Source organism: Heloderma suspectum, chromosome 4, assembly GCF_057233095.1.
Source record: "Heloderma suspectum isolate Gila_16-S chromosome 4, 16-S_ref, whole genome shotgun sequence".
Classification (NCBI taxonomy): domain Eukaryota; kingdom Metazoa; phylum Chordata; class Lepidosauria; order Squamata; family Helodermatidae; genus Heloderma; species Heloderma suspectum.
In genome coordinates, this window is record NC_139461.1 from 262590308 (window position 1) to 262656407 (window position 66100).

General features: G+C 45.7%; 1 long non-coding RNA gene across 1 annotated transcript; it reads left to right on the forward strand.

Moving 5' to 3' along the window:
• Positions 1–17662: 17662 nt before the first annotated feature.
• On the forward strand, positions 17663–49990 carry LOC146348606 (uncharacterized). Its single transcript, XR_014790677.1, has 3 exons — positions 17663–17742; positions 36391–36484; positions 44226–49990. It is a non-coding gene; the product is annotated as an uncharacterized LOC146348606 (long non-coding RNA).
• The last annotated feature ends 16110 nt before the right edge of the window (positions 49991–66100 follow it).

The following is a 66100-nucleotide window of genomic DNA, read 5'->3' on the forward strand; positions in this document are numbered from 1 at the left end:
CCTAAATATTAGGGATGGTGGAGAATTTCTCCCTGAATCTTCAGGGGGCCAAGCGCCAACGCATTCGCCCCCCCCGAAATCGGCGGTGAAATTCTCTGCCCCCCCCTGCCCCCACCGGGATGGGACTTACCTTTGGCGAATGTCTCGCCCGGCGGCGGGTCCCGGCGGTGGTTCGGCGGCATTTCGTTGCGGGGGCGGCGGCTGGTCTCCCGACCGGCTGCCGCCGCCGCCATTGCAAAAAAAAAACACACTAAAGTAAAAAACCCCGAAAAACATCCGTGCATAGGCTACGTAACGATTTACGTAGCCTATCACGGCTAGATTTCCAAAGTCAGCCGTGATAGGCTACATAAATCATCACGTAGCCTATCATGGGTGACTTTGAAAAAAAAAAGAGCGCGTATGCAAATGGCGGCAGCCCATGGGCGCCGCCATTTGCGTTCCTTATTTTGGCACGTCTAGTCTACGTAAACATTTACGTAGACTACAGCGACCAAATAAGGAATGGGAATGGTGGCTCCCTATGGGGGCCGCCATTATCCGTACACTCTTTTTTTTTTTAAGTCACCCGTGATAGGCTACGTGACGATTGACGTAGCCTATCACGGCTGACTTTGCAAATCTAGCCATGATAGGCTACGTGAATCGTCACGTAGCCTATCAGGGGGCGTTTTTTTTTCTTCCTTTCATTGCAATGGCGGCGGCGGCAGCCGGTCGAAAGACCGGCTGCCGCTCCCGCCTCGCTCGAACACCCGCCGAACCGCCGGCCGGACCAGCCACCAGGAGGGACATTCGGTAAAGGTAAGTCCCGTCCCGGGGGGGGTGCGGGGGGTGGGGGGGGTGCGGAGGATTTCTCCCCGAAACTTGTTCGGGGGGCCGAACACATTGGCGCTCGGCCCCCCGAAGTTTCAGGGAGAAATTCTCCGCCATCCCTAACGCAAATGGCGGCGGCCCATGGGCGCCACCATTTGTGTTCCTTATTTTGGCACGTCTAGTCTACATAAAGATTTAAGTAGAATACGGCGAAAATAAGGGAACGCTATTTGCGTTGCCCTTATTTTCGCTGTAGTCTACGTAAATCTTTACGTAGACTAGACGTGCCAAAATAAGGAACGCAAAAGGCGGCGCCCATGGGCTGCCGCCATTTGCATACGCGCTTTCCCCCCCCCCTAAAGTCACCCGTGATAGGCTACGTGACGATTTACATAGCCTATCACGGCTGACTTTGGAAATCTAGCTGTGATAGGCTATGTAAATCATCACATAGCCTATCACGGGGTCTTTTTTTTTTTTTACTTTTTGTTTCGCGGCCGGGGAGATGGGGTGCTTCTCCCCGGCCTGAATTTCGGCTGGGCGAGGCGGGAAGCCTCCCCCCCGGCCTGAATTTCGGCCGGGTGAGGTGGGAAGCCTCCCCCCCTTCGCCTGAACTTCGGGGGGAAAAGCGAAGCGCCTCCCCCCCACCGCGAAGCCAAGCTGCGAAAAGGTAAGTGACTTTCGTACATCCCTACTAAATATAGATGTTTGTGAGTATGCCAGAAATTGAATTCAGCACATAGTGGTGGATGTACATTACTGGCATGAAATGTGTGTGGGGCAACTGTAAGTCAGCCAGGGCTAAGCTTTCCCTGCAGCTGACATAGGCCAAATTGGTTATTGTGAGCATAGATTCCTAATCCAATATTCCTGTCCTCAGTCTGTAGCATCCTTTTATCTAGAAATTCTCACATTGTTTAAAGAAGGCAGATGTTTCAAGGCCCATCTGTAATTAGCACATCTAGATCTCTGATAATATGGTTTATGAGCAAAAGGGGAAGCTAGTTTAATATTTGCAGGCATAATGGCTTGAATTTCAGGAGTAGGGACCCAAGAAAAACATGCACATGGGCACACATGGGTGCACACAGACTCACACAGACACACGCACAAACACCACATTTGCCACAGAAAACTGGGATGTGATCTGTCATTGATACACTTTTTGCTTCTATACTATCAATTCTCTGGAATTCCTTCCTACCTTTGTTCATTCTTTTTTTTTTTTAATGGAGAACTTAGGGCTCCTTCACATGGAACTTTTATCCTGCGATTGAGATAGCTCCTTCATGGAAGTCTGTGGGCTCTTTACATGACACCATGACCCTCCAGTGCATCTCCTGCACTAAATGCCCTTTGTTCCATTTTTAAATAGATTGCAGATAATGAGCTATCAAATTATCCTGTTGTGTTCTGCTTCAGTTTCCTCCTTGAAAAGAGTAAAAGTGGCAAGAAGAGGAGCAAGATCAATGACAGATAATGGAAGTCTCAAGATATGGGGAGAAGGGGGGGGGGAGGAAGAGCATTTAAAGGGAGTCAGTTGTGATCCAGCATTTAAAATGGAAGCAGAAAAGAATGAGTGGAGGGGTGATTCACAGCATGGAAGAGTAATGGACTAGTGGATGGTGTTTGCGTGAGAGGTGGGGAGCATCAGTTGAGAAAGTCAGTTGTTGTTGTTCTTCAGTCGTTAAGTCGTGTCCAACTCTTCATGACCGCATGGACCATAGCACGCCAGGCCTTCCTGTCCTCCACTCTCTCCCGGAGCGTGCTCAAGTTCATATTCATTGCATCGGTGATGCTATCTAGCCATCTCATCCTCTGCCATCCCCTTCTCCTTTTGCCTTCAATCTTTCCCAGCATCAGGGTCTTTTCCAGGGAGTTTTCTCTTCGCATTAGGTGTCCAAAATATTTGAGCTTCAGCTTCAGTATCTGTCCTTCCAATGAGCACTCAGGGTTGATTTCCTTTAGGATGGACTGATTTGACCTCCTTGCAGCCAGGGGACTCGTAAGAGTCTTCTCCAGCACCACAGTTCGAAAGCATCAATTCTTTGGCGCTCAGCCTTCCTTATAGTCCTGCTCTCGCAGCCATATGTTACTAATGGGAAAACCATAGCTTTGATTATACGGACCTTTGTTGGCAAAGCGATGTCTCTGCTTCTTACTATGCTGTCTAGGTTTGCCATAGCTTTCCTCCCAAGGAGCAAGCGTCTTTTAATGTCATGGCTACAGTCACCATCTGTGGTAATCTTAGAGCCCAGGAAAATAAAATCTGTCACTGCTTCTATTTCTTCCCCTTCTATATGCCAGGAAGTGATGGGGCCAGATGCCATGATCTTAGTTTTTGTAATGTTGAGTTTCAAACCAGCTTTTGCACTCTCCACTTTCACCCTCAACAAGAGGCTCTTGAGATCCTCTTCGCTTTCTGCCATTAGGGTGGTGTCGTCTGCATATCTGAGGTTGTTGATAATTCTCCCGGCAATTTTAATTCCGACCTGTGATTCATCCAACCCAGCATTTCTCATGATGTACTCTGCATATAAGTTAAATAAGCAGGGTGACAGTATGCAGCCTTGTTGTATTCCTTTCCCAATTTTGAACCACTCGGTTGTTCCATGTCCGGTTCTTACTGTTGCTTCTTGACCCTCGTACAGGTTTCTCAGGAGACAGGTAAGGTGGTCTGGTACTCCCATCTCTTTAAGAATTTGCCAGAGTTTGTTGTGATCCACACAATCAAAGGCTTTAGCGTAGTCAATGAAGCAGAAATAGATGCTTTTCTGGAATTCTCTTGCTTTCTCCATGATGCAGCGAACGTTGGCGATTTGATCTCTAGTTTCTCTGCCTCTTCGAAACCCAGCTTGTACTTCCAGTAGTTCTCGGTTCACATACTGCTGAAGCCTAGCTTGTAGGATTTTGAGCATAACCTTGCTGGCATGTGAAATGAGCGCAATTGTACGGTAGTTTCAATACTCTTTGGCACTGCCCTTCTTTAAACTGACCTTTTCCAGTCTTGTGGCCACTGTTGAGTGTTCCAAATGTGTTGGCATATTGAGTGCAGCACTTTAACAGCATCATCTTTTAGGATTTTAAATAGCTCAGCTGGAAGACTGTCATCTCTGCTAGCTTTGTTGTTACTAATGCTTCCTAAGGCCCACTTGACTTCACTCTCTAGGATGTCCGGCTCAAGTTCAGTGGCCGCACTATCATAGCTATTAGGGACATTAAGATCTTTCCTGTATAGTTCTTCTATGTATTCTTTCCACCTCTTCTTAATCTCCTCTGCTTCTGTTAGGTCCCTGCCTTCTTTGTCCTTTATCATGCCCGTCTTTGCACAAAACGTTCCCTTGATACCTCCGATTTTCTTGAAAAGATCTCTAGTCTTTCCCATTCTGTTGTTTTCCTTGATTTCTTTGCATTGTTCATTGAAGAAGGCCTTCTTGTCTCTCCTTGCTATTCTCTGGAACTCTGCATTCAGTTGGATATATCTTCCCCTTTCTCCTTTGCTTTTCGCTTCCCTTCTTTCCTCAGCTACTTGTAAAGCCTCATCAGATAGCCACTTTGCTTTCTTGCATTTCTTTTTCATTGGGATGGATTTCGTTGCTGCCTCCTGAACAATGTTATGGACCTCCGTCCATAGTTCCTCAGGCACTCTGTCTATCAGGTCTAATCCCTGAAATCTATTCCTCACCTCCACTGTATATTCATCAGGGATATGATTTAGGTCATACCTGAATGGTTTAGTGGTTTCCCCTATGTTCTTCAATTTAAGCCGAAATTTTGCAAGCAGCAGCTCATGATCTGAGCCACAGTCAGCTCCAGGTCTTGTTTTTACTGACTGTATAGAACTTCTCCATCTTTGGCTGCAAAGGACATAATCAATCTGATTTTGATATTGACCATCTGGTGATGTCCATGTGTAGTGTCACCTGTTGTGCTGTTGGAAAAGAGTGTTTGCTATGATCAGCGTGTTCTCTTGGCAAAACTCTATTAGCCTTTGTCCTGCTTCATTTTGTACACCAAGGCCATGCTTGCTTGTTATCCCGGTGATTTCTTGACTTCCTACTTTAGCATTCCAATCCCCTATGATGAAGAGGACATCTTTTTTTGGTGTTAGTTCTAGAATGTGTTGTAGGTCTTCATAGAAGCAATCAACCTCAGCTTCTTCAGCCTCAGTGGCTTGGGGCATAGACTTGAATTACTGTGATGTTGAATGGTTTGCCTTGGATTCGTACATGGAAAAAATGTGTGTGGGGGGACTGTTTCCACCCCCCCCACACACACAGAATGTTTTCCAAGCCTTCACATTTGTACTAATTTCCTAACCTAACAGATCTGCCTCATCTCTTTAGTAGGCATTTTCTAACTGAGAAAGTCAGTTAGAGAATGCCTATTAAAGAGATGAGGCAGAACTGTTAGGTTAGGAAATTAGTTAGGAAATTACTACAAATGTGAAGGATGGAAAACATTCTGTGTGTGTGTGTGTATGTGTGTGGAAACAGGCCCCCCCCCATTTTTTCCATGGACTTCTTTGGTCCTTGGGGAGGGGGAATGGGAATAATGTTTTTTTTCTTAATTTTTCTGTTTTTCCCTTGAGCCTTTGCACCTCTAGATATTAGGACTTTGTTCTTCTGCTTCAAATGATTATTTGTTTTGGCCATTATTTTTCATCAGTCAACGTACTGATAGATTTAAAAATTCATGAATGCGTCCTGGTCTGGGGATTCAGAGATGAGCATACTTCACCCCATCTGCTTGCTTTGAATTATACAGACATATAGGTAAAATGGAGAGTCCTACTGCTCTCTGAACACTGAAGGTGGTGGCGGCAGCAGACCTGATTTGGAGTGGGGGTGGGGTTTGCAATAAAACCCAATTACAGCGCCAGGCTGGCAGGCTGGGATTTGTCGTCCAACACGTCTGAAGGGTACCAGGTTCGGGAAGGCTGTCCTTAGGGGACAATTGCCTGTATTTTGATGCCTTTTTTGTAAAAAGCAATGCTAGATATGCCATATGTCTAAATTTTCTTCATAAATCACTTATGCAAGTGACTTATGAAGGCCCTTCTGCACATGGAAGTAGCCCCAGAACAAGATGACTGAGGCTGCAATCCCATATTCATTTACCTGGGTGGCTTAGTGGTTAAGACGCTGAACTGCAGACTGGAAGGTCGGCAGGTCAGCAGTTCGAGACCCGAGTGCTGCGTGACGGAGTGAGCTCCCGTCTTCAGTCCCAGCTTCTGCTAACCTAGCAGTTCGAAAGCAAGAAATTGCAAGTAGATAAATAGGTACCGCTTCGGCGGGAACAGCGTTCCATGCACCTCGGTGTTCAGTCATGCCGGCCACATGACCACGGAAGCATCTTCGGACAGCGCTGGCTCTTCGGCTTAGAAACGGGGATGAGCACCGCACCCTAGAGTCGGACACGACTGGTTGGGGACACCTTTACCTTTAAACCCCATTGAAATCAACCAGACTTGCTTCTGAGTAAACATGCACTGCATTGCGCTGTGATTGCTTTTCCCAAGGGCTGTTTCTGATCCTCCATTATTTTGCATGAGATCATGTGAGCTCAGTCAGTGCCATAGCATTTGATTTGCAAATGGGACCCCCTCTCTGTCCAAGGGATTAATACATGTAAGTTAGCAACAGCCTTATTTCCTAGCTGCCATTTGTTTGCTGAAGGACACCCCAGCAGAGGAGACCTTAAAATGTCTTTTATGCTCAGCCCAAGATCTAGGAAGCAGCCTGTTCCTGGGCCATAGAAAAGAATGGCCTGCCCTTGTGCAAAGTTGATGGCATTTTTCTGGCTTTTATAAATCACTTTCTTCTACTGTGCTAGAATGGAAAGTAGTATGGAAACAGGAAATGAGACAAAACCAGGAGAGGAAACATTCCCAGTTTGGTACATGGTTGTTTTCCCGCCTGATTAGGGTGGAGATTGATGATGGTGACAGAAAACATATTGTTTCAAAAGAAGCCTGTGCCACACAATTCTGTGCATGGAATATGCTACCCGTTTGTTTGCATAAATGTGCCACTCATTTGTTTGCATATATGTGACAGTTTGAATGTAGAAATCTGAGATTTTCCCATAGAGCTAGCCTTTTAGATCTTGTTTTATGTGTTGGTGGTGCCCCCTGGTGCTAAAAAAATCATCAATGCAGAGGCTCAGAATATGTTGACATAAGGCACTTTGCTCTTTGGGAGAATTATATTCCAAAGACGTTGTACAACAAGCCAGAAAAAACGAGAGGAAATAATGAAATATGGTTATACAAGTCTAGTGAGCAGGTAAACGGTCTTTCTCATTCCTCCCCTTAACTTCAGGACTTGTAACAGGAGCATTTTTGAAATATAAGAATTAGTTTGCAAATATCCTGGCAAATATTTTTGCACTGGAGACCTTTGCAGTCTTTATTCCCTTTGACCATCTGATGAACCAGAACACAACTCAAGATGCCATCAAAGCTTGCACAAGTCCTATGTATGTTTAGTCCCTGGAGATCACCTGTATTGCACAGCAGACACAGCAGTAGTGGTGGTGTTGGCAGCAGCAGCAAATGGGGGTAGTTTGGTAGCGACAGGTCCTTCTAGCTAGGGGGTGATGGTGAGCACACAATCCACTGCTCCTCCTACTCTGTTGCCTGAGGACTTCCCTGCTTCACCCTGCTTCATGGGAAGGCTGGCCCTTCAAACAGGAACGATACAAGATCAAATATGTGTGCACTTCCTAAGAGGAGAACTGTTGTGACTTGCACAAGCTATTTGGGGTGCAATCCTATGTATGCTTAGACAGAAACATGTCCTACAATTCCCAGCATTCTCCAGAGTCTTAAGGAAAGGCTGCAGTGAAGAGAGAGGTTTTTCAGGCCTTCTTAAATGCCTGTACTGAAGAGGCTAAGTATCAATCCACCAGAAGGGAGTTCTACAACTGTGGGCCCACCACCAAGAAGGTTCTGTCTCTTGAGCATGCCACCCTAACCAATTTTACCAGTGGGCACATGGCCAGGGCTGCCAAAGCAGATCTGAGTGTACCAGCAGGGCAGGACCAGACAGTTGAAGGTGGATATTATAAAGCCCCCAATTTTTTCTCTGGCTTGGATTAAATTCCAAGCTGGAGAAGAATTTCCAGTTCCCAAGGACCAGCAGGAAATTTCTAGAGACAATAATTGAGCTATTTTTATTTCAGGTGATCAGGACAATACCAAATCACTTGAAATAATTTTTCACTGATTTATGTTTCTTGTTTTACATGTAATATTGTAAGTTTGTGCTTTTTCTACATTCTTAATACATTAAAAACATTGTATTTACTTGGCAGCTTTGTGCTTAGTGAGAAGTTAGCTAAGCTCTTGATCTTAGAGGAGGGAGCTCAGATCAATTCTGAGTTAAAACAGGGAGGGTTTTGGGGAGCGTGCACATCTGTAATTATTACTTATATGCACTCTAAACCAGTCTGAACTTCTTTGAACAACAGCAGCTGAGCTTTGTTAGCTTACAATGCTGGCCAATGACCAGCCTGGCATGATGACAGTACAGATTCAGCCCAAGTCCAGAAATACCTGTAATTTATGCACAAGACTCATTAAAAAGACAGTGCTTGACATGTGGCTTCAGGGCTGGCCCAGTGATGAAGCTTGTTGAAGGCCTAATTCCAGCAGTAGGTGGCGGAGGGGAATTAAGGGTACAGATTTTATTTGTTTGTTTGTTTGGGGCAATTCATTTCCCACACTTCCACTCGACACACAGCACTCAGGATGGCTTACATGTGCCTCAAAGAGTCCTTTATACATTGCAGAGGACTCTGTGGCACAATGCTTCCCTTGTGTGCAGCAGGGTACCCCTGGAGCACTGAAGACTGCAATGACAAGAGACCTGATGTGCCTCAGAGAGGAGAAGGGGATGTCAATTCGAGGGAGACTTTGTTCAGTGTTCAGCTACCCACCTGTGGACCATTTCCTTCTCTTACGTGTAACATTTTTCTTCCTCTAGAGACTCTTTTGCTATATCCACATCCTTACTGCTAGGTAAACAGTCATCATTCATGACCAATTCTCTTCCCCTATCTAACAGCTCTCTCTACAGGTGAGGAACTGAAGTACAAGAGAGTACAGCAGAAGAAGTCAAAGACTGCTTTTCCTCAGCTCCATACCAGCAGCAGAGATCCAGCCTTAGTGGGCGTGGGGTGATGCAAACGGTACAGCTGAATCACGAACATAATACAGCCATGCTGGGTCAGACCAAGGGTCCATCTAGTCCAGCATTCTGTTCACACAGTGGCCAACCAGCTGCCCACAGGAAACCCTCAAGCAGGACAAGAGTGCAACAGCACCCTCCCACGCACGTTCCCCAGCAACTGGTGTACAGGGGCATACTGCCTCTGATACTGCATGTAGCATATAGCCGAAGTGAAGTGGGAAAGAGCACTGTGAATGATGGTGAAGAAGGGAGAGACAAGCTCTGGTGCTCGAGAAAACAGAATTCATTGCACTGGACGCGTTTCGGGATGCTTCCTTCCTCAGGAGCTTATACAAGCTTTTTGATCTCTTGTTTAGAGAAAGAGATCAAACGGCTTGTATAAGCTTCTGAGGAAGGGTTGAGTGCAATACATCCTGTTTTCCCGAGCGCTAGATCTTGTCACTCCCCTTTTTACAGGTAGCATACGTATAGCCATCAGGACTAGTAGCCATTTGATAGCCTTGTCCTCTATGAGATAAGGAAGTACACATAACTGCCCATCCCTTAATCCTTGGGGAGACAGCCAATGTTGCTTATGCTCACTGTCACCATCATCAGATGTCATGAACGTGGAACCCTTGCCAGATCAACAGATCATAGCATGAGCAGATCCACCATTTCAGCCCATAGGGACACTGCACAACCCTTGATTCTCAGGAGTGGGGAGAAGGTGAGAGCAAGTCCAAGCACCAGCAGCTGTCACTAGACCAACAGACAGCAACAAGAGCAGACCTATCCTTTCAAATCATAGAGCCACTGTCTGCTACTACTCCCTCTTCCAGGCTGCTGATCAGCTGATCTGCATCTCTTCTAGGACAATTTCGCCATTAGCAAACTGGGACGGACGGACACACACACACACACACACACACCTAGAAATCCTACTTCAGTTCTTTCTCCCTGTCAGGGTTGTTTCTGAGTGCAGGGAGTGGGATAGCCATTCAGAGTCTGAAGGCAACCACCAGACAAGGGGGAGGGGTTTCCCCAGGCTAGTCCAGATATGACTGGGCTGGCTTCTCAGGTTACAAATGCCCAGCTGGCTGAGGATGAGGGTTCCTCTTCACACATCCCTGTGAGAGACAGTGAACAGAAGGAGGACGGGGGATTGAAGAGTCTGATCTAATAGATGCCAAGTGCAGGCACAGAGCAAAGAGAGAGAAGGTGGGGGCGGAACTTAGACGGTCTACCCGATTAGCCTTGTGTGAGAAGCTGCACTCAGAAGCCTCACAAGAGAGAAGTTCCTTCTCCCCTTAAGTTAAGCTAGTGAGAACGCCTCCCTCTTCAAAGGGCCTGGCAACTCTCTTAACTTCCTTTTGAATTCCCCTGAAGGCATCCCTTTGTAGACTGAGAGTCACTGAGAATTTGCATCTGTGTGACCCTGTGATGAAGTAATGGATTAAAAGCTGTAGACTGAAGCCTCTTGTTTGTGTTTGTCTTCAGCATTGAAATAAAGTGGGGTCTAAAGGAATCCTGACAGCAACTAGGGATGGCGGAGAATTTCTCCCCAAATCTTCGGGAGGCCGAATGCCAACGCATTCGGCCCCCCGAAATTGGTGGGAAAGTTATCTGCTGGCCCCCCGCCCCCCCCGGGATGGGACTTACCGTGGCCGAATGTCCCTCTCGGCGGCGGGTCCCGGCGGCGGTTCGGCGGTGGTTCAGCGGAGGCGGGGGCGGCGGCCGGTCTCCTGACCGGCTGCCACCACTGCCATTGCAAAAAAAAAAAGTAACAAACAAGCAAACACACACCCGTGATAGGTTACATAACGATTTATGTAGCCTATCACGGCTAGATTTCCAAAGTCAGCCGTGATAGGCTACGTAAATCGTCACGTAGCCTATCACGGGTGACTTAAAAAAAAAAAAAGCGCGTATGCAAATGGCGGCAGCCCATGGGCGCCGCCATTTGCGTTCCTTATTTTGGCACGTCTAGTCTACGTAAAGATTTACGTAGACTATGGCGAAAATAAGGGAACGCTATTTGCGTTGCCCTTATTTTTGCCGTAGTCTACGTAAATCTTTACGTACACTAGATGTGTCAAAATAAGGAACGCAAATGGCGGTCCCCATGGGAGCCGCCATTTGCGTACGCGCTTTTTTTTTCTTCTTCAAAGTCACCCGTGATAGGCTACGTGACAATTTACATAGCCTATCACGGCTGACTTTGGAAATCTAGCCGTGATAGGCTACGTAAATCGTTACGTAGCCTATCACGGGTGTTTGTGTGTTTTTGTTTTTTACTTTTTTTTTCACAGCCGGGTAGACGGGGTCCTTCTACCCGGCATGAATTTCACCAGCGAGGGATGGGGCGCCTCCCCCCCGGCCTGAATTTCGGCCGGGCGAGGCGGAGCGCCTCCCCCCCCTCGCCTGAACTTCGGGGGGCGAACCGAAGCGCCTCCCCCCCACCGCGAAGCAAGCTTTGAGAACAGGTAAGGGACTTTCGTCCATCCCTAACAGCAACCTGCTCATCAGCTGATCTGTCGTGGGTGGGGCTGTTGTAAGGATATCCAAAACCTGATGATGAAAATGACATGGAAAGTTCTGCCTTCTGTCCACCCTTACCATACTTCTGCAAAATACCTATCCCAAGGCCTCCAGACATCAATTGGGCTATTCTACATTTTAGATAGATTTTCCCCCAATGCTACACATGTTAATGAGGATGTTGTTGTTGTTATTCAGTCGCTAAGTCATGTCCGACACTTCATGACCTCATGGACCATAGCATGCCAGGCCTTCCTGTCCTCCGCTCTCTCCCGGAGTGTGCTCAAGTTCATATTCATCGCATCGGTGATGCTATCAAGCCATCTCATCCTCTGCCGTCCCCTTCTCCTTTTGCCTTCAGTCTTTCCCAGCATCAGGGTCTTTTCCAGGGAGTTTTCCCTTCGCATTAGTTGGCCAAAATATTGGAGCTTCAGCTTCAGTATCTGTCCTTCCAATGAGCACTCAGGGTTGATTACCTTTAGGATGGACTGATTTGACCTCCTTGCAGTCCAGGGGACTTGTAAGAGTCTTCTCCAGCACCACAGTTCGGAAGCATCAATTCTTCGGCGCTCAGCCTTCCTTATAGTCCAGCTCTCACAGCCATACGTTGCTACTGGGAAAACCATAGCTTTGATTATATGAATCTTTGTCGGCAAGGTGATGTCTCTGCTTCTGACTGTGCTGTCTAGGTTTGCCATAGCTTTCCTCCCAAGGAGCAAGCGTCTTTTAATTTCATGGCTACAGTCACCATCTGCGGTGATCTTGGAGCCCAAGAAAATAAAATCTGTCACTGCTTCCATTTCTTCCCCTTCTATATGCCAGGAAGTGATGGGGCCAGATGCCATGATTTTAGTTTTTGTAATGTTGAGTTTCAAACCAGCTTTTGCACTCTCCACTTTCACCCTCAACAAGAGGCTCTTTAGATCCTCTTCGCTTTCTGCCATTAGGGTGGTATCGTCTGCGTATCCGAGGTTGTTGATAATTCTCCCAGCAATCTTAATTCCGACCTGTGATTCATCCAACCTGACATTTCTCATGCTGTACTCTGCATATAAATTAAATAAGCAGGGCGACAATATACAGCCTTGTCGTACTCCTTTCCCAATTTTGAACCACTCGGTTGTTCCATGTCCGGTTCTTACTGTTGCTTCTTGTCCCTCGTACAGGTTTCTGAGGAGACAGGTAAGGTGGTCTGGTACTCCCATCTCTTTAAGAATTTGCCAGAGTTTGTTGTGATCCACACAATCAAAGGCTTTAGCGTAGTCAATGAAGCAGAAATAGATGCTTTTCTGGAATTCTCTTGCTTTCTCCATGATCCAGCGAATGTTGGCGATTTGATCTCTAGTTCCTCTGCCTCTTCGAAACCCAGCTTGTACTTCCAGTAGTTCTCGGTTCACATGCTGCTGAAGCCTAGCTTGTAGGATTTTGAGCATAACCTTGCTGGCATGTGAAATGAGTGCAATTGTGCAGTAGTTTGAACACTCTTTGGCATTGCCCTTCTTTGGAATTGGAATGTAAACTGACCTTTTCCAGTCTTGTGGCCACTGTTGAGTGTTCCAAATGTGTTGGCATATTGAGTGCAGCACTTTAACAGCATCATCTTTTAGGATTTTAAATAGCTCAGCTGGAAGACTGTCATCTCCGCTAGCTTTGTTGTTACTAATGCTTCCTAAGGCCCACTTGACTTCACTCCCTGGGATGTCCGGCTCAACTTCAGTGACTGCACTATCATGGCTATCAGGGACATTCAGATCTTTCCTGTATAGTTCTTCTGTGTATTCTTTCCACCTCTTCTTAATCTCCTCTGCTTCTGTTAAGTCCCTGTCTTCTTTGACCTTTATCATGCCTGTGGGTGACAATACCAGGCTCCAAAACTAATTTAGTGCTAGGAACATGCTATCGTTCCCCAGACCAGAATGCTCAGAGTGACCTTGAGATGGAAAATGAAATCAGGGAGGCCTCCAAACAAGGAAGTATTGTAATAATGGGTGACTTCAATTACCCCCACATTGTTTGGATAAATGCATGTTCCAGCCATGAGAAAGAGGTTACATTTCTAGATGCCCTAAATGATTGTGCCATAGGACACTTGGTCATGGAACTGACCAGAGGGGAGGTGACCTTGGATTTAATCCTAAGTGGTGACATTAAGATCTTTCCTGTATAGTTCTTCTGTGTATTCTTTCCACCTCTTCTTAATCTCCTCTGCTTCTGTTAGGTCCCTGCCTTCTTTGTCCATTATCATGCCCGTCTTTGCACAAAACATTCCCTTGATATCTCCGATTGTCTTGAAGAGATCTCTAGTCTTTCCCATTCTATTGTTTTCCTTGATTTCTTTGCATTGTTCATTTAAGAAGGCCTTCTTGTCTCTCCTTGCTATTCTCTGGAACTCTGCATTCAGTTGGGTATATCTTCCCCTTTCTCCCTTGCTTTTCATTTCCCTTCTTTCCTCAGCTACTTGTAAAGCCTCATCAGACAGCCACTTGGCTTTCTTGCATTGATTTTTCTTTGGGATGGATTGAGTTGCTGCCTCCTGAACAATGTTACGGACCTCTGTCCATAGTTCCTCAGGCACTCTGTCTATCAGGTCTAATCCCTGAAATCTATTCCTCACCTCCACTGTATATTCATCAGGGATATGATTTAGGTCATACCTGAATGGTTTAGTGGTTTCCCCTATGTTCTTCAATTTAAGCCGAAATTTTGCAAGCAGCAGCTCATGATCTGAGCCACAGTCAGCTCCAGGTCTTGTTTTTACTGACTGTATAGAGCTTCTCCATCTTTGGCTGCTAAGGACATAATCAATCTGATTTCAGTATTGACAATCTGATGATGTCCATGTGTAGAGTCGCCTGTTGTGCTGTTGGAAAAGAGTGTTTGCTATGATCAGCGTGTTCTCTTGGCAAAACTCTATTAGCTTTTGTCCTGCTTCATTTTGTACACCAAGGCCATGCCTGCCTGTTATCCCGGTGATTTCTTGACTTCCTACTTTAGCATTCCAGTCCCCTATGATGAAGAGGACATCTTTTTTTGGTGTTAGTTCTGGAAGGTGTTGTAGGTCTTCATAGAAGCAATCAACCTCAGCTTCTTCGGCCTCAGTGGCTTGGGGCATAGACTTGAATTACTGTGATGTTGAATGGTTTGCCTTGGATTCGTACTGAGATCATTCTATCGTTTTTGAGATTGTTCCCCAGTACTGCTTTTCCCACCCTTTTGTTGACTATGAGTGCTACTCCATTTCTTCTAAGGGATTCTTGCCCACAGTAGTAGATATAATGGTCACCTGAATTAAATTTGCCCATGCCTGCCCATTTTAGTTCGCTGATTCCCAAGATGTCGATGTTCAATCTTGCCATCTCATGTTTGACCACCTCCAACTTACCTTGATTCATTGATCTTACATTCCAGGTTCCTAAACAATATTGTTCTTTACAGCATCGGACTTTCTTTTCGCCACCAGACACATCCACAGCTGAGTGTCCTTCCGGCTTTGGCCCAGCCGCTTCACTCTTTCTGGCGCTACTTGGAAATTCCCTCTGCTCTTCCCCAGTAGCATATTGGACACCTTCCGACCTGAGGGGCTCATCTTCCGGCGTCATCTCTTTTAGCCTTGTGCTACGTTCCATGGGGTTTTCTTGGCAAGAATACTGGAGTGGGTTGCCATTTCCTTCTCCAGTGGACCACATTTTGTCAGAACCCTCTGCCATGACCTGTCCGTCTTGGGTGGCCCTGCACGGCACAGCTTATGGCTTCACTGAGTTACGCAAGCCCCTTCGCCACAACAAGGCAGTGATCCATGAAGGGGAATGAGGATGTACCATACCTTTAATAAAGGCTTTTTTTTCAGAATATGACATGATAATAGGGTAAACCAGGTACAGAAAAGAATATGGTGCTTGCTTGTCTTCCTTCCTTCCTTGGGTAAAGTAAATATCACAAAACATTCCCAAAAGCTCTCCCTGTTTTAACTCAGACTTGATGCGACCTCTTGCCTCTAAGATCAAGAGAGTGGGAGCTTGGATCATTTTTCCAAGCAAAAATGGGGCAGGACTTGGTAAAATGCCCACCCTCATCCCTTCCAGTCCTTGCCACCCTCAAAATCCCCTCCATCTAAGTGGTGGTTGCAGCAGGATCAGCAGCAGGAGGACATGGACAGTGGAAAGAGGGAAGCCGAATGGCTAATGGGAGATGTTCTCCCCTTAAGGTTGCTGTAAGCAGAAGCAGGGGGCATGGAGTAGCCCCCCACCCCTCCAAACCTCTCAGGGGCAGCTAGACCTCAATAGAGGCTGCTCAGTGCCACTGGGCAATCTTCAGATGCTGGGCCATTGGCACAAACACCAGGCATGATGCAGTCACAATCCTATGCTCAGCTAGCAGCAGCTAGTTGATAGCATAACAAAAGCTGTGGAAACAAAGTCGCAATACCCAGAGCCATGCCACAATGTCCCTGTCTACTAGTGAGGGTGCTTTGGAGGGGGAGAGAAGGAGGCTGGAGGAAGCTCAGGATAAATCATATCCTGGCCTCTGCAGTCTCCTCCCTTTCCCCACCCACCAGAACACCCCCTTTCTGCCCTCTCTGAGGCTGACTTTCTGACCTCGGAGAGGTAGCTGGTGCAGATCCCTCCATGCTGGCTGCAAGGGGTTGGGGTTCGTATCTCTGACTCCCCTTTCTGAGGCTGGAGCACTGTCTCTGACCTCAGAGAGGGTAATCTTAACCATCCTATGGTGCCTGGGATGTTTGCCCAGGGACCATAGGATTGCTCTCTAATAAATTAAATATCTAAAAATTTGCTGCTTTTTCATGAAACCCAAGGTCAACTGCCTGAGGCAGCCAACTCACTCTGCCTGCTCATGCAAGAAGCAATGGTATAGCCAGCCCTGCACAGGTGCCCCCGGAGAAACGTTCAAGTTCTGGTGTGGAAACAATGGGCAGTATTCTATGTGAAACAGGGCATTGATGCTTCTAATAATAACCCCAAATGAGCAGAAATGGAATAGGGCAGGGCAGCAGATCTCACAAAAGGGAGCTCTGCTGACCTGTGTTTCTGTGGTTATTTTTAGAAGCACAAAAAGCCTCGTTGAGCAAGTGGTGGGTCCTGTGAGTACCACAGCACCAGCTGAGGCAGAGTGGCCCCATTGGATATGGCCCAATATCTCTAGATGGACAAACTCCATTGTATTTCTGTCTGTGAGAAGACCCAGCATTTTACAAGCAAGAAGCATAGGGCGATACATTTACAAGGAAGAATGGATGCTGCAGCTGAATGCTACAGCAGGCAGCATGACATGCTAGTGCAGAGCTGCGGCAGTGTGATCATAGGCATTATGCCAACCATTTCCCCTTCCCTGAAACTAATTCCCTTCATTTCTGCCATTTCTTTTTTGCACCCTTGGTGAAAAAGTGAACCTTCTTCTAATCTTCCCCCTTTTCTGGAAGTATCTTTGAACAAAGAACATGCCAGGCATAGCCAGCCATAACCAGGTTGCAGGTAGACCCCAACATCTCTATTTGCATACTCCTTCCAGGCTGACTCAGCCTTCAGCCTTCTACTAAGTAGGTACTAGAGAAATCCCCTGAAGGATGAAGTCCTTCCAGGCTATTGATTGGTCAGTTTGAATTTCCTTCCCGGGAGATGCCCAGTCCCCATTCCCAAGGGGAAAACCTTTGATAGTAAAAGAAATTTTTCCTTTGTGTCCAACTGGCTGGCAAAGAGTGAAGCCAGGCTCAAAGCCCAGGTAGTCCTCATCCTTCCCCACACACGAAGGCTGCTTTTTGAGGAATTACTCTTAGGATCTGATACTTGGCAAGTAAGGTTTAGTGAGGTAGTTTGATGTTTCATTTCATTTTAAAAGTAACTCACTATTTCTGAACTTCTGTCTGCTTGGTTCTTTAATAAACATACTTAACTGGAAACTGCAATTGATTTGGTTATTTGCATAGTCTGAAGGACGGGCTCCCTTGTGTGTTGGACTGCTTGGCAAACATGCTGAACTGGTTTTAAGCAGTTTAAAGGAAGACAGAGCTACACTTATTACATTTTTGTTTGTCATTTGCTTTGGATAGACACAAACAAAAGGGTGGCAACCACAGCACCGGATCAGCTGGCTTTCCGCTGATCACTGTTGCTGGGGGCCTCTTTCATGGCTTGCATGACATGGGAACTCTCCACGTGTTGAATGGCTGCCTCCTTGTTTGTGGGGAGATCAGAGAAAGGTAGGGATGCCGATGAAAAATGGGTAGCAGCTGCAAGAAATAGGTCCAGTGACTAGGTGCTCCATGGGGAATTGGTGAGTCAGTAAAAGGGAGAAATGGCAATAACGTGCTCTTAGGTCAGGAATGGGGAACTTTGAGCAGGCTAGAGGCCAATTTCCAGAACTTCTTGGGTGTCATGACACCCAGCCCTTCCAGTGTGCAGCAGATAATTCTTATGAGGACAAGGCACAGGCTACTTCCTTGGGGATAGGCCAGTCAGTGCTGTATTTAGGGTCCTCTCAGTTAGAAGACACAGCCTTGCCATCTTCCTCTGGCTCAGATGATGAGTCCCCAGCAGAATCACCATCTTTCTAGCCTCACAAAAGTCTCAGGCTGTGAAATCAGGTGAGGCTCCTTTAACAACCCAGTCAGCTCCTCTGCCCTACATAGTTTTTGTCAGCTACACAAGGCTTCAGTTGGCTTTAGCGACCCCCTGAAACAACATCCTCCTATGTTTCTAGTAGGAGAGAGCTCCAGCCATTAAAGCTCACTCTGAACTATCTGTGGTCCTGAGTATAGCTGCCCATTATACAAGAAGGCTTGTTCCTTTGCCTAGCCTACGGTGCCTGATGCACTTACCTTTAATGGACTCTGTATGCCTAACTCAGCTTTGTGTACCTTGACCTGACTGTTTGATATCAACTGGATCTTCTTGCCCTATCTGACTCTGCCAGATGATGTTGGCTTCCCCTGTGAGCCTCAGGTAACCACAGAACATGACACTGGGGGCTGCCCCCTATTGCTTTCACCAGTGCACGGTCAGAAGGAACTTACCTGCCCTTGGGGATCTGTGACCAACAAGGCCTCCTTTTCTGCCCAGCCCATACTAACCCCTGTTGACCCCTTGTAGGGGACACTATATCTATCTGTTGACAGAAGGAGGGTTGTCAAGTGAGCACACTGTTTCCCCTAATTGCTGGGGAAGTGGCCATGGGAATGTGAATGGTCTGCCCAACCATCTTTTTTTCTTGGGACAGGGAGTTTTAGGGAGAGAGGGAGGAAGTGTATGGATGTGACACGTCGAGGCATTGTCTCCCTGTGGTGGCCCCCTCCTGGGCTAATCTGTGGTGCATAGTCCTTTTAGCCCCAGTTACAGGGGTGGAAGTTATTAATAGGTTTTAGGGTTTGGAGTATCTGTAAGACCAAGGTCTTCAATGTGGTGCCTGTGGGCACCAATGTGCCTGTGGACACCTCTCTTGGGGCCTGCCAGTCTCCCTGCTTCTCCTGATTTTAATTTAATTTGTTAAGATTTTGAAAATTATTAGTTTTAACTGGGAGGCTGGCATGCTGCAAAGCAAAGTGCTTCCCTCCAGCGCCATCTTCAGTTGGGTTCAAAAGAGTGGTTGTGCTTTGGAGCTCGGCTCCCACCTCTGCTTTATATTTAGGTTCTCAGGAAAGTTACTTTTCTTGTAATTTTGTCAGTTGCTTTCTGGGAAATGTCTGTTTTGTGCTGGCCATGCCCACCATGGCAGCCATTTTATGAATGGGCAATCCCTATCCCTATTGCAGCCATTTTGTGTGAACAACCATGACACTCTCTAAAAATTCCAGATGTGTCCACTGATCCAAAGAGGTTAGTGTCCCCTGCTGTAAAGGTTCTGAGAAATCAAGTGCTTTTTATCTGCCTGTCATATCTTTTTATTTTTCCTGGAGGGTGGGTGTTTGCTTGTGCAAAGTGTCCATCACAAGAGTCCTCATTTACATCTTCCTAGTTCTCTTGATGTGCCGAGTGAGGTGGCCCCATGCCATGCATTTTGATAGATGGGATCCATATTCCCTGGGTGTGATGCTATCCTCTTTTGCTTCAGTATGAGGTTTTTTATTCATGTCCATACATTGAAAAAACAAAACATGCTCTCTTTATAAACAGCATGTATTCATATGCACCTGGGACCCACCATTGCACAGAATTCTTCTGGTTTCCCATTCTGCAAAGTGACGGCTAAAGTAGAAACGATCTCAAAAGTCTGATTTCCCATCTCAAGTGAGCGATTTTCTTGGAATTGCAGATTCATCTCAAATTCCAGGCAATCATGTGGAAGGCTTTGGCTCTTGCTTTGACTCTCTTTTCAAATCACCTAACTGGCCCTCACTCATTTCTTTTTGTTGGGTAACAGCTCAAAGATTGGCTAGATCTGTCTACAGCCCTGACACTGATGTTTGTTTTATGCACCTATGGAAGATAATCAGGGACTGAAATATTGGCAGGGAATGTGTTGCTGTTGCTAAATCCAGCCTCACTCTCCAACCAGCACGCTTGACTACAAAGTGGCCTAGTGGACCTTTGCATACACTCCTTTCTCTCCTAGCTTTGCAACCCCCAGTTCAGGACTTTAATAACCATCCAAACTGAACAGAGTTAGCACAATCCTTTACAACAACAGGCCCAGTTTACAAGAGCAGGCCTATGATCTGTTTGTAGATTCAGGTAAGGGTATATGGCAGGTCTGGGGAATGCGTGGTCCTCCAGATCTTGTTTGACTCCAATTCCCATCAGCTCCAACCAGCCTGGCCAGTGCTGAGGGATGAAGGAAGTAGGGTGACCACTTATGCATTGCCAAAAAAGAGGAATTACATCACCAAAACAGTGGACAAAAGAGGACACCAATTTGCATAACATTTGCATATGCAAATAAATACTTAAAAGTTCAACTTTAGAAATAATAACTGTAAATTAAATAGAAATGCAATACATCTCACAAGAGTGGGGAAGATTGACCAGTCTACTGTCCAGATGCTAACTGTTGATGGGCAACTTCAAGGTAGAGATGGGTAAACTCACCATTTCTGAAAACCTGGACCGGATTAAATACAAACCTAATATCCCTATGGAGGGCAGAAGGAAGGGATTTAACAAAATCCCTAGTGGTAGAGCCATCAACAGCAGTCACTCATGCCCACCCTGCTGCTATTGGCTGCCCCACATAATGGCAGAGAAAAGAAACCCTAAACACAGAGAACGAGAATGCAAAGGTAAAACACACCAGATAATATATTACGTTATGACAGTGGTGAAATAGAAGATATATCGCTAGATCAGTAAGGTTAGAAAATGCGAATGAAACTATAATGGTATATAAGGAACGTCATGTGCCCCAACAGTTATGACCACTATTTTAAAATGACAGGAATTCCAAGTGTAGATTCTGCCTGGGTTAGCCAAATGTTCAGTGAATGCCTATCTACATGCATGTTAGCCTTTGCATGACAAGTTTTCTCATTCATACACTATAGCACAATATCTAATCCAGGGATGGGGAACGTGTGGTCCTGCAGATATTGTTGGACTGCAATCCCCATCACCCCCCACCATTGGCTATGCTAGATAGGGCTGATGGGAGTTGAAGTTCAACAACATCTGGAAGGCCACAAATTGCCCACCCCCGATGTAATCCATACGTAAAGGGGTGGAAGGGGATAATGAAGGAGAAACAGAGGAAACAAAGGATTGTGCTTTGCACTCTTAGTCCTGTCCTATGGACGTAGAAGAGATAGAAGTGACCTATACATTGTATGCAAGTGCTATTTTAAATGGAAAAGTAGCAAGGGTGGGGAGAGCTGGGATATGCCTAATCCTTTGCCTGCCAGCTGTTTCCTGGTCTGAATTACCCTAGCTGCTTTCACCCTGCCTGGGTTCCAGATACATTTCTGGGGCAAACACATCTGGAACTGTGTGTGTGAGTGTGTGTGTGTGAGAGAGATTAGATTAGGAGATGGTGATTAGGAGTGGAAACACATCAAGAAAGAATTAAGCACCCCTTCTGGTCTCCCGTTCACACTTGCGAGCAGAGATGGGTCAAAGAAGAGTCAAACAACAAGGCTTGGGTTGAAAATTGGGCCACATTTATTGAAAATATATCTGCAAAGGGGTACCTAGGATGGGCAGCTGACTGTGCCAGCAACTAGCTGGCACTTCTTGGGAGAAAACACACCCAGCCGGACGGGTGGCGTCAATCTCGCCACCCCTTGTGGGGGAGGTAGATTTTCCCCTGTCACTTCCTCCTGGTGCCGCAAAACACCTGGGTGAGTGAGGAGGGTTGGTCTCCCAGGCAACGCTTATCCCCCCGCCGAGCTGCACAACCCATTCGGGGGGCCTCAGGCATCACCTGTCATCATAAGGTGCCTCTGCATGCACACCATCCCTAATCTCTTTCTGCTTTGCCCATCCTAGCCACAACCTGAAAAGTGACCTATGAGAGATTGGACTGTATTTGCCTACTGGATACACCCTAGCCCCAGTAACAGTGTGAAGTAGGCAAAAAGACTACTTTTACACAGTAAAAGGCCAATTGAACAGTGAGCCAAAAATTCCTACATGGCTCCCCAAAGGGCAACCGGTATAAACCCACACTGCTTAAGGGAGGGTGGGAAGGCGAGAGGGGGCGCAGAGCTTAAGAGGGATCTGCCGACCCCTCCCCTGCCTGGTGGTGCCATGGGGGGGCACCCAATAGGTAGCAGCCACCTCTTCTCACCCCACCTGCTGGCAACGGCCCCCCCCCTTTTGCCAGACAAGCCGGTGCCGGGGTTAGGGCACTTCTCCACCCCAAATCACACCCTGGTAATGCTGATTTTAACTGAAAAACAAGCCTTCAGGCTTTATTACATGCATTTGAGTGCAACATGTACATAGGTCCCAAAACAAACTTCGGAGGTGATTTGTAGCTCATTCAGAAGACATGCTGCTTGCTCTTGTTGGAGCCCTCCAGTGGCTTGGCATAGAACACACACACTCACATGCAAAAGGCAGGGTTGCAAATTCTTGAGACTGCCTTTATGGAGGAGTTTATAGGTCACAAGACAATAGAGAATGTTACGTGCCGTTTTACATTCCTTTCTAGGAAGGAGAGAACTTCAGAATAACCACAAGAACTCAGTGGTGAAATGATGGCACAATTTCAAAGCTGATTTACTGATTTGTGTGGGGTGGGAGAACATGCTGGTGTACTCCGAATTACTGCAGTCTGGAATCACTATTCTGGTAGTGGCAACAAAACTGTCATCCTGTAGGGCTGGAAATCCCCTGAAGGGCCCTGCCTGGCACAAAGCCAGGCTTGTCTCAAGCAAAAGCAATTTGGGCATCAGCGAAAGCCTTGTGGTGTCACTGTGAATCCCAGAGTGACAGCTCCCACTTCTGAACCCCCACCCCATGTTAACAGATGACATAGGAGGGACAAAGTCAACAATGCCCCTTGGGCGTGCTAGATAGATACTGCAGCATGATCTGAAGCAGGCAGTTCCAAGGGAAATTCCTGGAAGGTTGGAAGTTCATACATTGGGTTGCCCACTCCCCAAATGCTTTTAATGAAACACGAGCTGCCTTGTAATTTGCAGCTAGAAATTCCCCCATCTTCTCTTTGAGTGGATGGATGCTTAAGAAGAGGATGCTCTCATAGTGGGTTGTTTGGCACCTGGGCGCAAACTGTAATACCTGGCCATGAGGAGTCTGTGCTGGCTGGCTTTGTCCCTATACATATGTACTACCTTCCTTTACCATTTCAGCATAGATGCTGCTGGTGTATTAATACCATGGATTGGGTGGTGAGGAGAAGGGAACTAACTACAGCATATGTGACAAATGCTGTGCTTAGATCTTCCGATAACTTTTGTGCAACTTAAAACCAACCCAAATTGATTTCAGGCAATGGTGCTAAGGTAGGGTTGGGAAATCTATAGCCCTAGGGTGGCAGAAAGAGAGAAAGGGTGTCAGAGAGGGAGAGAGAAGGCAGTGGGGGCTGGTGGCTCCGATGTCAGTGGGCCGGTGAATCCGCTCCAGGTTTCAGTCAGAACCAGTTCTGACTGAAACCTGGAGTGGATGCACCGCCCCACTGACATCAGAGCCTCCAGCCTCCACTGCGGGAAGGAGTGGCAGAACGAGAAAGCAAAAAAGAGTAGCCCCACTCAAGTTTGGCTCTGGCACTGTCCACCACTGGCTTTTGACTCACCCACAGCCAGCATGTGGGCCCTGACAGATTACCCCCGAGGGAATGTGGCCCTTCATAGAAAAAAATGTTCCCCACCCCTTTGCTAAGGGAGGGAGTGTTTAATAACAACAGGGGATCTGTTGAGAGACCTGAAACTGTCCCGCAATGTTATTTATCGGAACTTTCCATTCTCTGAGCAGGGTGGTTCCAGACACTGTTGACAGTAGATGGTAGATATACCACTAGAACAATGTATTAATGTCTGTAGTCAAAACATAGAACATATAGTTCATTGTGCTTTGGGCATGTCTGTTATGTAAAGCTCCCAGGGAAAGATTCCTTATGGGGCTGATCAGCAGTGATGTTTGGCCGTCTGGCTCTGATGATCTGTTTTTTTTTGTTAGCTGATGAAGACAAATATGTCTCTTATATGACCATGATATTTGCAGTAGCTGCTGAAAAAATCTGCACAAGGTATGTCCTGTCTTTCGCTGCATCATGTTGGGTGATCATCTTATATAAGGGAATATTGTTTTGTCATCTTTGATATTTTCTATTGGCAGTTGGGACTTAAACAGTTTTGTGCAGATCTTTTAAGCAAATAAGCACCTGTTGGTTTTAAGCAAATAACCAACTGACTGACTGGCCTTGTGAGCCTTCTTCACTCTAGTTTGGGCTTCCCGTTTTCATTATGAGGACTGGAGCCAAAACATTTTCTTAAGAGAACTTAGGAAAATTCTGGATGTGTATCGTCAGATTTATGTTTAAAAATGGAATTTTGTCTCGATCTGAATATAAAATCCTTTTAAACTGCAGGGTTCCCCACAGGACTTCTCCTATTCCATTTTTTACCTCATGGGCTATGATTCCATCAAAAAATTCTGACTTCTTGGTTCTGTTGCTGAAGGCATTCAAAGGCTGTGTGAATGTCATAGTTCTATGATGGCGTCACACAAACCCGGAGATAGGTACTGGATCACAAATCCAGCAGCCTGAGCATCTCTCCTTTCCTGTCAAACAGAGGTAGGCAACCTTTGGCCCGAGTGCCACATGCAGCCCCTAGCCTAATTTAAAAAGTTCTGTGTGCATGATAACTTCAGACTTCTGGGGAGAGTGATCTGTCCTTTCTCTGGCAGCCCACAGTATGGGAAGGAAGAGCGGGAGAGGGAGAGAAAGAGAAAGAGAAAAAAGGGGGTGCTGGTGGCAGAAATAGAAAGAGAAAAAGGGTGACTCACCCACTTTGGGCTCTGACTACCACTGCCTTTGGCCCTGCCCACTGTCAACAGATAGCTCCCAACAGATTACCCACAAGGGAATGCAGCCTTTGACTGAAAAGGGTTGCCCACCCATGCTGTAAATGAAGAAAGAAGTTTCAAGCACTTGAGATTGTGAAGACATTTGAAAGTAGATAGAGAGAAGTTTTTCTGCCTCTCTCATAATACTGGAACCCAGTGGGGTCATCCCATGAAGCTGCTTGTTAAGAGATTCATGACAGATAAAAGGAAATACTTCTTCACACAGCACATAGTGAAACTATGGAATTTGCTACCACGAAATGTAATGATGGCCACTAACATAGATGGCTTTAAAAGAAGATTAGACAAAGTCACGTAGGATAAGGCTATCAAGGGCTACTAGTTCAGCTCTCCAAGCATGAGGAGCCCCAGTGATGAAGCGTCTCAGCTCCAGTGACAAAGCATCAGCAAACAAGCGAGTTAAGCAACTGTGTGAGTTTAGCAACAGGGTGAACTCTCCCCTCCTTACTCCATACTCACAGTAAGTAACTGTAAATAAATAACTATAAATAATTTCCCCACCTTCTCGTAGTAAACAACTAAATTTTCCAGGGACCCCCCCCCAGTTATGAAGGTAGAAAGCCAGCAGTGGGGAGGGGGCTATCCAGTGTATTGCACTGAGTGCCACATGTACAATGATCTACCTGCTGGACTGAAGTTGTGGGTGTGTGCTCCATGTAATGAGCTCCTGGCTCTCAGGGAACAAGTGTGTTTCCTTGAGGCCAAGGTTGCTGACCTGGAGAAGTTGGTGGATGAGATCTTCAGGGACTCATTAGCTGTGTCCACACCCAGGGTGACAGCTCCTCTGCTGTCATGGAGAATACAGGTCTCGGGGAAGGAGGGGTCATTCTGAGGAAGAGGGAAATGATCCCTTAGAAGGGGCCCATTTCTCAGAAGATGAACAAACATCCTCTTGCACTGAGGATGTGTCTCTGGGGGGAGGGGGCCTTGTGGTAGTGGGAGATTCGATCATTAGACACATTGACAGCTGGGTTTGTGATAGGCGTGTAGACCGCATGGTGAATTGCCTGCCTGGTGCGAAGGTTGTGGATATTATACGCCATCTAGATAGCCTAGTAGATAGCGCTGGGGTGGAGTCAGTAGTTGTGGTCCATGCTGGTACCAACTATGTGGGGAAATGTAGTTGTGAGGTCCTGGAAACCAAATTTAGGTTGCTAGGTAGGAGGCTGAAATCCAGGACCACCACGTTGGCTTTCTCAGAAATGCTACCTGTTCCATGTACAGGGCCAGCTAGACAGGCGAAGCTGAGGAGTCTCAATGCATGGATGAGATGGTGGTTCCGGGAGGAGGGGTTCAGATTTGTTAGGCACTGGGGAATGTTTTGGGATAAACTGGGCCTGTACAAGAGGGACGGGCTCCACTTGAACCAAAATGGAACCAGACTGCTGGCGCTAAACATAAAAAGGGTGGCAGAGCAGCTTTTAAACTAAACCCTGGGGAAAGCTGACAGGAGCTGGGAAGCATCCAGTTTGGGTTAAATCATCCCAAAGGGATGAAGATGAAAATGTTTTTGATTGCCCAAATGTAGAAGGGGAGGAAATAGGGCAGGAGCACGTGGTAGAACATAATGGCCAATCAAAGGGGCCAATGTCCCATAGCAAAAGATGCACATGACAGAGGCATCTGGGGAAGGGTACCGTGTATAGGTGTTTCTATGCAAATGCTAGAAGCCTCCATGCCAAAATGGGAGAATTGGAGTGCTTGATTTTAAAGGAAAACCTGGATATAGTGGGCATTACAGACACCTGGTGGAGTGGAGAGAACCAGTGGAATACGGTCATCTCTGGATATAAACTGTATAGGAAGGACAGGGAAGGGCGTACTGGGGGAGGTGTTGCCCTGTACGTCAAAGAGGGCATAGTGTTGAGCAGGCTAGAATACCTAAAATGGATAGGCTGTTCCACAGAAGCTCTGTGGGTGACAATACCAGGCTCCAAAACTAATTTAGTGCTAGGAACATGCTATCATCCCTCAGACCAGAATGCTCAGAGTGACCTTGAGATGGAAAATGAAATCAGGGAGGCCTCCAAACAAGGAAGTATTGCAATAATGGGTGACTTCCATTACCCCCACATTGTTTGGATAAGTGCATGTTCCAGCCACGAGAAAGAGGTTAAATTTCTAGATGCCCTAAATGATTGTGCCCTAGAACACTTGGTCATGGAACTGACCAGAGGGGAGGCGACCTTGGATTTAATCCTAAGTGGTGTCACTCAGGACATAATACGAGATGTAAATGTTGTTGAACCAATTGGATACAGTGATCACAGTGCTATCAGAGTTAATATATATTTAAGTGGAAAATTGCCCAGGAAGTCCAACACAGTCACATTTGACTTCAAAAGAGGAAACTTCTCTAAAATGAGGGAACTGGTGAAACGGAAGCTAAAAGGGGGAGTCAAAAGGATTAAATCCCTTCAACATGCTTGGAGATTACTCAAAACCACAATAATAGAAGCCCAGCTAAAATGTATACCACAGGTTAGGAAAAGTGGCACCAAGTCCAAGTGGTCATCAGCATGGTTAATGAGCAGTGTTCAGGGAGCTATTAGAGAAAAGAGAGGTTCTTTCAGAAAATGAAAGTGTTGCCCAAGTGAGGAAAACAAAAGGCAGCAGAAGCTTGCACGAAGGCGATGCCAGAAGACAATAAGAGATGCAAAAAAGCATTTTGAAGAGCATATCACTAACAACATCAAGGCCGACAGTAAAGAATTCATGACAATGGAGTTTAAGGGGTACTGAAGGAGGACAAGGAGATTGAAGAGAAGCTGAATGAATTCTTTTCATCTGTCTTCACTGCAGAAGATACCTGTGCCTGAACTGATGTGTTCAGGAAGGGAGTCTGAGGAACTGAGGCAAATAGTGGTAACAAAGGATGAAGTTCTCAACCTTATTGATAAATTTAAAGCAAATAAATCACCGGGCCCAGATGGTATCCATCCTAGACTTCTCAATGGGGTTTGATCTTGGGGCTGTGGTGGACAGCTCAATGAAGATGTCAACCCAGTGTGCAGCTGCTGTAAAAAAGGCAAACTCCATGTTAGGCATAATTAGAAAAGGGACTGAGAATAAAACCACCAAGATCATACTGCCCCTATACAAATCTATGGTGCCACCACACATGGAATACTGTGTCCAGTTCTGGTCACCACACCTAACAAATGATATTATAGAGCTGGAAAAGGTGCAGAAAAGGGCAACTGAAATGATCAAGGGGCTGGCGCATCTCCTATGAGAGATACTTACGACAGCTGGGATTGTTTAGCTTGAGAATATTGTGGAGAATATTGATAGGGAGACATTTTTCTCCCTCTCTCAAAATACTAGAACCCAGCATCATCCTATGAAGCTGATTGGTGGGAGCTTCTGGACAGATACAAGGAAGTACTTCTTCACACAGTGCATAGTTAAACTATGGAATTCGCTACCACAGGAAGTAGTTATGGCCACCAGTTTGGATGGCTTTAAAAAGGGGTTAGTCTCTTTTAAATTCTTGGAGGGAAAGGCTATCAATGGCTACTAGTCATGATGGCTATGTGCTCCAGTACCAGAGGCAGTGAGCCTATGTACGCCAGTTGCTGAGGAACCTGGGTGGGAGGGTGCTGTTGTGCTCATGCCCTGCTTGTGGGTTCCCAGTCTACAGCTGGTTGGCCACTGCGTGGACAGAATGCTGAACTAGACGGACCCTTGATCTGATCCAGCAGGGCTCTTCTTATGTTCTTAGTTATGATAGCTATATGTTACTTCCAGTATCAGAAGTGCCATACCTCTGTATTTCAGTTGCTGGGAATATGAGGGCGAAGGTGGTGCTGCACTCATGTCCTGCTTGTGGGCTCCCCATTGGGGCATCTGGCTGGCCATTGTGGAAACAGAATGCAAGATTAGATGAGCCTTTGATCTGATCCAGCAAGGCTCTTCTCATGTTCTTACATAAGACCAACTTGGAAGTGTGTAGGTAATGCCTGACAAAATCTCAAGATCAAATGAGATGTAGTTAAACACACCTTTGAATCTTGTGCTTTGGATTCTCTTTCTGTCTTTCTTGAAACTGTCTTTTGGACAGCACCCATGGGACCTGTCCAATCTGGATCAGAGCTGTGGTGTGCAGAGATGAAGGCTTAACCCCCCCCCCCGACACCATTTTTCTGTTGACAAGCGCTCTTGCTTTGGCTCCAGATTTTAGGGATCCCATGAGTGATCCACTCTGCTTGCCACCGTCACTACTGCCCATTTGCTTGCCCTCTCCCTTAGGACCTGGTCTACACCACTGCCCAGAAGGAGGGGGCAAGGCAAGCTGTGCTCGCTGATCCTTCTGTTTGCTCTTTCTACTGCTTGTATGCTTGGAGAGGACAGGAAAGCAGGCAGGAACAGCAACGAGGAGGAAGAGGGCCAGAGGCTCTGGTGGTCAGCAGAGCACCCTGTTGGGTTGTGGGTCCCTGTCACCACTCATGAATTGCTTTCCAAAGATGCTATTTCTCCCCCAGACTGTTGGCCTATCTAACTTCAGACTGGCAGCAGCTCTTCATGGTATCAGGCAGAGGTATGTCCAAGCCCTGCTATCTAGGATCCTGTTAACTGAACCTGGGGATCAAACCTAGGACCTTCTGCAGGCAAACCATGTACTTTCTCCCTGGAAGGGCCAGCCTACCATTAGGCAGAGTGAAGCAGTTGCTTCAGGCAGCAGATGTTGGGAGGCAGCAGCACAGTGGTGGAAGAGAGAGCTGTGGGTCATGCGACCTGCTGTGTGCTTCTTCAGTTGGCCAGCACAGTGGTGGAAGAGAGAGCTGTGGGTCATGCGACCTGCTGTGTGCTTCTTCAGTTGGCCAGCTGCTTTCAGGTGGATTGGAGGACACCAATGTTGAAAGAAGGCCCAACTTCCAGTCCAGTTGACTTTTGTACATGGAATGGGAGGGGGCACCATCTTGTCCTTCACCTCAGGCAGCAACATGTCTTGGGCCACCCCTGCTCACTGGGATGAGGTGCCTCCATTTGTTTGAACCTGGCTCTGCTCCATTCAAATAGGTACAAAGTGGTGAGTGTGTCAGATTTTTAGCACCAAGGGCATTTGGGGCAAGGGAGAGCCAAATCCTCCCCATGCCTGCTGTTCACCTCCCCATAGCCCCTTGCCCTGTATGCATTTTTAATCTTGCAGAGCTCACTTCTGGTATGAAGAGTTCGGTTGGGGGCATAGACCATGGAGTAGGAAGCTCTGGGCAGAAATAAGGTTGAGCACCCTTTGGCTATTTTGGATGCGAGTTCCTCCCAAATCAGTCAACACATCTGGGGAGGGCCACATGCCTTGCATGCAGAAGAGTAGACAGTGCTGGGCTGGATGGAAAAATGGTGTGACTCAGGATAAAGCCACTTCATATGTTTAAATGAGTCAACTCTGAATCCCATTATTTGGACCTTTTTTTTTATAGTGGATGAATCAGACAGAGAGAGAGGGAGTTTTGAAAGAAGCAATACAGTAGAACTCTATAGTCAGGGAGTGCTTTGCAGTCACATCAGAAGGATAGACCAGACCATCGCTGACATTTTTCTTCTGACACGTATCATTCATTTGCGTTAGGAACATGAGCTGCCTAGAAGGGCCAGTCAGACCACTGGCCCTTCTAGCTCATTACTGCCTATACCAGGGATGCACAACCTGCTGTCCGGGAGCCGCATGCACCCTGAAGCTTTGGTCTGTGCAGCTCCACCCTATGTTTCCCTGCAGCACAGCCGATCAGCAGAACTCCTTTCTTCAGCAGTAAACAGGGAAACTCCATTCTTATCTCTGATCAGTCATCGAAGATAAGGATTTTTTTAAAGGTTCTTAAACTTTAAGTACCCTGCTGGGTGATTAAACTTTAAATACCATTAAACTTCAGAATTGAGCTGCATGGAGTTGGGCTTTGCATTGCATGACTAAAAGCTGTTGCACTGGGTCCTATCTCTGAGCAGATTTGCATAGAATTGAGCTCACGTGGTGAGAAAATGTCCAAATTGGTAAGAATTACATTTGTGTACATGTGTGCATGCATGTACAGTTCTCAGCATAACTCAGAGGTGGCCTTTGGCTAAAAGATGTTGCACACCTCTGGTCTGCACTGACTGGCTTCAGACAGTATATTTCCCTAGAGATGCTATTGACTGAACCTGGGACCTTTCGCAAGCAAAGCATGTACTCTACCACTGAGCTGCAGCCTTTTCCTTTAGAGTGTTGAATCCCAAGCCCATGGGCCAAATCCAGCTCACCTGGGGCAGTATCCAACAGTGACATTCCGCAAACTCAAATAGCCCTAGCAGAGCTCCACTAAAACTTTCAATTGCACCAGTGGTTGCCCATTATGCTTGCGCAACCAGTTGTGTCAGCAGTTGCACAACTGGTTGTGCAACGCATGCACAATGAGTGCAAGCACTTGTGTAACCAGTTGCACGATGGCAATGTACAGCAGGAATGAACAACAAGTTGTACAACAGTTATGCAAAACTGTTGTGCACTTTTTTGCATGCTTGTGCAGCCGTGCTTGTGTGAACATAACTTTAGCTGGATTCTTTTCTTGCGCATAGTTTCCACTGACGTCACATCATTTGTGCTGACACAGTTGGATACTGTCCCTGGTGTCCCATTCTAACCCTCCAGGGTTCCCCAGATGACCATGCCCACTTTCTTCTGAGCACCAATCGTTTGGTGGTTTCTTGGCTTTTGTGTAGTTTCCCCCCCCCCCCACACTCTAAAATGGTGAAGTGCCTTTCCCAAGTTACTGACAGCAAGAGTTTTAGGCTAAAATATGCTGATATTTTGTTGTGATTTCCCCCCTATCAAGCCTTCAAAATGCTTCCAAGAGCTTCTTTGAAATGGAATTCTACCCTTGGATTGAAAGAGGGTCAACACTCCTGCTTTAGAGATTAAAACAAGTGAGACCTGCAATGAAATGTTGTAGTGCAGAGTGTTCCTGTTCAGGGTTCTTCTTCAAGGAGACTCCATTCTATTCCCCACAACAGTCAGCATTCTGTGCCCACTAAGCAAGCTTACTCCTCATTTGGTTGTTTTGGGGTCCTTAAAGATTTTTTGTACTTCCACAGACCTTGAGGTTTTCCCAAGCCTGTGGGAAAATGCACTCTTGTGCTACATAAGGATTGACACTCAAAGAATGAGTTTGCTATTAGTAGACTATTCGATATTTGTAGATAGGAATACTTTTTAAATGGTGGGATTTTTTATGGGATTGAAAAGCAGCAGTTTCTGAACCACCTCAAGAAGATACGCAGGGAAGCGTCTAGTGATGGGCACCAGATAACTCTTGGCTGGCAGCAAGGACAAGCCTGGTCTTGAAGATTAATCATCTCAGCAATCACTGCATTCTGGATCCTCAATTCTATCTGATAGGCCAGCAGAACAATAGGTCATAAAACAGAAGATGGCCTCATGAAATGTTTAAGTTTGGCTTCATTTATTTATTTGGGATTAATTGAGCCCTGGAGATGTTTTGTTTCCAAGGAGTCCTTTGAGCCAGAGGCCACCAGGAGGACTTGGCAAATGTCCAGAAAAAACAGGTATCAATGCTGTTGTTTAGAAATATTTAATCCTGAGCCAATTGTGTGCAGCAAGAGGGAACAAGATAGCTTTTCTTACTGATTTTATGGCAAGCTCAGGACCTCAGATGATCAAGTTCATGCAACAGTGAAGGGCCACTCCTTTGCTAAAGGTCTAGCTGCGCTGCCAAGGGTGTCATCCTTACTCCATGTCAAGCTGGGCAACTTAGCTTTGATGGAACATCTAGAGCAGCCTTTCCCAATCTAGTGACCTGCAGATGTGTTGGACTACAACCTCCATCATCCTCAGCCAGCCTGGGCATTAGAAATGATGGGGGTTGTAGTCCAACACATCTAGAGGATGTTAGGTTGGGGAAGGCTTATCTAGAGAGAGAGAGAATAGTGGCTTACCATAGTAGGGTGATGCCAGAAGTGGAGAAAATGTAGCAAGTGTTCTCCACATTACCTTTTAAGTCACACTTGGACAACACCAAGTTAGGGAATTGGATGTGTAGTTTCACCATATCTGAACCCTAATGGTATACATATGCAGAATTCTTTTAGCTCAAGTTGGCCCCTTGCAGGTTCACATGGCTGTCAGGAACTAAAGGTATATAGATCTAAGCTGGGCTCTCCTATTTTGGATTCTGATCTGATTTGGGGTGTAGACCAGCATGAGCTGTGAAGTATGAAAATAATAACTGCCTTTCTGGATCTGCTGAAGGTTCATCTAGTTCAGCAGTTTGTTCCCAGCGAAGACCAGGCATATGCTTCCAGAAACAACAACAAGGGACTGAAAGAGATGGCCACCCATTCTTAGTTGCTCCAGCGTCTAGTATTCAGAAGAATATCTTCTTGGAGCATGGAGGTTCCAAATAGATGAAGGTATCCATGATGAGCAGTAGCTATAGCCTTCTTAGGCCAATCCTCCATCTATTTGTCTAATTCTTTTTTAAAGCTATCTAAAGCCATCACAACCTTGTAGTAATGCATCCCACATGATTGCATGGAATGCATTGATTATGCATTGTGTGAAGAAACAAGTCCAGCTGGCAGGCTTCTTCTAGTATATGTGGAATACTTCAATGTGTGCATGCCATCTTTTCCCCAGGACACTTCCCTTTTTTTTTTGGCGGTGTGCAAGGCCCTGAACTGGGAACACAGGAAGTTGTCATGCAAACATGTCCTTTGATTTTGTGCATGCTTTCAGTTCCCATTCTGTTTCATCACCTTCATCACAACGTGAGTGTTGTATCCATATGGGATTATCACCTTACTGCCACCTCAGGGTAATGCATGCTGGAATATGCCCAAGAACCTTTGCCTTTTCCCCTTGTTAGTGGCATGTATGATTATACAGGTTCTTGACCACACATTTTATTTTGAGCCACCCAAAGAAACTGTGATCAGTCAAAATGTTCATAGCCATTTCTAGCCTCATCTTCTCAGTGATCCTGATGACTATCCTTGCACTTTCTGGAAATGAAGGCATAGCCTGAACTGTCCTTAGTGGCAAACCAACAGGATATTTTAGCCATCGTAAAAGGGCATCTGAACAATAAGGACAGCATATATTTGTCATCCTCTGGACTATTATGAACTGATTCACCACTGTTGTGTCATAAGGTAAATGAGACCTCTCAAAGTAGCCCTACGCTTCTTAAAGGAAACAAACAAACACCCCTGAAATGTTGGATTGTTTCTAGGTATAAATGCTGTTGCTGCAACATACTCCTACTGCAACTTGTCTTTGACTTCAAGATGTCTGGTTTTGTAGGAATCACTCTTCTGTATCTGTACTTCCCTTTCTGGAAGTGGGAACAGCTATGACTTAGGAGGTTTATTAGGGGAAAGTAATTAGGAGGTTTATAAGGGGAAAATTGGACACTAATGGGCACTAGTGAGTGGGTCATGGACACATTTATACCTTACTGCAAATCTGTGGAAAATTGTAGCCTATTACTCAGAAGCAGAGCTGCCTGGTGCTGAATTACTTCCCAAGGCATTTTCTTGAGTCCAAACAATAATTCCTGTAGTCAGTTCAGTTTCATTCCATCCTGTCAACACGGTGGCCCCAGAAGACCTTGAACTGCAGTCTACTGCCCAAGAGTTGAATGTTGTCAGTGCTGTAGTCCATCTCTCTGCATGGTAGGGAAAGTGTTCCACAAGACAACGTGCGAGGAGAGAAAGTGACTAAATCCAAAGCGTATGCCTTAGTGTCAAGGAAGTTTACTAGACAGGTTTTAAAAGTATGTATTTCTGTGGTCCTGCAAAAATGCACAGAGGCTGGAATGTGTAACAGGAGACCGCAGTGGGGAAAGGCACAGCATACTTTCCTGTGTTTCATTTTATTTACATAACAGACAGTGATGACGTGTAATGTGGTGAGAAATAATAATTTGACTAGAGAATTGCTCTCTGCGGGATGATTACAGCTTGTGCCACCAAGCTTTGCTATCTCCTGAGTAAGCTTAGCCTCAGTGTTTGGGCTGGTATGCATCTTTAGCAGAATTACGGGGCAATCTGATGGGTGGGGCAATCCTCTGAAACTCACTTTCAGCACAACGGATAGGTGAGCCTACAGATGGTCTTAGCAGGCTGGGTATCCTTGGAGAAATAGTAAAATTGTGCTGGATCCTGGAGTGCCTGCTTTCCATCCCATCCATCCATCCATCCATCCATCCATCCATCCATCCATCCATCCTCCCTGGCTGTGTAATAGCTTAGCATGACCTTCTTCACACAGACAGGGCTTGTGCAACTCCATAAGCAACCCAAATAAACATTTCAGGTGCCAATATTTGGAAGTTTGTCAATGACAAATTGTGTCATTTGAGCATTGTATCTCAGGATCCATTGCAGCCACTTGGAGCAGCATGTTTTGGGCTGGCCCAGACCAGCTCTACATACAAAATTTCATATACTTATCACCCAATTGCCTCCTGCCAGAGAAGATCAGAACAGCCCTACTTGATCAGAGCAAAGGTTCATGCTATTTTCCATAGTGGCCTACAGGATGCGTCTACAAATCCCACAAGCAGGACTTGTGGGAAGGGCACAGCCCTCCCCTGCTGTTGCCCCCCTACCAACATGGCACAGCAGGGGCAGATCTCCAAGAAGTCAGGTTTCAAGGTCCATAGGAGTACTACTTGTCAGTCCAAGGGGCCAGAGGCTGGTCATGTACTCCAGTGCGGGTTCCATGTTTTTGAAGGCCCTTGGCCCTCAAAACAATAATAGAAGCTCAGCTAAAATGTATGCCACATATTAGGAAAAGTAGCACCAAGTCCAAGAGGTCACCAGCATGGTTAATGAGTAGAGCTATTAGAGAAAAGAGAACTTCTTTCAGAAAATGGAAGTGTTGCCCAAGTGAGGAAGACAAAAGGGAGCACAAGCTTGCAAAAAGGAGATGCAAACAGACAAGAAGAGATGCAAAGAATCATTTTGAGGAGCATATCACTCACAACATCAAGGCCAACAATAAAGAATTCTTTAAATATATCAGAAGCAGGAAACCAGCTTGGGTGGGGCAACTGGACCACTGGATGACAATGGAGTTAAAGGAGTACTAAAGGAGGATAAGGAAATTGCAGAGAAGCTGAATGAATTCTTGTCATCTGTCTTCACTGAAGAAGATATAGGACAGATACCTGTGCCTGAATCAATGTTTTCAGGAAGGGAGTCTGAGGAAATGAGGCAAATAGTAGTGACAAAAGATGAAGTTTGCAACCTTACTGACAAATTAAAGGTAAATAAATCACTGGGACCAGATGGTATCCATCCTAGAGTTCTTAAAAAACTCAAATTTGACATTGCTGATCTTCTGACAAAAACATACAACATGTCTGTTCCAGGTAAATTGGTTGAAAGTATTATTAAAGATAAAATTAGTAAGCAAATGGAAGGACAAGCCCTGCTGAAAAAAGAATCAACATGGCTTCTGCAAAGGTAAGTCCTGTGTTACTAACCTTTTAGAGTTCTTTGAGAGTGTTAATAAACATGTAGACAGGGGTGATCTGGTAGATGTTGTTTAGTTAGACTTCCAAAAGGCTTTTGACAAAGTCCCTCACCAAAGACTCCTGAGCAAACTTAGCAGTCATGGAATAAGAGGACAGGTCCTGTTATGCATCAGTAACTGGTTAAAGAACAGAAAGCAGAGAGTAGGAATAAATGGTACATTCTCCCAATGGAGGGATGTGAATAGTGGGGTCCCATGGGGTTCTGTATTGGGACCAATGATTTCCACTTGTTTATAAATGATCTGGAATTAGGAGTGAGCAGTAAAGTGGCCAAGTTTGCAGATGACACCAAATCATTTAGAGTGGTGAAAACAAAAAGGGATTGTGAGGAGCTCCAAAATGATCTCTCCAAGCTGGGAGAGTGGCCATCTAAATGGCAAATGCAGTTCAGTGTAAGCAAGGGTAAAGTGAAGCACACCAGGGCAAAAAATCCCAACTTCAAGTATAGCCTGATGGGATCTGCACTAGCAGTGACCCACCAACAAAGAGATATGGGGGTTGTGGTGGACAGTTGGATAAAAATGTCAACCCGGTGTGTGGCTATTACCAGTAGTGTAGTGGCAAATTCAGAAGTGCAGGGTCCCTTCTTGACAGCCACAGCCACGCCCCCTCACAGCCACGCCCCTTCTAAGGTTGTGCAACCTTGTAAGATATACAGCCTTCAACTGGGATCCAAAAACAATGCAGCTGAGAGTAAGGTAGGGGTATTTCAATTGGATGTCTGAGAAAAAATGCAGGGGTGTTAAAATCTTTTTCACCCGCTCACTCCAACACAAACATTTTAGGTTTTTAAAATAAGACACTCTATGGAAGCTTCAACCTCTCAACTCAGCCCTCATGGACAGATCCCTTCTAATTTAAACAGCCTCCGTGCATACTCCCTTAGTGCCCCAGCATTACCCATTAGCCTTTCCTAAGCTCCTTCACTATATCTCTCCCATCCTGCAACAGAAACGTCCACACACCTAGCTGGATTGAACCACACATACACGCACGTGCATGCGCGCGCACCCCCTACCTTCTTTCTCCTCTCCCCCCAACTGATTTTTTTCTGTTTCCCTTCCCTCCACCAGGGTTTGTTTGCCCAGATACATGCCAACCTTGTACCAAAAAGTGTAGCTGACAGACCAGGTTGCATTTGGCAGTTCTGCTTACTGTAGAAATTAACGTTCAAGAATTCACAGTGCAATCCAATGGGTTTTTATTCTGAATTAAATTTACAGAGATCTTGGGAAGGCAGCTAAGGCTGCAGTCCTATGCTCACTTACCCGGGAGAAAGCCCAGTTGGCAATTGAACATAGTGGGACTGACTCCTGAGTAAACATGCATAGGACTGTGTGATAAATCCTAAAAACTGGCATAAACCAGCCACCTGTCCTGCCCTGTAAGTAAATAATGCTGGCAGCACCCCCCACAGCAGCAGCCCTGAATGGGTGGCCAGTGTTGCAGGAGACGAGGGCAGCGCCAGGCGCACAGGCATGGAGCAGGGATGGGTGGAGAAGCCAAGAGCTGAGGAGGAGAAGGGGGGTGAGAGGAGGCTGCAGAGCTCCCTCAGCCTCCCTCTCTCACTTGCTCGCTCCCTTTGTCTGGCCAGCAGCTAAGAGGCAGCCGCCCGCACTTGCTCTGTTCCCTCCTCCTTCCCTAGCAGACTGCGACCCTGGCTGGGGGCTGGCTTCAAAAAAAGTGCCGGCGCGACACCCCGGCATGACCCGCCACCACTACATTGCTGGCTATTACAAAAAAGGCAAACTCCATGTCAGGCATAATTAGGAAAGGAATTGGGAATAAAACTGCCAATATCATACTGCCATTATATAAATCTATGGTGCAACCACACTTAGAATGCTGTGTATACATAGTTCTATCACCACACCTTTATATATATATATATATATATATATATATATATACACACACACACACACATATATATATATACACACACACACACACACACACTGTGTGTGTGTATATATATACGTAAATATATATATATATATATATATAGCTGTGTGTGTGTGTGTATATGTATATATATATATATATATGTATATATATATATATGGAAAAAATACAGAAAAGGGCAACTAAAATTATCAAGGGGCTGGCGTATCTCCCCTATGAGGGAAGTTTACAATAGCTGGGATTGTTTAGCTTGGAAAAAAGGCGAGTAAGGGGAGACATGATAGAGCTCTACAGAATTATGCACGGTGTAGAGAAAGTAAATAGGGAGACATGTTTCTCCTTCACTTATAATACTAGAACCTGGGGTCATCCCATGAAGCTGATTGGTAGGAGATTGCAGACATATAAAAGGAAGTACTTCTTCACACAGCGCGTAGTCAAACTATGGTATTTGCTACCACAAGACATAGTGATGGCCACCAATTAGGATGACTCTAAAAGGGGTTAGAAAAATTCCTGGAGGGGAAGGCTATCAATGGCTACTAGTCCTGATGGCTATGTTCTACCACCAGTATCAGAGGCAGTAAACTTATGTACACCAGTTGTTGGGGAACATGGGTGGGAGGGTGCTGTTGCACTTATGTCCTGCTTGTGGGTTCCCGGTTGACAGCTGGTTGGCCACTGCATGAACAGAATGCTGGACTAGATGGACCCTTGGTCTGATCCAGCATGGCTCTTCTTATGTTCTTATGGGCAAGACATCTTTAGTGGGGGCCCTCAGCACCTTCTCACCACAATTGTCACCAGCTGCTATTGCTCCTCATCCTGTTTCTCATAATCTCTCTTGACAGACAGAGAGCAACTAGGCAATGGCATCTACTGCTCCTCCTTCTCACTGCCACCATTTTCTGGGCCAGACTGAGAGGAAGGAGAACAAGCATGCTGCAATTGTGTAGAGGAGGAGCACATCCAGGGGGCTCTTGTCAGTGGGCCTCTGCTGGGGTGCCCAACCATGTCTACCCTTAATGCCAGTCCAAGGAGGTGAGAGATTAACCTCTAAAGGCAGCTGCCAAACCTCTAAAGAGGCAAAGGCATATGATCGTGTAGTCCAGTACAGGGAAGCAGGTAGATGGTTTCCAGAAGAAGGGATAGGAGGCATCAGGAGTCTGTACAGCAATGATCCTGGCTGACAGCTTGCTGAGACTGCAGAATATATATATTATTATTATTATTAATTATTATTATTATTATTATTTCTATACCTCCCCATAGCCAAAGTTCTCTGGGTGGTTTACAAAGATACAAAGCATCAAGCCTGAAGCAGCAGTCATAGAAGGCTGGGAGGGGTCCTGTTGACTTCCCAGAGCACCTGATTTGGCTGGGCTGGCAAGCTGCAGTACCCTTCCCAGTCTTTATCAGGGTCTGGCCAGAAGTTTCCCTCTCCCATGAGCAGCCCTGTGGGTGCCTGCTACCAGATGCCCCAGTTCAAGTCTTCCCGGAACCTCCATAGCCACCGACAGGCCTCTCCTGTGCGCTTGCATTCATCTTAGGCCCTTTTAAAGCCATCTAAGCTACTGGCCACCATCACATCTGGCGTTATGCATTGTCTGAAGAAATACTTCACCCTGTTTGCCCTGACTCTCCTGCCAATGTCCTAGAGCTCTTTGGCAGACTCCCTCCCACCCCCTCACCTCTTAGAAAGCTCTGAGCTCTATGTTGTTTACAGATTGCGGCTGCACAGTCTGTGATGGCATCTGAAAAAAATATTTTGAGGTTGACATAGAAGAGGCAAAGTGAATTTATTGAGGGTGGTGGTGGTGGTGGTGGTGGTGGGAGATTCGTCCCAGATATTAGATGTCTGAAAGAGAAATAAAGGTATATTGCACTTTCAAGTTCTCATCCAAAATATAGTTTTTCTCAAGTAAGTCTTATTGATTTTGAAAGACCTAACATTTACATAAGCATGTTTAGGATTTCTACCTTATTTTAATTTATAGTTTATGGTTTAGTTATAATTTGTATGTGAAAAGTGTCTTTCCCTCAAGTAATCACAGGGGTCCAAGCAAAGGAGAGGCAGGTATGTGTGTGGGGTGAGGTACTTGTTGGGGGGGGGCACTTGCTCCCCCACCCCACTTTGCCACTTCCTATGTGCTCTGTCAACCATGTTGCATACTCTGCGCAGAACTTTCCAGATGGAGGGCTCTTAGCACTAACTATCAGAAGCCGCTGTGCTGTTGTTCCATCTTTTATTTCTTATTCATCTTTCATGGATTTTCCATGGTAAGAAAAAACATGGAAGAAATGGCAGGAAAACATGGGAGGACTGCAAGTGAATGATGTTATTGTCTAGGCCCCTGTAAAATTCTGTGAATGAGGTGGGGCGATTGCACAGTGAATGCCTCATCTGGAAGCACCCCCAATCTCCTTGTGCCTTTCCATGCCACCTTCTGCTGCTATTGATATCACTTGCTATTGCTTGGCCTGTCCTTGCTTTACCGAAGCATTGTTCTTCCTCCACCTTTTCCTGTTTCTGAGGAGCAGACGCATATACATCAGGTCATTGCCAGGAAGGAGAAACCTTTTCCACCTGCCACAGTCTGGACTGGGCAGTGATTTTACTATGAAGTGCTATCTCAGGCCAAACAGGAAGGAAGGCTCTGGCTGAAGGGGTACTTCCAGGTGGACAGCTCCTAACTCTACCAATCAAAATCCATTCTGCCTTTTGCTCTTTTTTCTGTGGAAAGAAAAAAAGATGGATTAACTTGTGGGTAAACACAGGAGGGTTACAATGGGAGACATCTGGACAGCTGTAAAATTATATGAATGAAGCTGGGCGATGGCCCAATAACAGCCTCATCCAGAAGCAACCAAGAACAGCAGGGTGTGGCAGGTGTAGGTCTTTATTTTCCTATTCAAGAAGTGGGAAATACTGCTGTTTAGTATCCCTTTCTTATAGTTTTGGGCGTATGTGGTGGCTAGCGCAAGTATGTCTAGAAATGGTTTTTAATGTTAAAGATTCATGGGTATTGGTTGCTCTGAGAAACAGCCAAGAGTCTGTAAAATTCAGCTGTGTTATTTATTTATATGGTTCAGAACAGCGTTGAATTTCAGGGAATTTGTTCAAGGAGTGTAGATCAATGCAGAGCGGATTTAGGAGGGCTGAAAAGCATGAGGAAGGAGAGAGGCCAATAGCAGGGAGGTAGGAACATGCAGATTCATGGAGCGGGAATACAGTGGAACTGGAGGGCTATAACAGAATCTAGATGTTTGTTAGGCTAAGGTAACCCATTTCACAACATAAAAGCCCATCAATGGAAATGATGACCTATCTCCCTTTAGCCTAGCCCTCTACATCCATTCATGCTTCCTAGGGGTCTTGCACATTTCCTCAGTTTTTTCTGCAGCAAGACTATTCTGTTTAAGGGGCATTTAGAACCAGAACTGAACATGACAAAAAGAGAACTGGGGTTTGAGGATACTTGGTGAAAGCCAAGATGTGGTTTATCTGTTGAACCCCTAGAAGATAAAGACAATATTTATGAGAAAGAGACATTTGAAATGAAAATCTGAACTTTCATGAGTTATAGAAATTTATTTATTTATTTATTAAATTTATTAATTGCCCATCTGGCTGGTCACCCAGCCACTCTGGGTGATGTACAACAATAAAAGCAGTTCATACAATAAAATTCAACATTAAAAACATCACATTTCTAAAATTACCCTAGCCCACCCCAAATGCCTGCCTGAATAACTACATTTTTAATGCGTAGTGGAAGCTCATTAAAGAGTTCCCTAGGGAGGGAGTTCCACAGAGTGGAGGCCACCACAGAGAAGGCCCTCTCCCTCGTCCTCACCAGCCTAGCTGTCCTGGCTGATGGGACAGAGAGAAGGCCATCCGAGGCTGATCTTGTTGAGCGGCCTATCTGGTGTTGCTGGAGGCACTCCTTGAGATAGGCTGGGCCGGAACTGTACAGGGTTTTAAAGGTCAAAACCAACACCTTGAATTTGGCCCGGAAAACAACTGGTAACCAGAGCAACTCCTTCAGCACTGGAGTGATGTGATCTCGCCGGCGGCTGCCTTTAATCAGGCAAGCCGCCGCGTTCTGTACCAGCTGCAGCTTCCGAACCGTCTTCAAGGGTAACCCCACATGGAGTGCATTACAGTAGTCTAAATGAGAGGAGACCAGGGCATGCACTACTGATAGGAGCAAATGGTCGGGAAGGTAGGGGTGCAGCCGCTGTATCAGATGGAGTTGGTACAGTACTGTCTGGCTCACAGCTGACACCTGAGCCTCCATGCTCAGATCACCCCCAAGCTACAGACCTGGTCTTTCAAGGGTAGCCGTACCCCATTCAGCACCAGGTCAACATCCCCCAACCTCCTCTTGTCTCCCACCAAAAGTAGCTCGGTCTTGTCAGGGTTCAGCTTCAGCTTGTTCCTCCCCATCCAGCCACTCACCGTCTCCAGACATTTGGACAGGGATTCTATGGCCAACCTTGGTGAAGATTTGAACGAGAGGTAGAGCTGCGTGTCATCTGCATACTGATGACACTGCACCCCAAACCTCCTGATGATAGCCCCCAGCGGCTTCACGTGGATGTTAAAGAGCATCGGAGAAAGGATGGAACCCTGTGGCACCCCGTAAGTGAGCTGCCACGGGTCCAAAACCTCCTCTCCCAGTGCTACCCTCTGGTACTTGCTGGAAAGGAAGGACCGGAACCACCGTAATATGGTGTCTCCAATGCCCAACCCCTCCAGGTGGTCCAGGAGGATACCGTGGTCAATGGTATCAAAAGCCGCTGAAAGGTCGAGGAGAACAAGGAAGGAGCATTCACTCCTATCCAGAGCCCTGCTCGTATCATCCACCAAAGCGACCAAGGCCATTTCTGTTCCATGCTGCCCAAGCCTGAAGCCCGACTGAAATGGATCTAGATAATGGGCTTCTTCCAAGTGTGCCTTCAACTGCATCACCACCACCCACTCAATCACCTTGCCCCAAAATGGCAGATTCGAGACTGGGCGAAAGTTGTTCAGAACAAATAACTTTTTCAGGATTCCAGCCAAAATCAGAGATAGGTAACAAAGATGCTGGAACATACATGATCTCCTTTCCCCCTCCCCTTCCCCCCACCCCAGGCACAATTGGCTACCATTCTAGCACACTGGTTCTCTCCAGCTGTTTCCATACTGTTATGAGTCTCTGGGCCATTTCGCACATAACGCTAAGCCAACCAGGGGTTGTTCTAGGTTTATCCAAGGGTTGTCTAACCATCACATAACCCACACTGACTGGGTTCCCATGACATGATAACCATGGTTCTTGCCAGTTGTGGCTTGCATATTCAAAATGACAGCTAGTACACACTGCAAAGCCCCATGGGTTTAATTAATTAACTCATGGTGGCTTAGTGTTATGTGCAAACCTGGTCTCTGTGTTTTTGGGAATAAAGAGTGAGATTATATTTGGGGATATCTATCAATGCTCTTTTAAGAGAAGTCAAGGAGTCCTGTGGCATCTTAAAGATTAGGAACGTATTATAGTATAAGCTTTTGTGGACCAGAGTCTACTTTACTACCTGCATTAAGTGTTATCTTAAATTGGCAGGATGTAGAGGAAAAAAAAGGTAGACATGGAGATTAGAGGGAAATGAAACGTTAATTGTGTGTATAAGTCAGGCTTTTTTAAAGTCTAGTTTCATGAGTTTACAGTAAATAATGCTATTTTTTTTTCATTTTCTGGGAAACCTCTTATTCTGGTAAGTCAAGTGTTGTCATCTTGGATCATGAAAAATTGTTCCACTGTGGAGAGCCTGAATCAGTGCCACTACACACTTTCATTATTATGACCCATCCCTAGATGAAGACTGCTGGAGGAATTTCCAAGAGGACATGATACAGGAAGACCTGGAAGCTGCATAAGACAAGATGTGAATGGAGCAGAACCTGGCATGTGAATTTCCTCAGATTTCAGACAGAGTAGATGTCATATTTCTTTTTCACCTAGTGATGAGTTCTGCCTCTGGTAGTGCACAGGGAGGCTTGCTTAGTGCCTACTTGAAAGTCTTATGGGCACTAGGCAGATACCATTTTATTCTCCCAAGCTTTTAACATATGTTAAGTTTTAATAATTTGATTGTTTTACTGTTGCTGTTTTACCTTGATTGATTGTTGTTTTATTGTATTCTTGTGGTTGTTTTGTTTTGTGAACTGCCCTGTAGGAATTAGCAAAACAGGGTGTCTATGAAATCATAGACAGATTAAAATATGAAACAGCTGAGCTACAATTCATCAAGAGGTTCAACACTATCTTCTGTGGCTTGAATAGGGACAAAGGTTTTAAATCACACTATATGTGTTAATCCACTCACCAATGCAAGGACGTCTGTGTTATCACCCAACAACTGTTTTAGGAAAGGCCACTGTGAACATAATTATCTCTGTCTGTATTTTCTGCATTTCGGTTCCCTCTGATCTCAGTGTTTACAATTCCTATCCACCCTCAACCATGTGTATATACACACTTGGAACTCAGGATAACACTTCATGCATCTGATGAAGTGGACTGTAGTCCATGCAAGCTTACACCATGGTACATTTGTTAGTTTTTTTTAAGGTGTCGCAAGAGGGTTTGTTGTTTATGAAATCATGCAGCCTCCCCAAATCCCCAAGATGGACTATGTAATACACTTCTGCCTTTTTGTACACTGATGTGTCATCTAGTTGATGTTAATCAAATTAACATCAGTGGTGTGATTTGCTTTTCACCTAATGGTCAAAGTAGATTGTTATATCCACTCACGTCATACAAGTTTAATAAGCATGTTACATAACTCCTGGTTTAGTATCCAATTTCAATTGAAGAAACTCCTATTTTTAGAGAAGATCCTTGGTAATTTGTCAGTCACTATCGAGATAGCAGCTTCCACTTAAGGCGTGGTGTTCTCTGTGGCACATGTCCTGTAAAACTGCATGAACGTTGAAGTGCTTGCAATAAATGGAAAAAATAGCATAAAAAACAGACATACCCCAAACACCTCCCATCCCAGATGCATATGGGCTCCAGCTTGTGAACATTACAAACATTCAAAATGTCTTTCCAGAGGAAACAGACATCACCCAATGATATACACTGAAGTATTTTTGACAAGCTGTAAAGTCTTACACTGTCAAGGTGACTTCAAAAGAAAGTTAAATTACATTGATTTAGAGGCTGTCATGTTAGGATTGCAAGTGACCGTCTTTTGGTTGAGAGAAATGGCATGTACTTGTTTTGTTCATGCACATGGAAGTTAATTGTGGCTAGGGATATATTATGATTGATTTCTGTTTCTATAAGCTTGCCTGTTAGTATGGGTACCAGGTGAATTGCAGCTGGTAAGAAAGCACCCCTTTGGTCATCTTTACACCAGACTGATAGATGATAGTTTTGGAAAGAAATGTTGCTGTAAGAGGCCTGACCCTACCATTAGGCAGAGTGAGGCAGCCACCTCAGGCAGCTGATTTGGAATTAGGGTGAAAACAGTGGAGGCTGGTGACTTTGATGTCAGTAGGGCAGAATCCACCCCTGGTTTCAGTCAGAACCAGTCAGAACTCTAAAGGAGCTATCCAGCATGTGAAGCAATTGGACTATGTGTCTATTTTACAGAGGACAGTCCTCTGTTTGAAGGGCTGCCAGAAGACTTACCTCTATTGCCCATCAGTTGGACAGCAGATTGAGCAAGGCACATAGTCTTCAACTCTACAGAGAGAGGTACTGTATTTCTATTTAAATTAAAACAATTATTTCTAAATTTGTATCTCTCTCTATAAATTAGCATATGCAAATCTTATGCAAACCACATTCCTCTTTTGTCCTCTTTTTTGGTGATATATTTCCCGTTTTTTTTCAACAATTCATAAGTGACCACTCTATTTGGGATGTCTTGAAAGGGCAGCTAGTTGTTATTTAATATTTTTTATTGTGTTTTTAGTTCCAGGGACAGGGAGAGGAACTTGTGGGATTTCCTGCCTCAGATGCCAAAATGAGTTCACCATGCTTGGGTACTATGCCCCTTGACTGGGGATTGCAGTGTGTGTGTGTGTGTGGGGGGGGAGGCAGCAAAATGTCTTGGGCTGGTCCTGTGTTGTAGAATTGCAGGGTTCTGGGGAGAAAAGAGGAAAGATCTATTAAGTTTTTATAGAGTTGTAATGTTCTGGAAGAAGGAACAATATTTGAAAATACAGACGTCCTTTACCAATAAGCTGTGCATTACTATTTGGGCATTACATCAGGCAGCAAAATGACTTTCTTGGGCCAGGACTGACTGTGTTTCTTGCCTGCTCAGTCTGCTTTCCAGGTGCTAACTGAATGGGCAACTTCAAGGCCCCTACTCTCCCTTCTTATACTGTATTTCTTTACTTTAAAATTGCATTTGGTCTGGACAGCCTTTCAAATGGAGGACTGTCCTCTGAAGAAGGATGCATGGCCACCCTATATGGGACAAGAAAGTACTGGAATCCCACTCCCTGCTCTGTTGTAGAACATCTTTTTGATATAATTCCAGAAATATTTAAAATATGATATTTTGCCTCTCCAAATTAATATGCATTACCATTTTCCAGGCAAGGGGGCTTTGTGGATGCAAAAGATTTAAAAGAGAAACACACATGCTACAGCCAGCCTATATTCACTATGAGATTGTGTGGAAATGCTTCACATTGACCTGGTTTGTACGTAACCCTAACCCATGGTTTATTTAACTTACGGTGTGTTGAATTCTGGATTGTCATGATGTGTGAATGTGGCAGCACTAAGAAAACATTTTTTGTTAATCACGAACAACCCAGAAAGAGAACCTATAGTTTGTTGTTGGGTTGTGAACTCTGGGTTATCATTATGTGTGTGAACCCAGAACCATGGGTTTTTCTTGGGCTGTTTCGCTAGGCTACAGAGGTGATGGCCAAGAGTGATAAAAAATATCCAGCTGCTCCACATGCCAGGACTACAGTGCTGCAAAGGCATTTGACATATAGGGAAGGAGTAGGCAAAGGAGTAGGGTAACAAACAACCCAGGGATTGAGAAAACAATCCACGGTTTGTTTGATCATCTGCCAGACAACATCAAATCATGGATTAAATAAACCATGGGTTAATAAACCATGGGTTAAATAAACCATGGATTAGCATTATGTGCAAACTAGGTCATTGTAGGGGGGCTCCAGAAATGTTGGGAGTGATGGTAGTGGTAGAACAGTGAGAGAGTACAGCTGCCCCTCCATGAAGCTCTTGTTTGTTAGAAAAGACATGAAATTGCAAGGCAACTCATATTTCTCCTAGGAGGACAGCAGTGGCATTAATAGCAGATTAAAAAGTCTTACAGTATATCAGCAGTTAAGCTGATAGCATGCTATGGACTTCAGGAGAAGACACAATGCTCCCTTATAAGGCATCCTTAGGCACACTCACCTAAAAAGACCTCATGGCAGAAGGGTAGCTTAAATATCATGAGAAGCTTTTAAAACACAGGCATCAAATAAATCCCATATACAAATAACAAATGTCATTCTTCAAGTGGAGATCTTTATGTAGCCTGAACGGCACATCCACTCACAAGCAGGAGGTAGCAGCAGGCTTGGGCGAACCCCAAGGTTTGCAGTGTGTGTCGGGAATGATCCCAAACAGCTCGATCAGAACTGGGCGTGCTCAGTGGGTATGGAATTCTGACTGTCAGTTGGGGGATAACAGAAAAAAGGGGTATGGAATAGGGTGTCCTGGAAAAGGGCATAGCTGGATGGCTGGCTGCCCAAAATCCTGAACAGGAGCACTCCACACTGCAGTGTTTTGTTTCAGCTCCCACATGTATACCCTAACACAGTTACGAGCATTAAAATCTCTGTCAATATAAGTTGTTTCTGGGGCACTTTTAACCATGCAACGTGTCCAAGCAGTCACACATTCATTGTCACGGTTACAATGGCCCTATATAGTGGAACACTGTGACATTGCTTTTACAAAGGAAGAAATGAAGCAAAAGAAAATGATTTGCCCAAGGAGACCAGTAAGTTTACAATTCCACCAGGGGTTGAATTTCAGACCCCTGCCCCCAACTTAAAATACAACATGCTTGCAGAGTGCACCATGCTGAAAATGCTAGCAAAGTGAACCCTGTATGCGAAAGCTCCTAGAAAATGCCCCCCCAAATCATAGGCAATAGAGATGTGGGAGCACAGAGTGCCCCCCCCCCCGCAATGTTTCTGCCATCAGTAATAAAGGGTGCACTTTTTGGAGTCTTTGCAGTATGTGAGTTCATTTGAATCTAAACATGAAATCCATAGATTTGGGGGAAGGTCCAAAAGACTCATAGACCTGGTTTGCATATGACAGCTAACCCATTTAACTCATGGGTTGCTGAATTCTGGTATGGATTGCCATGATGTGTGGACACAGCTCTGCTAACAGACCATGGTTTGTTAACCACGAACAACCCAGAAAGAGGACCCATGGTTTATTGTTGGGTTGTGAACTCCAGGTTGTTTAAACCATGGTTTGTTGTTACATGCAAAACCAAAACCATGGGTTGTTTCACAAGCTACAGAGGTGGAGGGAAAGAGTGGTAAAAAAAAAAAATCAGCCTCTGTACACATCAGTACTACAGCACTGCAAAAGCATTTGGGATACAGGGAGGGGGCAGAGGGCAGAGGAAGGAGGAGGGAAATGAACAACCCAGAGACTGAGTAAACAGACTGTGGTTTGTTTGAGCATCTGCTAAACAAACTCTGGGTAGTGCAACAACCCATTGGTTAACCATGGGTTAAACAAACCATGAGTTAGCATTATATGCAAACCAGGCCATAGTCTGGCAGCTTTAAAATTTTTTAACCAGCAGACATGTGTAGATTTTATTTCTATGTCAATATCTAAAATTCCTGGCTGATTGTCTGTGGTTAAGCGCCAGATACAAACACTGGCTGTACAAAGCTACTAGCACGTTCTGCGAATATGTATGTATGGAATGAAAGCGAGAGAGCGAGAGAGATTCACTAATTTAATAGTAAGATTCAAGAGAACAAGTACAGGGAGAAAGATGCCATAAAGGGCAAGAGAAAAGTCCAAAATTTCATTTTAAATCTGAGATGCTTAGAAATGTTGGTGTGTGTGTGTGTATTCATATATATGTGACCAAACTGGGATTGGTGAGTAAGGGGGGAATGGGGAAATGTGTCACTTCTTAATTGCAGTCCAATTCTGTGGTACTGATGGCCCATTAATTTCTATTACTGATCAAGGAGCAGAGAGCAACATATTATGATGCCAGCTGTCTGTTCTCCCCAGCACCATTTCATCATTTAATGGGCAAAATTATATGTAGCACTACTGATATGTTTTCATCTCTCTCTCTCTCTCTCTCTCTCTCTCAGCTCCTTGGGTAACACAGGGAGACAGATATTAGAACATTTGTTCTTGTATAATTATATGAAATTTTACTTAATATTATCTGAAAGATTCCCCACCCCCACTTCAATATTAAACAAAATCATCCAGAAGCTGAAATGATTCTTCCTTAAAAGTGCTCTTGATTTATCTAGGGTGGTATCTGGGCTGGGTTTCCCATAGTTATAATCAAATTCATTATTTTCTCCTCCTTTGAATGTTATCAGAATTCTTCCACAGCTTGTCAGCGCTGGAGTTCATAAAAGCAGCTCCACCTTGTAGCAACAGCCACACGATACAGGTTGATTATGCCATCTTTAGAGTCTTTGAGCAGATCTACATGAAAACATTTGGGCTTTTTCTCCATTCTCTCTGTGGTATCTTGCATGGATTAGAAGTATATGGAGCAAAGTGATTGTGGGTGTGTTCAGATGATCCTGATGGGAAAAGAAGCCATCATGGCTTCTCCCTCCCGCCCCGTGTATGCCACACACGCATCACCATTTGCATAATCCCCTGTGATGCAACGTGGATTGGCATGTCATTTGAACCCAGCACGCGGTGCGGCAGGGGTGGCTTTGTATCCACTCTACAACCTCTACAGCACATCGTGGGTTTTAGGGTGGGTACAAAGCCACCCCTGCTGTGCAATGCGCCAGGTTCAGACGACATGCCAACCTATGCTGCATCACAGGGGATTATGCAAATGGCGGTTGCATGCATGGGGGAAAGGGGAGAAGCTACGATGGTTTCTTCTCCCTACATGATCATCCGAACCCAGCCAGTGTGTGTGTGTGTGTGTGCGCGCGCGCACGTGCCAAAAGCAAAATTGCTGCTGTGCTTGTTATTTGCACTTGTAATAAATCAATGGACACAACCAGTTTTCCAGTAAGGGGAAGGGAAAAACATAGATTAACACATACAGAGGTCAAATTAAGCCCTCACAAATGGCCATGCAAATTGTTTCCTAAATGATAATGTTGGCAAATGCTATTTTGGGCTGCATTAATAGAAGCATAGCTTCCAAATCCCGGGAAGTACTAATTCCCCTCTACTCAGCACTGGTTAGGCCTCATCTGGAGTACTGTGTCCAGTTCTGGGCACCGCACTTGAAGAAGGATGCAGACAAACTGGAGATGGTTCAGAGGAGGGCAACGAAGATGATCAGGGGACTGGAAACAAAGCCCTATGAAGACAGACTGAAAGAACTGGGCATGTTTAGCCTTGAGAAGAGAAGACTGAGGGGAGATAGGATAGCACTCTTCAAGTACTTGAAAGGTTGTCACAGAGAGGAAGGCCAGGATCTCTTCTCAATCATCCCAGAATGCAGGACACGGAATAACAGGCTCAAGTTACAGGAAGCCAGATTCTGGCTGAACATCAGGAAAAACGTCCTGACCGTTAGAGCAATACGACAATGGAACCAATTCCCTAGGGAGGTAGTGGGCTCTCCCACACTGGAAGCATTCAAGATGAGGCTGGACAGCCATCTGTCAGGGATGCTCTGACTTGGATTCCTGCATTGAGCAGGGGGCTGGACTCGATGGTCTTACAGGCCCCCTCCAACCCTATTATTCTATGATTCTAAGCTGTAAGGTCTATGGGGCAGAGAGAAAATGGTTGAATTAATAATCCTGCCATACAAATGTCAAGAGTGTTCTTTTTCCTCCTCAGCAATTCAAAGGGATCCTCTCAGAGAGGGGCTGAGGCACATTAATTTCATTCGTCTATCTCATTTTCCAGAAATGCACAATCTCATTCCAATTGCCTCATGAAAGAGAGATCTGAAATACACTTACATAAAGTCCCACTAGAGGGCACTTGAGCTGTATTAAATGGGAGGCAGAAAAGAAGTGAGTAGTAGACTTGCTCCTCAAAATTCTACTCTGTGAGACTGGATGTTGAGTATTCACTAGAGGTTTTCTAAATATTCAAATATTTGCAGAACATCCAGCAAATATTTGTTATCTATACTTGACATCCAATAATATTTGTAATCAAACAGCAGAAGGAAAGACTGAAATCAATCTTTAAATATCTGATAGTTTGATATCTGATTTTGCATATCCCCTGATATGCAATGACTTTTAGCAATTGCTAATGTTTGGTAGTTGGCTTGTAAGTATTTAAACCTTGCCTGTATTGATAGTTAGTATGCAACAGTGTTTAGTATTTGAATACTCTTGATAGCTCTGGCATGCAAACGTATATAGTGTTCAATAGTATCTTGCAGAGTTTGAGAGCTGTCAATACAGGATAATTCATATTTGATGCCTGCAAAAATCAATACAAGAGTTTCCAAGTAAAAACACTCAAAATTTTGAGATAAAATTTCACACACACACATTTTAAAATTTCAGCATTGATGTTTTATAGTCAATGTCTGAATGGCAAAAATGAAGTGTTAGCAAATGTTCAATATTTGGTAATGTCCATTTCAGGACTAGTGTATATGTAAGAGATCCTGACATGTAGACACATTCGCTATGCCTGGACTTGAGAGGCAGACATTGAGCACTCTCGCACCAATGAATTCTACATCATATTGCTGTCACCTGGAGCAAAGCATGAGCTAATGTAGAGATGGCAGAAAGAAAACCAGTCATTGATGAAGGCAGATAGTGCCCCAGCTTGAAGATGACACATAGTAAAACCAGTCCGCGAAAATACATGAACCTGACACAAATGCTTTCTTCCTAGTTTTCCTATCCATGAAGTGGAGAACAAGCTGGTGTAAGGGAACAAGATCCTGTCAAACAGGACTACTGTATTTTGCTAAGCATGGAGTGGAGAGTCAAGTAGTATTTCAAGTGTGAGATCCAGAGATCGTAGCAATTTCTGAGGACTTAGGATGTGTTAAACTCCCCTGAGGCAGTTTGCTAGCCTTCTCAAAGGCTTCTTCTCAAACTTCTCAGCTGTTTTTGCTGAGAATGTGCTCTGGTGGTTCATCCCCAGTTTTATTTTTAAACCTATTTAAAATGTCTCCTTGTGTTCAGTAGTACCATGAATGCCACAACTGGCCATTGCAAGCTCTAAAACAGGGGTGGGCAACTTGTGGCCCTCCAGAGGTTTTGTCCTACAATTTCCATCATCCCTTGCCATTGGTTCTGCTGGCTAGGGCTGATAGAGCTGTAGGCCAAAACCTCTGAAGGGCTACAAGTTGCCCACCCCTGTTCTAAAAGTAGAATCTTCAGATAAGGCGGACCTTCATCCCAGCTGAGAAAAGTGCTCTTAAAACAACTAAGCAATAAGCTCCACAGGTTTCCCCATATTATCCATTGAGAGTTTGGGCTGGTAACCCAAGGATTAGGGCAAACCAACCTAACTTGACCAACTAAGGCTGCAATCCTATACACACTCACCTGGGGTAAGTTGAATCGAAGTAAATGTGGCTTACTTCGGAGTTGACATGCATAGGATTGCAGTGGAAGCTACTGCTCTTGAACAGAATGAGAGGCTAGGATTTTTGGATAAATGGATAGTAAGTGCTTCTAGATGGATAGCTCCTAGCATGACCAAGCCAAAGGCATGAACCTCCCCTGCCCCCCCCCCCCAGCCCTCAATAAAATGCAGTGAATAAGGCAGGGCAGTTGCACAATAAAAGCCTTGTGTGGGACTGCCCAGTGTTTGGACTTGATGCTTTGCATGCATTTCAAGCCCTTTTTCTATATGTAAGGCTTCTATGTGGGGTTTTGTTGGTTTATACATTTCTGCAAATATATGATGTCTTTAAAGGCATGTTCATGGTCATGGGTATTACCTAGAGGAGCTCTGCATCTTAAGTAGAGAGACATTATAGCCAGCCAGCCAGATAAGGGTACTGCTTTGTGATTTTCTTTGAAAGGGGCTGTAGGTCATGATTCTCCACCTGTTGAGGGCAGGAACCGGTTCTGCAGAGCTTGAGACTCTACCTGGTAAATTGCATCACCTGTGTGCAGTCAAAGGCAGTGTTCTTCCTGCTCTAAGAGGCCTGGTGCCCCTTTATGGTGAAGCTGAATGTTGGCACTAGGGCTTAAGTCCCCCAGGCACTGGAATCTTGGAGTGGATTGCAACAGATTTCAGCAGTCAAGTGCTTGCTTGGCATTCCTGGGCCTTGCTTGTCTGCAGAATGCATTGTTAGAGGGGTGGCTGAGGCCAGATGAAGCCACGCAGCACCACTCTAAGTTCATTTCAAACAGATGATGTTAATCCCCTGGTAAAACAAACTTCATAGGGAAACAGGCCTGAGCTGGAGGCAGCCAACCCAGGACTGGCTTCACTTCCAGCCATGCTCTCTCCTTCCCATGATGGCAGACAGAAGGCTGGGCTCTGCACCTGTTTCTCATTCACTCCCTCCAGCTTGACAGTTGGAGGAAGGCAAGGCATGAGGCTTTCACATTACCATTGTAGGTTTCTTGGACCCTTGTTCAAGAAAAACACATATATACACTTTCTTTTGGCCTCTCCAGCTCCTGCCATAGGTGTCTTCCAAGAGACAAACGCAGGAAGCTGCTTTATGCCGGGTCAGAAATCCATCTAGAGGGCTTTTTTGGTAGTGGCCCCCCAGTTCTGGAATGCTTTCCCAAGGGAAGCTTGCTGGCACCCACACTGCTAGCTTTCCATTGCCGGGCTAAGACTTTCCTTTTCTCCCAGGCTTTTAAATTTTTTTGGATGTCTTTTAAGGTGCTGTCCTATGACTTATACCCTTGGTGCTTGAAAGCCTCTGAACTCAGAGGCTGATGAGCATCCACTGCAGAGCTGGAGGAGCGGCAGAGGTGATTGTCACCTCCCTGCTCCTTCCATGCTGCATTTTTGCTAGATGGGCCTTTTTGCCCTTCTAGCTGGGGTGTGTCAGAGGGGGAGGGAAGGAGGCTGAACGGGCCTTGGGATAACTCGTATCCCGGACTCTCCAGTCTCCTCTCCTCCCTGCCCCCAGAATGCCCTCTCTATCCCCTCTCCAGGGTCGACTTCCTGACATTGGAGAAACAGCCAGAGCGGTTCTTTCCGCACTGGCTGTGAGGGGGAGAAGGAAGGGGGCAGAGTGCAGATTCCTGGATCCAAGGTTGGAGCGCTGCCTCTGACCTCGGATCCAGGAATCCAAAGTATCCTATGGCCCCTAAGATGCTGACTAGAGGCCATAGGATTGTTCCCTTACAGTCTTTTAAAATATTTTAGTATTTTTGTGTTTTATTGTCTTAATCCCTGCAATGTGATATTGTATTTTATACTGTGTTGGCAGTTTTATTAGTTTTATGTTGTTGATTTTATTGTGATTTTTATTTGTATTTTTATCATGACTGTAAAAACACCTAGAGAAATTTATTTGATGAGGCATTTTATAAATTTAATCAATGAATAAATTTAATACATGAATAAATAGCCTGGTATGGTCTGCTCCATCTAGCCGCCGCTCTCCACGGTCCTGGGCAGAAGTCTTTCCTCTCACCTGCTGTCAGTTCCTGCTGTTTGCGATGCCCAGGGTTAAAACTGGGGCCTTCTGCATGCACAGCACGTGGTCTACCACTGCTCTAACCTGTGGCCCTCGGCCCAATTCCAAAAGGCCTCCCTACCCAGAGCTGCTGGCGTGGGAAGGTAAAGGGAGAGAGGGAACAAAGAGAAAAGGGGTGACTCACCCACTTTTGGCTTTGGCCATCACTGGCTTTGGCCCCACTCACCACCACTGATGTGTGGCCCCAAACATACCTGTGTGGCCCCAAACATACCACACATACCTATGTGGCTCTCAACAGAGAAAAGGTTGCCCACACTTGCCCCACGGAGAGGGAGGAAGTTCTGGAGGTGATTGCTTCCTGCTTAGCTAGGAAACTAGGAACAAAAGTGTGAAATCATCATGTATGAGGAATGCATGAGCAAGTGTCTCTTTTGCTACAAGTAGACTTTGGGAAAGCCAGCTGGACCCCTCTGAATGGTTTGAAGAGGCAAGGATGGGAGGCTGCCTTTGGCATGAATGAAGTAAGCTCACGCCACACTTTTTGATGGGACAGGCGAGTTCTAGCAACTTTAATGAGGGCCTCAGCAGCTTGTTGATTGGTAGATCCCCCTTCCCTTTCCTCTTGATGGTTTTGTGCCTGTTTCAGCTTGTACTCCCAGGTTCTGCTCTGTAAATAGGCAATGGCCATCAGCAGTTTTGGCATTGCCTTGGTGGAATGGGTTCTGGTTTGAGGAATGCCATTTTTGGTTAACTCTGTGCCCTTCTGAGGAACTTGTTGACAGACAGAGATCAAACCCTGAACATGCTCATTGGAGGCTTTTTCTCTGTGCGAGTGCCAGGAACAACTGGAGCAGCTGGCTCAGGATCGGACACCATGCTCCTGCAGTTATACAAAACGCAGAAGTCTTCCGGCGGCCCACACGATATACAAATGGCCCACGCTTTACTCTGTTTCATAAACCTTTGGTCTTGTGGGTGTCAGGTTTAGATCTCATCAGGAAGTAATGCTCGTGATGGAGTGTGGAATTTGGTACAGCTGCTTACAGTTTATTGCTCAAATAAAAACTGTAGAAAGGTGTTGGTGCAGGACACTACAGAACAGCCGCTCTGCCCTAAGGCCTGTGTTTCATTAGTATCTGATCAGCTGCTTTTAAATTTCACACACTTGCTAGCAAAGCCCATTTACACACAATGCTAAGAAATTCTGTTTATCAGACCAGCATGATTTGCTAGATTTAGCACATCAGGAGGATAACTGGTGTAGCATGCATCATAATAAAAATCAATAAGTCAAATAAATAATGATATACTAAGGGCACAATCTTATGCAAGTTGAGACAGAAAAAAGTCCTACAACTCCCAGCATTCCCTAGCCAGCATGGTTGGCTGGGGAATGCTGGGAGTTGTAGGACTTTTTTTCTGTCTAAGCAAGCATAGGATTGTGCCCTAAATTAGCCTTTCCCAACCTGGTGTCCTCCAGATGTGTGGGACTACAGCTTCCAGCATCCTGCAGCCAGCACGGCCAAAATGATGGGAATTGTAGTCCCACACATCTGGAAGGCACCAGGTTGGGGGAGGCTGTTCTAAATAAAGAACACAGATTTGACATAATCTAAGCTGTTAGATCGTTTGCAAACAGATGGGATTTGGCAGCATTTTCTTGGTATAAAAGAAGGTGAGGATTGAGGAACGATATATTTGCAAGGCCGTGAAGAGGGGAAGGAAAAGAATAATGCTTACAGTTCCAGGATCCTAGTTTCTGCAAACCCAAGTAGCCTCCCAAGAAGAAAGCATGGGATATTCATTTTCATGATGTGTAAATCTGGAAACAGCAGGGAAAAGCCCTGTAGGCCACAGAGGTTGATGAACTCAATAGGTCATATGAGTTCTCACAGTGAAATGCATTATCATGCCAAAAGGATATAAAACTGAATCCTCGCAGTCACCCACAGAAGCTGCAGCTGGGCTGTGCAGCAGGGAATGCTCAGGCAGAGCAGTGAGCTGGCACTCACCACAGGGAGGAAATGACAAGTGGGAGCTCACTGCGGGCAGACTTTCAACATCATAGAGGTGAAAGTGCAAGTCTGAAGCCTGGAGAAGACGACTGGAGAGCTGATGCAGGAGAAAGGCCAGGGAGGGTGAGCCAGTATTCCTGCCAGCGGTTAGGATGTGAGGTTCTGCATGCTTTTGAAAATTCCATAATCCAGGTAAACCAAGAGGGAAGAGTGGGCTGGCTTGTTTGTCGGCTGCTGAAATACAGCAGCTCTGAACACTACTTATAGGGCCTATATGCGATATTCCAAAAGAGTTCAAAGAAACTTGCAACATGTAAAATAAAACAACAATAAATAATCTCAAACCAACGACAGGCTTAAATCTCATGGACTTGTATCTTAATACCTCTACAAGTGCAAGTGCAATGGAAACATCTCTACTTCTTACCTAGGATCTCTCCCCATGCAATCCCATCTTGATAAAATGAGCAAAGAAACGCTATTTGTGATCCAAAAATCACAGAGTCAAATGGCCCTAGACTTGGATCCTCCATTCATGGAAGGAGCTTCTGTTCACAGAAGGAGGTTGGATCCAGATTTGCACTGGATCAACTGTGATGGCAGAGATGAGCAAAGGGCTGGAGGTGCCTGAGCTCATCTGAGCTTGGAAGCTAAGCAGGGTCAGCCCTGGTTAGTACTTGGATGGGAGACCACCTGGGAATGAGGCTTCCTGCAGTAAGCAGGGGGTTGGACTCTATGGCCTTGTAGGCCCCTTCCAACCCTATGAATTTATGATTCTATGATAATGAAGACGTGGACTTCCACAGCAGCCCCTCCAGCTCCCTGAAAATGCTACAGAGTCAGAAGTCCTTGCTGAATGGGGTGACCTGTGGTGTTGGCAGGAATGGGGATCCCCAAAAATAAGGCGGAGGGAAAAGGCCTCTTCCTCTTGCGGAAGGCAGATCCCAGATCAAACACAGAGAGTTGTGCCAATGGAGTGGTTCTTTTCATGAGCGCAACTCTGTTACCATGAAGAGAAGCACCTCCTGTTCAGGGAGGGAAAACCTTGGAGGCACCCTGGATTTTACCTGCTGCTGCAATGCTTTACCGCCCACCCATCAACCCCACTCTGCCACTTCACTCTACAGATCACCTCAGTGTACCACAGCAGAAAGCAGTTAAATTGCACTTAAGCTTCTTGCAGAGCAACAGGTGATAACTCCAAGCAAGAGAGGTGAGCTACATGTCACAGCAAAAGGCCCCTTAGTCCCTACATCAGGGACAGGCAACCTTTTCGGGCCCACAGGCACATGTGGCCATCTTTTTTTTTGGGGGGGGAGACACATTTTCTTGCCTCCTTCTTGGATTCCTACCTTTCTCTCTCCCCTGCTCCCTGATTTCCACTTTTCTTGACCCTTATATCAAGGCTCTATATCAAGGGTGTGAGTCTATGAAAGACTGCTTACCCTTGGCCCAAATCTATCAGTTGCCACCCACAAAAAGTGGTTTGGGCCAGAACCGAAAGTGGATGGAGGCATCCCTTTTCTTCTCTCTCTCTCTCTCTCTCTCTCTCTCTCTGGGAAGCAGCGTGTGAAGCATCAGAGTCGGGGAGCTAAAAGACAAGGAACAGTGTGGTTAATTCAGGAACTGCCTTGGCATCAGACGCTGGTAATCACAGGATTGATCATTAAGGGCCAAACTAGACCTGATGTGAATTTCATGGATGCAATTAATGTGCATGCTTTTGTTATGGGGGAGCCTGAGCAACATCAAGACCATGGGGAGTGGATCCTTTCCCGCTGCTGTGGTCCTGATGGAAATCACGTCTGCAAGCTGCTGTTTAGATCAGGAGGGAAGCCTCCATTGGTTCCAGTGGAGGCTCTCATCCTGATGCAAACAGCAGCTGTGCTCCCAGTGTTCAGGCTCCCCCATGGGTGCCGTTTCCACAACCGAAATGTGCACATTCATTGTATTCACGCAATTAATGTCATATCTAATTTGGCCCTAAATTGCCCAGGGGAAAAGAGGAATATTCTCAGGATCAGAGCAACACACTGATTGCTAAATAATCATGGTGCAAACAGGAAGCAGGAGAAAGTCTCAAGAGACTGAGTTGAGTGTAGTAGTTCTAGAACTGGAAGTGAGATCTTTGGTGACTGAGTAGCAGCTTTGGTCTCCTGACTAGGGATGTACGAATCCCTTACCTGGTTCTGGTTGGGGGATCTGCTGGGGGTGGGGAGGCGCTCTGTCCCTCCCCCCGGAATCCTTGATAGGGGGGGAGGCGATCTGGTCCTCCCCCCCGGAATCCTGCCTGGCCGGCTCTGCTCCGTGGCAACTCCGCAGAGCAGCCAGCCAGGGCCGTCCGGAGCCGGACTTCCGGCCGCAGACGGGCTGCTGCAGACGCAAATGGCAGCCACCGTAGCAGCCATCATTTGCATCCTTCCAGGCTGCCATGATAGACTACGTAAGTATTTATAAGGATACTTATATCCTTATTTATTTATATTATTATCCTTATCCTTATTTATAAGTAAGGATAAAATGGCGAAAAAAAAATGCAAATAGCGCCCACTATGCTATTTGTGGTTCCCTTTTTTTTCGCCGTAATCGCCTACGTAAATATTTACATAGGATAAAACGGCGAAAAATAGGGAACACAAATGGCGGCCGCTGTAGCTGCCACCATTTGCGTACGCCTTTTTTTTTCTTCTTGGCTTGCTGTGACATAAATACTTACGTAGCCTATCACGGCAAAGACCAGAATGCAAATGGCGGCTGCAGCAGCCGGTCGAAAGACCAGCCGCTGCTGCCAAAGCCGCCGCTGCTGCCAAAGCCGCCGCTGGAGCCGCTGCTGGAGCTGCTGCTGTCCGGGACATCCACCCCAGGTAAGCTTCGTCCTGGGGGGAATCCGTGGGGGGGCGGGGGGTGGCAGGCAGTTCTGCCACGGATTTTGGGGGCACTGAAATCCCTGGCGGAATTCTCCGCCATCCCTACTCCTGACATCCTTTGATTCCATGAGCCACAGCTGAATCTTGAAGATTTCACTCAGCAGGATTTCCACTGTTTCTGAATCACAAAATCCACACTTTTTGCCTTTTGACAACATTCTCACACTCTGTTTGCATCAGGAAGGAAGGAAGCCTTTCTTCTGTGCATATGGGGTTAGATCCAGATTTAGGCTGTCTTTACATGAGACATTTATCGTAGGCTCGTGATTGGTTACTCACGGAAGTTTGCTGGTCATTTACATGACTCTGTCAACCTCCAGGGCACATCCAGCTGTATTTGCTCTTTATCTCTCTAAAAAAACCAACAACCTTGAGATAATCCACTGTTTAAATGTAAATCCACTTTAATGGCTGTGTGTAAATGTGTGGTTTTGCTATATCCACAGCCTGGGAAGAAAAAGCCATTGAGAAGAGCAGGAAAATCACTATTGTTTTCCCCACTCTCCTCCTACAGCATGTCTGCCTGTTGACCTGGCCTGGGAGGAGAGTTTTCTTGGCTGGGTTAGAAGAGGCTCAAAGAGAGCGCAGAGCTGGCCGGGGAGGAAGAAGATGGCGACTCCCCATGTAAACGGCTGACAGCAATGAAGCCACCTCCATCCCCATCCCCTGTGTGCTGCTTTGCAGAGAGAGTGAGAGCGCGCGCATGAGAGAGACTTGAATCCCTCTGGAGACCCACTGATTTGCAGCTTGCTCTCTGCCCCGAGGCTGCAAGGAACTTGTCTGTGTAAAGTGCTGAACTTTATCTCGCTTAGAATGAGAAAACAGAAGCCCCAATAAATTGATAAATAGTTTTGTGTGATGAACCCCCTAGTCATACGTAGAGTAGACCCACTGAAATCAATGGGACTTAAGTAAGTCATGGCTAACTTAAATCCCATTGATTTCAATGGGTGTACTCTACGTATGACTAAATCTGCATCCAATCTCATGCACTGCCAAATCATTCCCTGCCCCTTTAATATTCTAACTTTTGCTGCTGCAGGAATAACGACCACAGATCCCCTGGAAGAAGCGGTGCAGAAATGGAAGACGTTGTCATCTGGAGTCTGGACCCTCCATAGAATTTGATGAATGAGCAGAGCAATTGCCCAATAAAATCCTCATCCAGAAGCACCCAGTGTTCTGAACTACAGTGCAGCTTTATACAAAGAACAAGATAGACCCACGCTCCTCCACACTGGGAAACTGCTAAATCATTGTGCCACAGATGGGCCCCATTTGGCTGAGATCCTACTAGGAAACTTAAGTTGCATAATTGTTCATGTCGCCCTAGGAATAATTGAGTTGACTTGAAGGCAGAGGAGAAAAGAGCGCGTAGGAGGTTAGATTACTAGGCCTCTTTATGTAAATGTAGGGGATCTGTCTTCCCATGACATAAAACAGCCCATCTGAGTCAGGATGGGCTTTGGAAAAAAGAAGTGGACAAAGAGTTCCCAGAAAAGAAAACAGAAAAGAAACTGGAAATGTTACAAATGCAATGAACAGATAAACAGGTGCTGTGCATTGTATGGACCATAGTGATGTTGAAGCAGAATTCAGAGGGCCCTCATCCCAGCGTTCACTGCAGTCATGTTGGATGGCTGATGCCTCCTAGAAGAATTGGCACTTTAAGTTAAAAATGTTACAGGACATTGATTTTCCAGTCCTATTCTGGCAGAGAGGGAAGGATAAGCAAGGCCAGAAGTGGTGAGGTCATACATTGGCAAGACAAAATATTACTTGTACCAGGGGCTTGGTTAAGTTGCAGTGCCCATTCACAGAGATGCTTCCCACACAGCAACTGGTGTTAGAGTAGAACATGATAGCCAGGCATGTGGGAAGCACCCCAGGGAAAGGCAGGTACACCGCATGACTGTACTGGTAAAATGCTCAACCCTATCAGCTCTGTTGAATGCCAGGTGCAAGTTAAATCTGCAGTAGTCCACCTGTTCTGGTCTTCATGGATCCAAAATCCTACAGTAGATCCCTGAAATCTGATCCCTCTGGACAAGATCTATGTGTTTGATAAAGAACTCTCTCCAGTCCCTGACAGAAAGCTATGTGCATGGGGAAAGGGCCCAAGAAGGTCTCCATTCACAGTGTGGGCTGGAGAATGAGAAAGGAGGACAAGATAAAGACTGGCTGATGACCTCTTGCTGAATGACCTAAATGTCCAGGCAGAGAAGCTCTGCAGGCCTGCCTGTTGGGTTTTTGTCATTAGCTGCTGAAACAATTAGTTTATCCCCAGAATTCCATTGCACAGGATTCTACACTGAGGATTCGCTGTTTGATTTTGCTCTATCACCTTCTGATTTTTAATTGTTGAAAGAGAGCTTTAGATTGTGATTTCTACATACATATTATCCTTGGTTGCAATGATCACATAATCCTGCTGTATGGCTTCTTGCATCAGCAGATCCTTAGAATAACACGTTTCTTGTGCACTTTCATCACAGATATCTCCTTCTGGGTTTTTTGTATACAACAATCTTACATCTACTGCAGCTTGAAAGACCAGTAGAACAATATGCCTCTTTGCTGCAATCAGAAGCAATAATGGTTGTATCCAATCTTAGTTCTACTTAGAGTAGAATGAATGGGACTTAGGTTAGACTAACATTGGATATAACCCTAAGATTCTTCCACTATGTATGCTGTTGATTTGCAGGAGGTAATTGTGAGTTTCAGGCTCACTAGGGATATTGACTGTAATCCTAAGCACACTTTCTTTGAAGCAGCTCTCATTTATCTCCATGAAGCTTACTTCTGAGTAAACATATGCAGGATAACACTGTCAGCCTGCAAGTCTGAAGGCTCCACTTCTTTATTACAGTCTTGACCAAGCTCAAATGAAAGTGCAGCTTCTGGGTTGCACTCTGAAAATATCACCTTGGGTAAAATCCAACATAGGTCCTACTTAGAGTAGACCCATTGGAATGAATGGGACTTAAGTTCATTGTGATTCATTCCAATGGGTCTACTCTAAGTAGGACCTATGTTGGATTTAAGCCCCATTCATTCCAATGGGTCTACTCTAAGTAGGACCTATGTTGGATTTTACTCCTCATCTCTTTTGTATCACAGAACTGGATTCTTTGAAGTGCTAATTACAATGCCAAGTCTGCAGGGCTCAGTCTCTTTGCTAGGTTCTGGTGTCATGTCAAGGGATCAATTCCTACTTTGGCTCAGTCTTCTCCCTAAAGAGGGTCTATGACCCCCGCCCCCCGGCAAAGGCGAAGTACAGGCGAAGTACAGGCAGGATTGCAGCTTGAGATCGATAGGCATATGGTCAAGGAACACCTAATTACTTTGAATGAGTTCAAATCTCCAGGGCCAGATGAACTGCACCCTAGAGTAATAAAGGAACTGGCAGAAGAACTCACAGAACCACTGCCTATTCTCTTTGAGAAATCATGGAGGACGGGTGAAGTGCCAGATGACTGGAGGAGGGCTAATGTTGTCCCCATCTTCAAAAAGGGTAAAAAGGAGGAACCTGGGAACTACAGACCAGTCAGTCTGACATCAATCCCTGGGAAAATTCTGGAGCAGTTGATAAAACAATCCATCTGGAAGCACCTTGACAACAATGCAGCGATTACTCGAAGCCAACATGGATTTGTCAAGAACAAATCCTGCCAGATGAATCTGATCTCATTCTTTGATCAAGTAACCTCCCTTGTGGACTGTGGGAATGCTGTGGATATAATATACCTCGACTTCAGCAAAGCTTTCGACAAAGTGCCCCATGATATCCTGATGAGCAAACTTGCTCAAAGTGGGCTAGATGAAACAACGATCTGGTGGATCCACAGTTGGCTACAGAATTGGACTCAAAGAGTCTTATCAGTGGGATCTTCTCAAACTGGGGAGAGGTAACGAGTGGGGTACTGCAGGGCTCAGTCCTGGGCCCACTGCTTGTCAACTTTTTTTATTAATGACTTGGAGGAGGAGGTGCAGGGAATGCTGATCACATTTGCAGATGACACAAAATTGGGTGGGATAGCTAATACTTTGGAAGAGAGAAACAAAATTCAAAGTGATCTTGATAGACTGGAGCACTGGGCAGAAAACAACAGAATGACATTTAATTAGGGATGTATGAAAGTTCCACCATGGATCTCGGGGAGGCCGAATGCCAGCGCATTCGGCCCCCCGAAATCGGTGGTGGAATGGTCCGCCCCTCCGCCCCCCCGGGACGAGACTTACCTTGGGCGGATCTTCCTGGCGGCGGCGGCTGCGGCGGCGGCTGCAGCGGCGGTTCGGCGGCAGCGGCTGCGGTGGCCGGTCTTCTGACCGGCTGCCGCCGCTGCCATTTCCAGTTTAAAAACAAAACAAAACAAAAAAACATGATCGGCTACGTAAAGATTTACGTAGCCTATCACGGCTAGGGTTAAAAAAACAAAAACAAAAACGCGTGTACACAAATGGCGGCGGCCATGGCCGCCGCCATTTGCATTCCTTATTTTGGCACGTCTTAGTCTACGTAAACATTTATGTAGACTAAGATGGCGAAAATAAGGGGAACGCAAATAGCGTAGACGCTACGCTATTTGCGTTCCCCTTATTTTCTCCATCTTAGTCTATGTAAATTTTTACATAGATTAAGACGTGCCAAAATAAGGACGCAAATGGCGGCTGCCGTGGCTGCCGCCATTTGCATACGTGCTTTTTTTTTAAAGTCAGCCATGATAGGCTACTTAAACATTTACGTAGCCTATCACAGCTGACTGCAGGGACACAAACAGCGGCGGCTATGGCCGCCACCATTTGCATCCCTGCTAGCCAGTGGCCGGCTCCGCAGAATCGCGGAGCACAGCTGGCCGGCCAGGATTCGGGGGGGGGGGGGGGAGGAACGGAGCGCCTCCCCCCCCGGTGAGGATTCCGGGGGAAGGGACGGAACGCCTCCCCCTCAACCATAAACATAATTCGAGAAAGGTAAGGACCTTTCATACATCCCTACATTTAATAGGGATAAATGCCAAGTTCTGCACCTAGGAAAAAGAAACCAAATTCACAGTTACAAGATGGGGGATACTTGGCTCAACAACACTACAAGCGAGAAGGATCTTGGAATTGTTGTCGATCACAAGCTGAATATGAGCCAACAATGTGATGTGGCTGCACAAAAGGCAAATGCTCTTTTAGGCTGCATTAAGAGAAGCATAGCTTCCAAATCCTGGGAAGTACTAGTTCCCCTCTACTCAGCACTGGTTAGGCCTCATCTGGAGTACTGTGTCCAGTTCTGGGCACCACACTTTAAGAAGGATGCAGACAAACTGGAGAGGGTTCAGAGGAGGGCAACAAAGATGATCGAGGACTGGAAACAAAGCCCTATGAGGAGAGACTGAAAGAACTGGGCATGTTTAGCCTTGAGAAGAGAAGACTGAGGGGAGATAGGATAATGCTCTTCAAGTACTTGAGAGGTGGTCACAGAGAAGAAGGCCAGGATCTCTTCTCAATCATCCCAGAGTGCAGGACACGGAAGAATGGGCTCAAGTTACAGGAAGCCAGATTCCGGCTGAAGATCAGGAAAAATTTCCTGACTGTTAGAGCAATACGACAATGGAACCAATTCCCTAGGGAGGTGGTGGGCTCTCCACTGGAAGCACTCAAGACGAGGCTGGACAGCTATCTGTCAGGGATGCTCTGACTTGGATTCCTGCATTGAGCAGGGGGTTGGACTCAATGGCCTTGTAGGCCCCTTCCAACCCTGCTATTCTATGATTCTATGATTGTTTCTGTCTAGCGTTGTGGGATTCAGGCTGCAAACAATGAATTTCTGAGAACTGTGCTGCATGTGTTTGTCTATCCTAG